This window comes from Saimiri boliviensis, chromosome 5, assembly GCF_048565385.1.
Source record: "Saimiri boliviensis isolate mSaiBol1 chromosome 5, mSaiBol1.pri, whole genome shotgun sequence".
NCBI lineage: Eukaryota > Metazoa > Chordata > Mammalia > Primates > Cebidae > Saimiri > Saimiri boliviensis.
This window is the reverse complement of record NC_133453.1, coordinates 93,278,241-93,350,329: the sequence shown is the minus strand read 5'-3', so window position 1 is coordinate 93,350,329 and position 72,089 is coordinate 93,278,241.

The following is a 72,089-nucleotide window of genomic DNA, read 5'->3' as shown; positions in this document are numbered from 1 at the left end:
GTATTCCCTAAACTTAGAAATGTTAGCAGCAGTTGGCCAACATGATCAGTTTTGCAAATTACAAAATACAAGAAGACCACTGGGAACAACCAGTCTCTTTTCCTCAGTTTAATTATTTATTCTAGAAATATCTCACTTCCTGGTTTCCAAAATGGTGGACATTAAAGCCCAGCCCAGGCAATTAGGATATGCCAATGACCTGGCATTGTAATGAGCTCAGTACTGGGCACATGACACAAACCAGCCAGTGAGAGTCACTCTTGAGAATCTAACCGAAACTATTTAGAAAAAGCCACATTTTTAAAACTTACTTGTTTTATTACTTGTGTTACAATATAAACCTTAAACAAAAAGTGACCTAGGTCTCTTTTCTTATGGCAGACTACACAGTGGGGGTTCAAGACAGCAAGAATAGTTGAGTCAAGGAAAAACTGTAAAAACATACATGCCATGTTCATTTTGGAGAACCCACACCCATGACTTTTGTTTTCCTCCATCAAAATGTTTACCTAAGAAAGGGAAATACATTTTGTAGGGTTGAATGGCAGTAAGTAAACAGACTTCTCCCAGTTGCATTTGTATTTCAAGTCTCACCTCTGATAGTTGAAAATGCTGCCCGTATTAAGCAGCTTAAGGTGTGAGAAAGTGGTTAAAGAGAAGGCTGGGAGTGTACCCAGAATTTGGGAAGACCAATGAAGGTCTCCCTGAGTCCATGAAATCCTCTCAAGTTCAACATCATTTCTGTAGGTAACCTGAAAATCCACATTTAAGAGATTTGAATGAGAGCAAGACTCTCCTGTATCTGCTTCATCCTCTTGCAAACATTGATTCCAGCTTAGCTCTGCAAGTGCCTGTCTTACTGGAGAAGAAAGAGATTTTGCTTCGTTCTATTTTGGCTTGAGATGCATTTGTGCCAGTATGTTTAGGAATCCAGTATGTTCTAAGTCAGACTCTGGTAATCTTGATGTCCTAGAAGAAATCTATTTCACGTGGCTATCCTAGAAAGAATTAACTTTCAATCATATTTTTCAAAAATGTATGTGGCATGATGTGTAGGTTGTGGGAAGATAAACTAGAAAGATTGTCTTGACTAAATGAGCTGTTTTTTGGTTCCATATGAAATTTAAAGTAGATTTTTCTAATTCTGTGAAGAAAGTAAATGGTAGCTTAATGGGGATAACATTTAATTTATAAATTACTTTGGGCAATATGGGCATTTTCACAATATTGACTCTTCCTGTCCGTGAACATGAAACGTTTTTCCATCTGTTTGTGTCCTCTCTCATTTCCTTGAGCAGTGGTTTGTAGTTCTTCTTGAAGAGGTCCTTCACCTCCTTTGTAAGTTGTATTCCTAGGAATTTTATTCTCTTTGTAGCAATTGTGAATGGGAGTTCACTCATGATTTGTCTCTGTTTGTCTATTATTGGTATATAGGAATGCTTGTGATTTTGCACATTGATTTTATATCCTGAGAGTTCGCTGAAGTTGCTTATCAGCATAAGGAGATTTGGGGCTGAGATGATGGGTTTTTCTAAGTATACAACCACGTCATCTGAAAACAGAGACAATTTGACTTCCTCTCTTCCTATCTGAATACACTTTATTTCTTTCTCTTGCCTGATTGCCCTGGCCAGAATTTCTACTGCTATGTTGAGTAGGAATGGCGAGAGAGGGCATCCTTGTCTTGTGCTGGTAATCAAAGAGAATGCTTCAGGTTTTTCCCATTCAGTATGCTATTGGCTGTGGGTTTGTCATAATAGCTCTTATTATCATGAGATTCACTCCATCAATGCCTAGTTTATTGAGAGTTTTTAGCATGAAGGGGTGTTGAATGTTATTGAAGGCCTTTTCTGCATCTATTGAGGTAATCATGTGTTTTTTCTCATTGGTTCTGTTTATGTGATGGGTTATGTTATTGATTTGCACGTGTTGAACCAGCCTTGCATCTCAGGAAAGAAGCTGACTTGATCATGGAGGATATGCTACTGGATTATCCATACTGGTGAATTCCGTTTGCTGGTATTTTATTGAGAATTTTTGCATAGGTGTTCATCAGGGACAGTGGCCTGAAATTTTCTTTTTTCCTCTGCCAGGTTTTGGTATCAGAATGATGCTGGCCTCATAAAATGAGTTAGGCAGGAGTTCCTCTTTATTTATTGTTTGGAATAGTTTCAGAAGGAATGGTAACAGCTCCTCTTCATACCTCTGGTAGAATCCAGCTGTGAATCCATCTGGTTCTGGGCTTTCTTTTGTTGGTTAGGCTATTAATTGCTGCCTCAACTTTTTAGGGTACTGTTACCAAAACAAAGATATAGACCAACGGAACAGAACAGAGGCCTCAGAAATAACGCCACATATCTAAAACCATCTGATCTTTGACAAACCTGACAAAACAAGCAATGGGGAAAGAATGCCCTTTTTAATAAATAGTGTTGGGAAACCTGACTAGCCATATGCAGAAAACTGAAACTGGATCCCTTCCTTACACCTTATAAAAAAATTAACTCAATATGGTATAAAGACTTAAATGTAAGACCTAAAACCATAAAAACCCTAGAAAAAAACCTGGGCAATAGCATTCAGCACATAGGCATGGGAAAGACTTTATGACTAAAATACCAAAAGCAAAGGCAACAAAAGCCAAAGTCGACAAATGGAATCTAATTAGAAAGAGCTTCTGCCAATCAAAGGAAAGTATCATCAGAGTGAAGAGGCAACCTGCAGAATGGAAGAAAATTGTTGCAATCTCTCCATCTGACAAATGGCTAACATCCAGAATCTACAAAAAACTCAAAGAAATTTACAAGAATAAAACAAACAACCCCATCAAAAAGTGGGCAAAGTGTATGAACAAGTGCTTCTCAAAAGAAGACATTTATGTGGCCAACAAACATATGAAAAAAAGCTCATCCTCACTGGTCATTAGAGAAATGCAAATCAAAACCACTGTGAGATATCATCTCATGCAGTTAGAATGGCAATCAGTAAAACATCAGGAAACGACAGATGCTAGAGAGGATGTGGAGAAATAGGAACACTTTTACACTGTTGGTGGGAGTGTAAATTAGTTGAACTATTGTAGAACACAGTGTGGCAATTCCTCAAAAATCTAGAACCAGAAATACCATTTGACCCAGCAATCCTGTTACTGGATATATATCCAAAGGGTTATAAAGCATTCTACTATAGAGACACATGCACATGTATGTTTATATCAGCATTATTCACAATAGCAAAGACTTGGAACCAACCCAAATGCCCATCAATGATAGACGGGATAAAGAAAATGTGGCATGTATATACTATGGAATACCATGCAGCCATAAAAAGGATGAGTTCATATCCTTTGCAGGGTCATGGATGAAACTAGAAACCATCATTCTCAGGAAGCTAACACAGGAACAGTAAAACAAACACCGCATGTTCTCTCTCATAAATGGGAGTTGAACAATGAGAACACATGGACGCAGGGAGGGGAACATCACATATGGGGGCCAGCGAGGAGAGGTGGGCAGGTAGGGGAGGGCTAGCATTAGAAGAAATACCTAATGTAGATGATGGGTTAGTGGGTGCAGGAAACCACCATGGCACAGGTATTCCTGTGTAACAAACCTGCACATGCAGCACTTGTATCCCAGAACTTTGGATGTGCATACTCACATACTGATTTTTTTTTTTTTAAAGGCAGTCCTTCTCAGAAAGTTGACAGTTTGTTTCTCATGCCTGGTTATGACCTGGGAAAGGTCAGATTTCCAAGGACTTTGTTGCCTCAGTGTGCAGATTTTTATAAACTAAATTCACACTCTGTTTTAAAAGGAGATATTGTCTGTGAGGAAGACATGGCTGTGGGAAAACCTATAAAAAAATCTCTGCATTCTAGCAGAAAGGGTCTTAAAATACTTTAAGGAGAACAGCTGGCTTTATACTTTTCAGAAGGAGTTGAGAGGCCTGTTGAAGAGCCTGTCTGTGTGGACCAATTTGACCCTGTGCTGGTCTTCAAAGTGAATAACTGGCACTAATATATCTTTATCTTTCTTATGTTCCAAATATAGGTATTTTATAAATATATGAATGAATAATTTTTAATCTCCTCCAAATTCTTTGCTACAATAGAAATTTGTTCTTTCTGTCGTTTGCTTCTGCAAAAATCTCAAAGACAGAGGAACTTTATTAATTTCTGATCTTGGAAAGAGGAGGAGTCATTTCTACCTAAGCAAGTCTACATATCTTTAGATAATTCAGTTAAGAAATCACATAAAGCCAAGGTGTTCACGCTCTTTGGACTCTTGACGGTCTAAGCATTTTTGCATTATTGGCCTAAATGTATTTCTCTTCCACCAGGTCAATACATCTTTTCTCTATTCTCTTAGCTTTCTCCTCCTTACCTCACTGGGACCCTATGTCAAATAATAACAATCATAAGGAGGCTTTGCATATTTGTGTGTAAAATTATCTTTTTAGACAGATGTTTGATGCTGTAAAATTACTTATATGTCATATTATATTGGAATTAATTCTTTTCTATATATGTTTATGTGTGTGTGTATATTTATATGTAGATGTGATATATATGTATACACATGTGTATGTGTGTGTGTCTATATATATTTGAGCTCAAGATGACATTTCAGAAAGATTAAAATAAATTGAAGCAAAAAAACACTTATTAAAATGTCTGAATTTTGCACCCAGAATCAATTAACTGTTGGAGTCTCCTATCTGTCTATCTATCTATCTATCTGTCTAATTGCTAGTTGTACTGGAGAGTAAATAAATCAAGAAATTTTAGAGAAGATTTTGTAACTGCATATCACCAGCATACTAGGCCCCATTCAAAAATGGAATTTGTGGGGTTGGACTAAACAACTGTTCATTCCTTGTCACATTTCATTCACTAGTAGTGGGTGCTACAAAGGGGACTTAAAAATGGAATGAGGAAGACCTGAAGGGAATTAGAAAGTAAAACAAAATCAAGTAAATTATGAAAATGAATAAAGTAGCAGCCTATTTTCACAATACTGTGTAAGTTGAGTTGTTGAGGAGGAGGACATTTTGAGGAGAACAAGAGTTCATCTTGAAGATCTTCACACCCAAATTATTTTCTCTTTAGTTTACAATTTCTGTGTAGAAAATGAAAGCACCAGCATCTTTCTGAGGATGTTGCATGTTAAGTAGAATATCTAGAAACATAAAAGGCTTTCACCTAATTTTGCTCAATGTAATTTTGTTCTTCAAATTTAAAAGAGAAATATCCACATTAAACATGCAAACGGGCATTTGGAAGTGATTTCTATCTCTGATTTTCTTTTTTTTAAATCTATTTTACCGTCTTTAAGCTGAAAAATGTAAAAGAAGCAGATAATAGTTTAATTTATTATTAGGGTAATTACTGCCTGGCCTTCCAGGGTTACGTCTATGTTAGTTGTAAGTAGAAAGCCATCTAACATATATTTTACTTTGCATACTATTCTAACTGATCAGCAAATACCTCATCATCATCTAAGAGAAGCCATTTAAAACATTCTTATTCTGATAAAAGAATATTATAACCTATGAGACCCTAAAAACTAAAGTAGTGCTTAAGCTGCAATAGACACGTAATAGTAAAGACATGTTTCTTTGATTGTCCTCTTTTGGTTATTAATAGATATAGACTCTACTTTCTTACATTGCTGTGAACCCGAGTCCTAGTCAACTGATAAAAGAAAAAGGTAGATTATAAGCTGTAGGAAACATTTGAATTCAAAGATTTTGATATCTTTTGAGTTGAATCATTAATATGCATAAATCAAATGCTTACTCAGAACTTAGAAGAGGGTTTGTTCTGTTGTTTTTGTTAAGGAAACATAATGTTATCTATATATTTTGTTTTAGCTTATTTGTTCTTTCCTATTTAATAAAAATATTTACTGTGTTTCTCATAGGCCAACCACTATTTTAACTACTGGGGATATGAACAAAACTAATAGTTATTGATCTTATGAATTTAACTTCTGAAATGGCTACACAATAAACAACAACAAATCATGAATATATATTTGATTGGATTGGTGGATTTTGATAAATGCAATAGGGAAAAGTAAAGTGAAATAAGAATAGGAAGTTCCAGGTTGAGGGTCAGGTAGCCATTGGTCACTTTATAAGGATCATCAAGGAAGGCCTCACTGAGGTAACATTTAAACCAGAAACCTGTGGAAAATAAGGGAGGGAAACAGATAGATATCTAGAGACAAAATTCCAGGAGAAGAAACAATAAATAAAAAGGCCTTGAAGTGAAGATTTCTGGGAAGATCAAGGAACAGGAAAGAGACCAATGTTTTTGGAGCAGGCTCAGAATCAACACAGCAAGTGAAATGAGAAATATAATAGTATAATACCACATAGGGACATTATAAAGGTGTTGGATTTTACTCTGATTAAGAAACACACTACTGAAAAGTTTTTAAACAAAAAGTAACTGATTAATTTTCATCCTGATCACTTTAACTACCATATTGAAACTTGGCTACAGTGAGCAGTGATTGCAATAAGATTAATTTACAAGACCTTTGCAACTATGTAGGCAAAAAATATTGCTGGCTTAGACCAAGCTGGTATAGCAATGGACATAATGAGAAATGGTTGGACTTTGAATATTTAAAAATAAAAGCTAATAGGATTTGCTGCTGGATAAGTATTGAGCATGAGAGCAAGACAGAATGAAGAAAACATGCATATATTTTAGCCCAAGCAACTGAAAAATAAAAATGAATTGCCATTTACTAAGTTGAGAATCACTGCTGCCAGAGCAACTTTGAGATGGGTGAACAGGCATTAGAAGTCTGGCTTTATTTATGATAGATTTGAGATGCTTTATCAAAACCCAGATGAGTATTTTAGGCAGAGAGTTGAATATGTAAGACTGAAGTTCAGGATGCCTATTGCTCATGGACCTTGCAGCATATGAAGTATGTAAAGCCATAGGATTAGATAAAATATAAGGTTTAGGTCTTGGAGACTTTGTTGAGTTTGAGTAGATGAGAAAGAATTAGCAAAGGAGATCGGGAAGGTATAAACATCAGCCAAGATGACTTCAAGAAGACATAATGTCCTAGAAACCGTGTGTGGAGGGTACTGTTAGATGGAGACAGTGATTAGCTGTGTGTCAAAATATTGTTGATAGTTCTTTTCAAGTTAGGAACAAAGAATTAATCATTGGGTTTAGTAATATGGAATGTCAAAGTAAACCACATAGACATTTGTTTACAGGAAGAGTATCTAAAATGCATTTATTCCCTATAATATAAGTATGAAAGAAATATAAATATATAGATTATGTATATAATTTATACATTTCCTAATAAATTCTGAGCACTTAAATCAGTGTCTGGCACATAGGAGATGTTCAATAAACATTTGGCATTTTTTTTTTATTTTAATGAATCAGATTAGGAAGAATTGCTAAAAGAAAATGAAGGTGGGGAAAAGAATAAAATTATCTTCACTGTGTTTTTATTTAAAGCCAGGATTGGCTTTAACTAAATGGGTATACTTTACAGTACATACACACACACACACACACACACACACACACACACACACACACACAGTCTTTGCTTTTTCATTTTTATAGGAAAAAGTAATAAATTATTCAGGAAAAGAAAAATGTGTTCCATGGATGTCTTAGAATCCTAGAAACTAATATTACTACACAAAATTCTTCAGTGACTTTTTTTAGATATATGACAATGCCAATGCTTTCATCATTCGTTATTAAATGATAAAACTGGATTCCTCCTCACAAGTTTGAAATTAATATTTTGGTTACGGTTGCACAGGTAATTTATTTATGCAGTCTTCACTTGGCAATGTTAAAAAAGAAAAGACTAAAAAGGGGAAAACGCCTGTTATCCTACTCAAATTCTGTAAAAAGAAAGAACACCCAGAAACTATTACTTAAACACTGTGAACTCTTCGTATAAAGCATACATATGCTTAGAGGAAGATTAAATTAGAAAGCATGTAGTTTTAAAAAACAGACTTAGTCGTTCTGTCTTTCATTTACTTAATAATCATTGAACACCTAATACGTGACAAGTATAATTCAGGATACGGAAGGCAAAGTCTCAGTAGCAAACTCTGCAAGTTGCCTATACCATCAACTGTTCCTCCTTGCTACAAAACCTTTATTTCTTTAAAGGGGGCGGACAATATGTCCAGTCCACAATACACGTCATTCCAAACTCTCTTGCAATAAAAGTGAAGTTTGCCATGTAATTCTCACTGTAGTGTAAGAGGATGTAAGATATAAGTGAAGTTTTTTAGGTATTTTAGGGGAATTTGTTGTCATCCCCCAAACCTTCTTTCTTTTCTTCCTTTCTTCTTCGTTTTTATTAAGTCAGGTCTGTGAATGTAATACCTAGAGGTGGATAGGAGACCGGGAGGTGAAGAAGTGGTCACTGAGCAATGAGGATGAGGATGGAGACCTACATGCTGCGGGAATGGATCAATTCCCGTTGGTGCTAAGCTGTAGTACTTGTCCTGGACTGCCTACTCCTGGAATTCCGGTTTCATGAGAAAACAACAACAACAACAAAAAAAAAACAAAAAAAAAAAACACAAAACACCTTTACCCGCGTCAGTTTTCATTTATTAGATTTAATGATTTAAGCATATGCTGTCTTAAACACTGTCACAGCATAGTAGGGGAAAATGCAGGTGAATAAGTAATTATGCTTCAAGGTTATAAGATGAACAAAAGAAGTCCGCACAAACATGAAACAGCACAGAAGGAATGAACAAACTGTGCCTGGTGGGCATGAGAAAACATGTAACTTAATTGTGATTTAAACAAAGCCTTACAGCAGGAGTAGTCATTAACCTGAAAAAGGCAGGAAAGGGCATTATTGGCAGAGAAAACAGCATAACACAAAATGATGGAGTTTTAAAACAGAAAGGTGTATTGCATGCTTTATTCTGATGTGTTTGGGAGTGGAGTAAGAGTTGGTTATTATTAAGAGTTCAGGCAGGAAGGGAGGCAAAAGTAAAAAGATGAGGGGTCTTAGTGGGCCTATGTTATGGTGGTTGGACTTTGGAGGAAGTGGGAAATCACTAGAGGATTGTAAGCAGGGACTGACATTATCAATTTGTGTTTTAGATAGAGCTGGCAGCAATGTGGAGTATGAAACATAAGTGCCATCTCCCTTTCTTCCACATCCACCAAAATGATATTGAATAAAATCCAAATATGCGGAAACGAAGGGATAAATACTGTCGTCAAGTATATGAAACATTTATGAGAAGGATGCTCAGCAGTTGTTCTGAGTGTCTGTGACAGACCAAACACAAAGGAATACACTCGAATAAAAGCAGTAGAGAGTTGAGTTGGACCTTTAGCAAAAACATCTCAACTGAGGGCTGCCCTGGAAAGGGATACTACCAGAATGGGCTGATACGGGCAATTGGAAAGTTTCCCTCCTTATAAAGCTGTGAGAAATAAAAAGAGCTATCAGCTCTGGAGAATTTTTAGACATTCACTTCCCTGAGAGTGAGGAGTATGGTAAACTATGCTTTGGATGCACGTTAGATTAATTGTGTTATGATCTCTAAAGTCTAGAAGTGAAATATCCTATCTATCACCACCCCTAACAAAAACCCTCAACTACTTAGAATTTAGGCAAATAAAATGCTTATCAGTTGCATTCATGACTACTTACGAATATCACGAATTAAATGGTTATTTATACTAAGAGAAATCAACATTGATCAACAATAATATATATCCCAAATTACTATGGGAACTATTGTGAATTTATTCTCCACAATAGTTCCCATAGTAATTTGGGATATATATTTTTGTTTCCTGCTTTATGGCTTTCTGTTTTACTTGCTAAAAGAGTTCTATGCTCTAATACATTTGGTAAATGTGGCTACAAAATGTTAAACAAATTCGTTCATTGCAAAACACCTAAAAGTCTTCAATGTTCAATACAAGATATGAATCTTGTATCATATATGTAATAATTTTATCCAAGATTTTATTTAAGAGGATGACAAAATATGCTTTGATCCAAATGTATTTGACCATGGAACTCCATTTTTATAAATGCAGCTATAAGCTTTTCAGAAAAAAATATGCTTTATATAAAAAGATGGTGTTTACAGATTTGAAAAAGTATAATAGGAACTTTTTTTAGTTATGCTTGAGGCACAAAACTAACATATGCTGGGTAATGTTCTATACATTTTACTCTTAATTTCCAATCTATATTATAGTATATTATTTCAGGAAAATAAGGAAGGTCATTTTTTCATTCGCTCACTTCTAATAAACAACTATAGATTACATCGCTGCTGAGGTTATTATGGAACTTATCTTTCAAGCTAAGATCTATTTATGACCAAAATAGAGTACTAAAGTTATAAATATTAATTTATTAAAAATAATTTTTATATTTGGTAGACTTATAAGTGATTCTATTCATAACTATTTAGGAAATAATATTTTTAAATGGCAAACCAGATAGGATGCTGGGAAAGCAGGTATAAAATGGGAAATCATGGGCAGGAGAAAATATCTAGTCAAATTAATTCAAGGCCTTTGACAAATGAGTTCAATACTCCTATCAGCTTTGCCTTTCATTCTTCCATACAACGTTCTGCCACACCAGATAAACTGGATTCCTTGGCCTCCCTCATAGAGATCACTGGCCTCCTCGCTTCCACTAATGTCTTTCTCTTTGCCTGACTTTTTTTGTGTTTGTTTTTGCAAAACAAAATTTCTCTAATTCTTTCATGCACAAATGCTACCTTCTTGACATCTTTTATTTCCCCATACCCTCTATTAACAATTGAGATGTCTTCTAAAATTTGCTATACTAGTTTAAGCAACTAACAGGGCTTATTCTACTGGCATTCTACTGTAGAAATTAATGCAATTATTTTAAATTCTATGTTAAATCAAGGCCCGCTTGAGAATAAAAATGTTTATGTATTTGGTATATCAAGGTATTTTGTATCACATATATTCTTTTGAATTTTAGGTGATAAATATTTAAGTTCGAATGTGTTTATGGAAGAATGAATGAATGAATTCTGGAATTCTAATGAATATTAGAACTAGATTTTGCCTTACCATTGATTTTTACTATTTCCATTCTTTAGGTGTTAGCTCAGGGCTGAGACAAAGAATGGACAAGTAAAAGTTTTACAAAAAAAGATGAACTGAATAACAGACATATGTTTCAGACCATTACCGAATTTATAGAAGACCAAACATTCATGACAAAATTTAAGATTAAAAATCTACTCTCTGAACACTGACATAATATAAAATGCCTATCATGGGAGACCTATTTCTTCTCAGATTTGGTTTGTTTGTTTACCTTTGCATTATTGCTGTTAAATTGACTAAGTCTAGAGTTTAAAAAGCCAGCAGCATTTATAAGATCTACAGTTAGTAGATACAACCTGGTGGTTTTGCATCTACACATTCTCTAAACGTATACTTTTTCAGCAATTGCTACGTTTACATGGATCTTTCAAACCAGTCGTGGACATATACATTAAAGTAATACATGTAAAGGAGTTACTATGTTAAAAATAAGAATTTGCGTAGTAAAGTGAGAGCATATTAGAATATGTTTAACTGGTCAGAGAGGACAAGTCAAATTTTCCTTCAGCAATTATAAGCATTTAAGATCTGAAGAAATAGCATGAGTTAACAAGCAGAAATTTAAGGAAGAGTATTCTGTCTGGGGAAGGAGCATGTGTTCTGTGATGATTAAGAGTGTCCAGAGTTTAAAAAACTGACAAAAGCCAAATGAGGATGGAACATCAGAAGAGCCTTCAGTGCCATCGTACTTCTTTGGGCCTGTCAAAATGGTGAAGTCAACAATCCAAGTGAAGTATATAAAGGGATCAGGCTTAGGGTAGTGTTTCTAAAATATCACACTTTCTGAGAGGTGAAGTTATGTGTAATCCCTCAGTCCAAAATGGTGCCTTGCACTTCATAAGAATTATTTTGCACATGAAAATGAGAAAATAAAATTATGAAGTTTATTATAGGAAATGTACAAATGAATTAACATTTTCCCCCTTTTCTATGGCAAACCAAATGGATTTCAGGAGCATAAAGACACCTGCCATTTGTAATTTTCTTAAATGCTGAAATGTTGTATGTTAGAAAATACATAATCAGCATTTTTGGTCTTGACTTCTATTGAATGGATATTTTTTTCTGACGAACTCTCAACATTTCTCCCTTTCACTCACTGCCACTTGCTTTATCCATGCATAAACACCTCACTAACGGCATAGCACACATCCATTTCATTTAGTTTCCTGCCAGAAGCTTTCAGATTAAGTACTAGAGGTCAATCTTACCTTGTATCTATCTACCATAGGCTGTGCTAAGAGCCAGGGATATAGCAGAAAATACAATAATTCCCTTGTTTTCAGGAAGTGTTTTTTTAAGATGAAGGAAACAGACATTAAACAAGTTAATAACAACAAAGATACTTTCTGAGCATAAAAAATGCTATGAAAATAAAAATATAATAAAAATGAGGGTTTACTTCTTTGTGGGGATGGCTTCCTTAATTACAATGTTTAGGGTCAAATAACAAGTGCAGTACCGAAATATCTTCTTCATGCCTCTGTGGAAAGAACACAGCTCCACATTTCAACAGTTCAGTGTAGGTTTTAATATTTTTTATTTGGTTTGGGTTTTTGTGCTATCTATACAAAATGCGTAAGAAGCATGAAATCCTCTAACATATAACCAAATAATATTAAAATTTTTTTACTAGAAATGTGATATGTTTTGCCAGTGAGGAACGCTATTTCTAAAATGTCAAGTTTAAGTTAGATTATCCAGCTGGCTCGTCAGCCCCAGACAGTGCAGCTTTCAGGGTCACTTGGTCCTCTCATTATCCTGCAATTTTTGAGGAATTATACTACTGCTGGATGAACTTCACAGTCAGGATGGATTAACCAGATCAGAGAAAGTAAGACTCACTCTAAATGCTAAATGAAATTGAAACTTTTCTCAGGGAGAAAGGCAAGGGTAAAAAAGTAAGAGCAGGGGGAAAGAGAACAAGTGGGAGAAGAAGAGAGGGGAGACGAGAAAAAGTAATTGAGAAAAGCAATAGAGAGAAAGGAAAGAAGAAGAGCCAATGAGAGAACAGAGAGTGAGAACAAGGCAGAGAACAGAGAGAGAGACAGCAAGTGGGAGAACAAAGACAGGAGAGAGCACACTCTCATTGGAGAGCCAGCTACCTGTGAGGAGCATGGAAAGTGGCCACTTGCTGTGCTTGGCTACTGCCCAGGGAAGGCAGGTGCTTCTTCTCAGCATGATTGCCCCAGGGTTTCAGGACCTTACTCTTTCTACTTCTATTGTCATGCTTCATGCAAAATGGGGGAAAAATTCCTTTATGATTATTTAGAACTCCAGCCAGGACTTTCACCAACAAAGCCATACGTAAGGGCACGTTAAAGTCACAGTGTTCTTCACAGAGGGCACGTTCAATCCATGTTCTGGAGTAACTGACTAAACTTAAGATAGAGTCTAGAATTTTAACTGTAGTCACCTCTACATCTACTGTGTTCATGGAGAGTGGCTGGGATATTACTAGAAATCTCATTTTGGTTCTCCTTTCCTCCAGCCAAAAGTGAATAGATAAATAAATGAACAAATAAATAAAATAACAAATGAAACTGCTTTATAATGTGGTTTGACAAACAACAGTATCACCCTTCTCTTCAGGATCATTATTCGGTACCTCTTTGCGAATCAATCCAGAGCCATTTCACCTTTCCAGAGTAAGCGTACTTCTGGAACTGTGCTGTTTAGAGTGATACAGATGAAGATGATAGGATACAAGTTAGTCAACCTTTCTGGAACTCAGTATCTTCAACTATACAATGAGAACAATATAGTGATAATGAGTCCTACCTCACAGGACTCATAGAAATATTAAATGAGGTTATCTGCATGAACATATCATACCACACATATAGTCAATGAATATTAGTCCCTAGGCAGTTCTGGACTGGGCAGGGCTTGGGGTTGTAAGAGACATCAATAGAGTGAGAGCAAACATTCAGTTGAGTTGGGCAGGTCAGACTTAAATAGGAAATACAATGTTTATCTTTTGTATGCCAAGTTTGTGTAATATATCATTTCATATACTGGTACTCAAGAAAATCAAGAGACTAAACATATTTATGGAGGAAAAGAAAAAGAGACATTCATAATGAAGATTGAGAAGGAGCTGAAAGAAAAGGTAATAGAAACATTAGAAAAGTCAAGAGAAAAAGTATTTTAAGCAAGACAGGTTAATAATTGCCAGTGCTATTGCTTAAGAACTGAATGAAGTCCCTTTCATATACTGACAAGAACAAGATCATAGTAAATCTTTTCAGAAGCTGTTGGAGTGGAGTGGTGAAGTGATAGTCTGCTTTGCTTTGCTTTTAGAAACGGATAGGAAAAAAAAAATGAATGGAAGATCATGAATAGAGAACATTTCAAAAGTTTGGCCATAAGGAAAAGGAGGAAAAATCCATGTTTGGAGAGAAACTTGAAGTGATTTGTTGCATACAATGTGTGCTCCAAACCTTTGATAAGCAGCAGAAAAGACCCCCAAGGAGGTCCACGTCCTAATCTCCTGGAACCTGTAAATATCTTACCTTAGAGGACAAAAGGGATTTCACAGGTGTGATTAAAGTTACAGGCCTTGAAAGGGGAGATTATCGTGGATTACCCAGGCAGATATATTCTAATTATATAAGTTCTTAATTTCCCAGCTGTGGTCAGCAAGAGAAGGCTTAGAGAGATGCAGTGTCTCACTTTGAAGATGGAGAAAGAGAACCATAAGCAAAAAAAAAAATACAGGTTGCCTCTAGAAGCTGGAAAGGCAAGGTCATGGTTTCTTGCCTAGAGCATCCAGAAAAGAACTCAATCCTGCCCACACCTTGATTTCAGACTAGTGAGACTCATGTTGGATGTTTGACCTACAGAGCAGATAGATAATTAAATTTGTGTTGTTTTAAGCCAGTAAACCTGTAGTAATGTTCTATGGCAACCAGAGAAAACTAGTCCAAAATCTATCTTTGCCTCTTGGCTCACAGTCTCTCTTCTGGTTTGGTGGTTCCATGTGACTAAATTTCAGCAAATGCACAGAAAAGTAAAATCAAGGCTGGCACAGTGGCTCATGCCTGTAATCCCAGCACTTTGGGAGCCAAGGTGGGTGCATCTCCTATGGTCAGGAGTCAGCCTGACAAATATGGTGAAACTCCGTTGCAGTGAGCCAAGGTCATATCACTGCACTCCAGCCTGGGTGACAGAGCAAGTCTCTGTTTCAAAAAAAAAGTGAAATCGGTATCTCAGGACTGGTCCCTAAAAGATCTCATGAGCTTCTTCACAGTCTTTCTTTTTCCTCATTTGCTTCCAGTTGCAGATAATTAAATGATTTTCTTTCCCAGTATTATAAAGTGACAACCACAGGATGGAGAGATACCTGTATAGAGATACCTGTATAGAACCTGATTGGATGAACTCTGTCATAATAAAAAGTTAACCTTTATTGTGTTAAGTACCCATATGGTGAGATTTTGGCAGGTATTTTTACAATAGGCATTATTCCTCTGAATAATACAAACTTTATTGTTTACTTTTAAAGTTATTAGTAGATTTGCTGTATTTGAATGCTAATGAAATGAAGCCAGTAAACAGGGCAACATTCAAAATAGAGATAGAGAATGAGTGAGAAGGAGAAGCCAGTAAGCTATTAAAAGTAATGGCAAAAACTGCAGTGACTTTTGAACCAATCTAATAGTAGAGCTAAGATCTAGAGCACAAGCAATGGGAATATTCTAGCGGGAGAGGAAAGAAAAAATTAGGTGTAAATGAGGGTAACTCTTAAAGTTGCAGTGTTAGAAAATTTAGAAATAGTCTTTTATATCTGATAACTCCCAATTTTTCTCTGAAGTACTAAAAGCTTTTGTTGGCGAGGTGGAGAATGGTTTGGTCAGAGATGGCACTGGAGTTTTTCTTTATAGGTTTTAATGGACTGTAAAATGACAAAACATAATGTTTGGCATAGGAATTACTGAGCTGAAGAGCCGTGTGTCATTTACCCATTTACCCATTCCAGATGATTTTCCAGCTTTCTCTGCAATGCTCTGAGCCTCAGGAGGTGGACGTCTATGGACTGAATTATCTAGGTTCCCATAACCTCGATTTGAGTTTCCCAAATGGAGGTGCCATAGGAGAAAGGAAGAAAGGAAGAAAGGAAGAAAGGAAGAAAGGAAGGAGAGGAGAGGAGAGGAGAGGAAGAGGCAGGGAGGGAGGAAGGGAGCAAGAGAGAAAAAAAGAGAAAGAAGGAAATAAAGAAAAGAAAGAAAGAAAAAAAGAAAGAGAAAGGGAGGGAAAGAGAGAGGGAAGGAAGGAAGGGAGTGAGAGAGAGAGAGGGAGGGAGGACAAAAGAAAGAAGAAAGAAGAAAGAAAGGAAAGAAAGGAAGAAAGAAAGAAAAAGAAAAGAAAGAAGGGAAGGATCCCTAACCCTGCCTCTGTATCTTCCTGTTTTGCCTTGATTCTATCAGTGATTGCCTTCCAGTTACTTCTTCTGTCAGATGATCCTTCACTCATGGCCCCAATCTCTCTCTAAACTCTAGCAACAAGTTTCATTCTTTTTTACTCTTCAAATCTAGGAGGCATAGAAGTTTCTCATTATTGTTATGCCCAAGATGCTTTCCTTTTATCATTGACTTATTTTACCCTACCCACACCTATGTAAGTAGATCCATCATTAAAACCTCCTTAGTTAAAATCCTGGTTTAAATTCCTGGTGCACCACCAATTTCCTGCTAAGGCCCATACTCTGCATTGAAGGTCAACGTAATCATGGTTTTATCCTGAGTGAGGTATGAAGACTTGGGAACATTTTGAGTTCTGCAACTAATTAGATGTGTGACTTTGAACAAGTCATACAACTCTCTGTGTTTCAGTGTATTCATCTTTAAATAAGATAATTGCACTATTGAATCATTTCAGAGGTCCTCAGTATTTTGAAAAGCATTTAGTGTGTTAGTCATTTTTACATTGGTTATTTCAATTCTTTATTAACTGGGTGAGTCAAGGATGTTTCCTTTTCTCACATCACAGAATCTTTTATGCCAAGCAATTCTTAAAAATTCATTTCCTGGAGATTATTTTTTACTCTCTTTTAAATGCACTTCTCTCTATCTATAGATCGATAGCTATAGATATATACATGTATACATATATATATATACACATACATACATATATATTTAGATGGATTCATATCACTGTAGGTAAACTTTCTTTGTTTCAATGACTTTAATTTTTATATATTAGAACTTCTGGATATTTGCTACAATTTTTTAAAGAAATAATTTCAGTTGCATAAATAGAGTTACCAAGATCTTTCTTTAGCACTATAGATTAGATATTACATGAGCAACAATAACAATCTTTAAAAGATCATATTTACTTATCTACTTTTAATAAATAAAATATTTAATACTAAATAAAAAGACAAAGAAGAGATTCTGAATATGCTCTCACAAATCTATTTTGTTTTACAAGTATTTAGAATTTGTAAAGTATTCATTGCTTACTAGCTAGTCATTTTCAGCAATTGGAAATAAGTGTTTAATTATAAACATCTTTTTCTACAATTTTGTTTGGTTAAAAAGAGCCAGTTGGATACTCTTATTTATTACTCTGTACTTTCACTCTTAAGTTGGCTTGAGAAATTTTGAGTACATAATGTAAAGCAACTTTTCAAAGAAAGTGTATTATTTTTCTGAACCGTAACTTAGTATTAGCATAACTTACTATATTACAATTACTTTTTACTTTTGAATTTTTAGTCTTCAATATTTCTATGATTTACCTAGAATGCACAGGTCCCTAAAAATCATATTAAATCCACTGCCATTCCCTGCCTTCTTAACATTTTAATTATATGTTTATTTCAACATCAATAGTAGCATTGGGAAAAAAAGAAAAAAATCCACAGCAGCTCATATTATGCCTAGAAAATGTTAATGAAAAAGAAATGGTATAATAGTAGCCACTATTATCCTATAATGGTAGGAAGGTTTTAGGAGCTAATTCAAAAAGTTTTAGAGTGAATGAATCATGCCGTTTCTATCATCACTATGTAGCAACTCTTATTGCCTCATTTTTGAAACTTGAACTATTTCTCTGATCTAGAACTTAATGGCCCACAATCATTAAGATGATGATAATTTTACGGATACACTGTATCATCTAAATAAGTGTGGATTATTCCACAAGGGCAGAGGCTATCTATGGTAAGATGTTCACTACATAAACTCATCTCAGTAATGCTTATTTTTTTTATTTTCTGTCCTGGATTTTATGTACTTTGAAGGCAGGGATAATTTCATATCTGCTGTTGAATATTTAACAAAATCATTTCACCTACTATTATTGAAATCAGTAATTTCATAGAAATTTCTTCAAATAATAAGAAACCAAGGTCCAAGAAATCATATAACCTTTCTAAGTCTTGTAAGTAATTTTTAGCGTGGCAGACGCTAGGTCTCCTAACTTACAGACTGATTTATTCCTTGGCTCTCTTTTCACTTTCTTGGAACTTCTCTGTGAACTTTCTACATCTTTCCTTTTGCCTTGAATCTGCTTAACTAATGAATATATATATATATGTGTGTGTGTGTGTGTGTGTGTGTGTGTGTGTGTGTGTGTCTGTGTGTATAAAATAATCCTAATAACTAATAAATATGTGTATTACAAACACATTTATACATTTGTAATGATCATGTTTGTATATATAATAAATATATGTGTATACATATATACACATGTATATACGTATGTATATATACACATATATAGTGAATATATATGTGTCTACACACACATATATTTATTATTTATTAGGTAGAATGTAGGAAGTTTATAGGGAAGTTCCAAGAAAGTGACTGAGGCAAGGAATAAATCAGTCTGTAAATCAGGAGACCTGGAGTCAGCTATCCTACTAATACAGACATATATACATGTACACACACACACAAACACACGTACATACACACTTTTAAAAGTCAGTAGCAATTCCTAAAAATCTCAAAGAAAAACTTTGCCAGAACAATTTTCCATTTCTAGTACTATTGTCAAGAGAATACCGTCAAAGTTAGGTTTTTTTATGTTCTTGTTCAATCCTTGTCTGAAGGAAATACTGGACTTGTAATGCTGCACATATGTTATGTAAATTATAGTAGCACTTTGTATTGCTTTGACCTTTACGACACCCTATAATTTGATTGGCTGACTAGTCAAGTTGATAGTGTTTACAGTCTTGCCCTTACTTGGATGGACATGATAAGATATTCCAATCTAGCCAATCAAAAAATAGAATATCGAAAAGGTCAGAGTAGTGTAATGTTTTCTTAAACTACAGTCGTCTCTTTACTGGTCAAATAATGCATTCTCATAAGAAAATAGAGAAGTCATGTGAAATGAAACATATCTGAGAATAAAAAAAATGTCACAAATATTTTATTTGATTACCTTGATGTCAACTCACCTGCTTTTAAACTTGATTGTCCTAGGAGGACTGCTTAGGTTTTTAACAAAGTTGTATTGTCACAGATTGTGCTTTACTTTTCTTTGAATCTCTAGAAGCTATAGTAATATCATAGTCCAGTGCCTAGGATATATTGATTAAATGGATAAAGAAAATTTTAAAACTATATCAAAACTGTCTCATTCTCTTCCCCTTGCCTGTATAATAACACATAAAACAGAGTTTTACCTTCTCTGGCTGTCCTTGTTAATCTTATCTTGTTCTTTCTAAAGTTCCTCAAGGCTCATTGCCAGGTCCTCTTCTGTCACCGTATTTTTCCCCCTGGGAAATTTCACTGAATGTAATTCAATTATCATTCAAAAGATCATGACCTTCAAATGTGCATTTCTATTACTCTCATCTGAGTTCTCGATTCTTATATCTTATTGCCTATTTTAAATTTTCAATTGAGTCCCAGAAGGAACTTAATTTTATGATGTAAAAAACAAACTCAAACTTGTTTTCCTCCCCATGTTCTTATCTCAGTCAATGGCACCACCATCCAATTTGATCCAGAAGCATCTAGGGGTTATCCTTGACGCCGCACTTGCTCCTGCTCAACATATTTCTAAGCTCAGTAGTTTTTACCTCTAAAACGTCTCCTTAATGTATTCACCTTTATCTTTCATCCCTGAGACTTTTCTAGTCCAACGTGCCATCATCTCTTACCTTGGCCACTGGGTTCCCACCTGTTGTTTTGCCTGCCATCACTTTCATAGGGTTGCAATTTACAAATAAAAACTTGACAAAGCCATTACCTCTCCCATTTTCTTCCTCTTTAATACTCGATTATTCTTAGTTTACAGACTAAAATCTCTTCTATTTTCTACAGGACTAATATCTGTCCCATCTTGAGATACCGTCTCTCTCCCCCTTTATGCTGTAACTATGCATGCTGGTTTTTACAATGTTCTCTCTTACTGCGGGACTGTTTGCTTTTGTATCTTAGTCTGGTGAAAATCTTTTTTTTTTTTTTTCTAGTTATGAATGGAACTAAGAACAGACTTTTTTGGTCCACTAAATGAGTGGATCTTCAACACCTTTGAAAATAAGGGGAAAATAATGGGCAGATGTGCTCCTGGAAAATATAGACTCACCAACTAGGAAGAAAGCAAAAGCAAAGATAATATGTTTGCCAATCTTCTCTGAACCCACTGGGAACTATCAGAGAAAACCTTTAATCCAAGCAAAGAGTAAAATTTTTCCAGGCAGATATGGGACATACTTTTGCAGTTAAACATATGTTCTATAATAATTATTGTATGATGACTCTCATCATCAGGCAAAGAACAGAAAAAAAGAATATCGATCCATGTATGTCTGTGCCCTTGGCTTCAGGACAAGGCTGATTTGACTTTTACTCTGTGACTCCTTCCTCTTAAGTCAGGTGGATTAGGGAAGAAGTGAGTTTACCTAATTTTTTGGGTTTCTTCAATGTCTGTCAAATATTTATTATTTGTAATTCCACGAGTGTTAAAATCTTCCATTCTTAGATTTATTCTTTTACTCATTTGTTAATTTATAGTTCATTTGTTTATGCTTACACTCAAAAGATATTTATTGAGATGTTGTGCTACAAACAGGGATATATAAGTCAAACAATAGCCAAGTTCCTAACTTCATGAAGCTCAGTGTCCAGTAGAGAAGACAGATTTAATAAAACAAGCAAGCAAAGAAAGTCAATGTTATAACTTGCCAAATGCAATTGAAGAAAGCATCTCATTGTCATGAAGGAATATAACAAAGGATTCTAGCTGACTAAAGAATCCTTCCTAGAGGACGTGATAGTTGGGACTGAGATCTGACTGATGAGTAGGAGTTAGCTAGTATAAATCTCATCACATTTGTCACTCAACTGCCAAAAATCCTCCAGAAGATTCCCCTTTGTAAAGTGAGATTCAAATTCCTGCTCATGAACTTCAAGGCCTTTTCTGAAAATTCTCCCTCTCAGACTTTAATAAACTATTCTTCCCTTTGTCATTCCATTGTCAGCTTAAAATTTACCTTCACAATTTCCAGTCTAAAGAAACAGAGCTTTGGCAAACTAATTTTCATGTTTTTTTTTTTAGCAAATCTTATTTTTCTCTGAAATTGCCTATTTTTATTGCTGTTGTTGATTCCCTGCCTCTCTCAGCAGAATGCAAACTCCATGAGGGAATAGCCCTTCTGGCTTTTGTTCTTCCCTATGTCTAAATCACCTGGCATAGCACTGGCACATAGAAGAAGATTACTAAATACTTCTTCCATGAATGAATGCTATTTAGATTAGCAGCACCCTTAAATAAATTATAGCATCTTTTTGAATCAGTGTGACTTTTTGATTTGGAACTATGTTAAATTTAATTTTCAAACTTTGGAATTCATCTTAATCTAAACATGAAACTTAAACACACCAAAGTGATTAAATAAGAAGAAAGTATATCCAAGACAATATAGGTAATGCATTACTTTTCCTTCTTCCTGTATTCTTCTTGACTGGGCAAGAATAGTTATAGATATAAGTGAATTAAATTCCATTCACATTTTAAATTTTATTCTCAAAGTACCAAGGATAAGGTCAAACTTGGTTTTCTGGAAATATTTGCCATTTTCGTCCCTTAAGCCAGAGTCATTTGACATCCTTATAAAGATCTTTCCAGCTTCTATGGGTTGTAAACTACATGCGTGAGAGGCCAGGAATTACTCATTCAGGAGTTGGTATATTTTCTGATGAAAGAGTCAGCAGAACGGGCAAAGGAGAAATAACTTAGGGATTAAATGAGAAGTCAATTTTACTTTTTCCCCTTTTTTTCTATAAGCTCAGTGTAAAAACTGTGGTTTTCACTGCTTGAAGAAAACATAATAAATTAGTGAGTTTCTTTTTTTCAGCAGCACTAGGGAATCTGTCTAAAAACATAGGCAATGTGTTTTCATGAAAAACCACCAGTTTTAACATGAAACATGGATGAGACAAACAATTCAAATGGGGTTAACCAAACATTTACCAACTAACGTCTTACACTCACCTTAATGACAAGGAAATGGGACATTTGGGGATTTGTGGTTAAAACCCAAAACCAACTATCATAATCATTTTGTAAAATTCCATAGTTCATCATAAAATTCATGGAGATTCTGCTTTGTCTACCACAAAATTCCCCTCTGCATTCTCACATAACTAATTATCCCAATTTATGAGTAAGATCATGCTTCTGAGAAATGTAATCCTTAATTTGTAGTCTAAGTCATCAGTAGTTTGAGAGGTACTGATTGAGATGTTGCTAGAAAATTGAATAGCATAATATTGGAAGTGGAAGAAAATTAGAGACCATGGGCCCACCCTTTTGTATCAGAGAGGGTGTGGGATGGACCAATAAAGTGTCTTATAGTTTATTAGCAACTAACTCAGATTATGATCAACTTCTCATGTCTTGCTGCAGAATCTGGTCAGCTTCTCACTAACCAGATGCTGCTTGGGCCACTGCTTGCCACTGCACTGCTGCCGATAGAATTTCATTTCTATGTGGTTTATTTAATAACAACACAGCATAAAATCATCTAAATGTACCATCAGGTAACGCTCATGGTAAACTCGTGATAGATTTCAAGAGGTAAGAACTCATATTATCATTATTATTATCATTATTATTAGAGACAGGAACTCTCTCTGCAGCCCAGGCTGGAGTGCAGTGATATGATCTTGGTTCACTGCAGACCTGACCTCCCAGGCTCAAGCAATTAGGAACTCAAATTAAATAATCATTGGAACACCTTTCAGTTCTTTCTAATAAGAAGCTGGATGATATGAGAACTGTACTAAGATCGTGTATAATTTTTTTAAAATCACAAGAGTGAATGAACTGCGGGAAATAAATAAAATAGTACAGTTTCTCTACTTCTGGAGATTTTTAAGTCCTGTGCTTATTATACTCTTGCTAGAAAACCATGGAAACTTTCTGCATTATCATCATCTATTCTGAGCAGGCTGATAGTCAACACTGTCAATGGTGAACTCTTAGAAGCACTATAATTGAAGGGGAAAAAAAGAAATTATTTCTGACTTATCTCATTTTAAATGCATGCTTGCATGATGATGTATTAGACAAAGCCATTATCACAATTAAATTTAAGCAAAGCTTATGATCACTTAAAGTGTTTGATTTTTCTCATAACAAAAATAAGAAAGATTTAGTTCAAACTGAGGGAACCAACTGAATAAAAAGAGATAAAGCATTATTTTATAGGAAGATGGATTGCAAATTTCTTTATTAACGTATTTTTAAAATTCCACTTTGGACCCAATATCACATATTCAATATTTTAGCAGGAAGGGAATTCCCTCCCTCCCCTCCTCATGTATACAGATACCAAATCCTTTGCTTTATAACCCATGGAAACCCACCCAAAGACCAGAGGCAAATGAAATTAAAATCTGGGGCATAATCTTCTAAACAGTATGTGTTGGGTCTTTTTAGAAATTTATTGGTCAAAACATTTCTTGTAAAATGGAAAGATGATTTTAGTAGAGGAGAAACATTTCTATCAAGATAACCTAAACAGTAGTTTCCTCAGATTTTGATGCCACTCCCCCAACACGTGATTCTTCTCTAAATCCCTGGCTGAGCAAGGAACCATTTTAATTAGACTCTGAGGCAAGCAACATTGTGTCCATGGTAACAGGTATAAAAAGAACTTAAAAAAAAAGAAAAAAATAAGAAAAAAAAATGTGATAACTGAAAATGTGTTTAAATCATGATAAAAGGATTTAAACAGATGTTATTTTTTTCAAAGTGTTATTTTAAAAAAGAATTTTAAAGGGCTCTTGATATGAGAAAAAATCATTTTTGGATGTATCTTTAGGGAAGATTTCTCACTCCTAAATTCTGTAGTTCATGATTGCTATGGATGAGTTGGATGCCTGTTAAGTGAAAGGGGCACCCTAGGGGAGAAATCAGAAAGTAAAACCAAGGTACCTTCAGGTAGATGCTTCAAGTCAAGTGAGCTAAAGTCTCTACAGTGTTGTTTAACATACTTCACGTGTTACAGTCACTTCATTAAAGTTCGTGCTCGGAAAACAGAAAGTACAGGACTTGAGTTTTGGAGACTGATAGGGATGTGGATAAACCCGGACATATTGCTTGGAAAATGAGATAAAAGGAAGGAGCATAGAGTGGAGTATCCTTAAATGGTAGATGCACTTGCTTTCCACAGCTTTAGATAAGCCTGAATCTACTATGTGAAAAAGTTTTCTTACACTATGAATTTGACCACCTCTTTATTATGTGCATTCAATATATATATATAAAATTCACTCATTGTATGTATATATATATATATGTATACATATAATTTATATAATTCATTCATTTTAAATATATATATATATTGTGTGTGTGTGTAGAAAGAGAAAGAGAGAGAGAGAGAGAAAGAGAGAGAGAGAGAGAGGAAAGCAGCAAGAGGTTATCCCTAGCAACCCACATTTTTACAATCAGTAGGAAGCCACTATGAATAAGGCCAAAGTAAGACGAAGGGCTTGTCTTTGTGTTCATTTTTTATTTTTCTGCCAATTACCTTCTCGAGAAATAGTGATTCTTCCACTTTGTTTGAAATATACAAATAACCCCCTAAAGTTAATTGTCCCTCAGACACCCCAGGCGCGTTCCATGGAACTAAGTGAAGGGTAAGTTATAAGAGGAAACCCAGAGAGAGTAGGAGGAAAGGAGACTTTGGGTCTGGCAGAAGGATGGCTTGTTTTGTCTGGATTCCTCCTCAAGCTTAAATACCCACTGACTAAAAGCAAATTGGACATTAGGGAAGGCTGGAGTGCCTATGTAAAGGGAAACAAACAAGCAGTGACCCTAAGTTGGTCTTGGAAGAAGTCAAATCTCTTGTTGCTTTGCCTCAAATGTCAAAAGAACCTAAATATTGCTTTGTGTACAAAATAATTTTCAGTTATTTGGGTTTTTTGTAAATAAACTGGTTATCTGGAAAAAAAAACAGCTAATGGAGGTGAACTCTGAAGAGTGAGAGAATGTGAGAAAATAGAAGAGTTTAAAGTATTTTCTTTTAAATTTGTTCTTAGATTTGATATTTAAATTAATAGTCTTTCTAAGCGTAGCAAATTTATATTTATCACTTAAGATAAAGAGTATAAGAGCATAGCACTGATTATAAATCATTTTTATTGAACAGGGAATTATATTTCATACATCATTCACAAATTGATATAACAATTACAAAAAATTCCCAATTCCACACACATACACACAAACTCATGCACATGAAGACATACTTATACAAACATACACATGCACATATTCACATTTACAAGGAAACAGAAAAAAATTCATAGCTGTGCATGGGATCTCATATCATAGATGGATTTCACTTCTGCTACTCTACTATGATGTGAGTTTAATACCTACTTATAATTAAATTCTACACTCTGAAGTTTCATTTTACACTCTCAATTTGCCTAAGTGCAAAATTGTACGTGCTGTGGAGACATTAGTAATAAAAAAGATAATCTTTTCCCAAAATGTGTGTTTTTTTGGGTATCATTTCCATGATATTAATAGGTGTCCCGCAAGGAAGAGGTCTCCATAGCTACCTATGTTTATAGAAATTATGGTTTAACCTCATTTTTCTCATGAAAATCTTCTTCAAGATTTTTAACTTATTTATTATGAATCTGTCAATGAGAGTTATTCAGTATTTGCCAAATTTGTTCATAGAAAGTTATTATTCAAAATATCTTCTAAGAAAAATAAAACATAAGATGAGATATATTGACAAATAGAAAGTCACTCTGGTTCAAACAGTTGATGCTCATACTACATCCTTTCGAAATGAATGCTAGTTGCATATCTACTCGGCCAAACACTGCACCACAGCTTGTTTTGTCCTTGGGATAACTCTTTGAGATATATGTGAATATCTGCCTTTCATAAATAACCAAACTAAGACCGAATAAGGGTACACATACTTTCCCAAGTCCATGCAGCTAACAGAGATGGAGCTAACACTTGAAACAGTGTTTTCTTGTAGACTACATTCCACCAGAAATGATAAGCAGCCTACAGGCTTATTTTTCAAATCAGTGTCCATGTGTGCACTATGTAAGTAAGAGTACAGTTTTGAGAAAGCAGAGTATTTCCCTTTACGTCATGATTTCAGAGGTGCCAGAAAATGTCCCTCCCTCCTCAAAATGCCTTCTCAAAGCGTCTACATAATGCAAAACTTCTGAGTAGAAATGCTTCTTTTAAAAGATTTATTTTCTCCTTTGAAAAATGCAAATATTCTTGCAAATTCTTTAAAGCTGTCTCAATACTTTAAAGAAGTTCCCAAATCTGGCTGAGCAGCAGCATTACTTAGAAAAAAAACTTAAAAAAAAATACAGACACCTTACAAAACCCTAGATCTTTTCAAACATAGTAGTGAAAGCTGGAGTTGAGAAACTTTTATTAATATTTTGAAGTTCCTAGTCTGAATCAGTTCCTAGGTAATTTTAGTAATCACTACTTAAGTCTCTATCAATCTTTTCTCTTCTTGGTGTGAAGGGAGTAATTAGAGAGACATTACAACAGGCAAGAGCTGTAAATTTGGAGTCACAGGATTTGAATTGAAATCTCAGCTTCACCACTTAATCTGTGTAAGATACTAGATAAAATAAATCATCCCTTTTGGCTTCAATGTACTCATTTTATAATGGGGTTTCTAATATTCCTCAAATATTGTCATTATTATTAAAAGATATAATGGCTGCAAAGAGCTATTTGTATGCTATATGCTTGTTGTTTAATCTTCTTTCTTTAGTGTACAGTTTTATTCCTGGTGCCACATGGAAGAATTAAAACACTGTTTCAGCATTGAAAAAGATAGGCTGATACAGAAAGGAAAAGGACACAGCTAGGAATAGGGGCCTCCCGGGTTTCTCCATGGCATTTCCATATTTGTCATTCTTCCCTGGGTCTTTTTCATCAGAATCACACTGAAGGACACTTTAGCCCCAGAGGCGTCATCATGACTGAGCCTGAATCAGATTCGGCTTACTTGAACCTTTCTTATTGGCAGCTATTGTGGCTTTAAATAAGGTTGAGTCTATAAAGCAGACCAGACCAGGCTCAAAGGAGCATCCACATTCTTGATGACACGTGTTATCTGAGTATACCACCTCCAGAAACATGGTATTGACCAAGAAGGGGATTCATATGATCTATTTCTAGAGTTTAGGGTGTGGTCTTAAGAAATAGTTTCTTGCAGCATAGGGAGACTGCATCTCTACCAAAAATAAATAAGTAAACAAATAAATAAGAATTAACCAGGCATGGTGGTATGTTCCTGTGGTCCCTGGTACTTGGAAGGCTGAGGTGGGGAGATCACTTGAGCCTGGGAAATAAATAATTTTGTTTTGTTTTGTTTTGTTTTGAGGCAGAGTCTCACTCTGTCACCCAGGCTGAAGTGCAGTGGTATGATCTCGGCTAACTGCAAACCCTGCCTCCTGAGTTCAAGTAATTCTCCTGCCTTAGCCACTCAAGTAGCTGGGATAACAAGTGAGCCACCATGTGTAGCCAATTTTTGTCTTTTTAGTAGAGATGGGGTTTCATCATGTTGGCCAGGCTGGTCTTGAACCACTGATCTCAGGTCATCTGCTCACCTTGATCTTAAAGCAAATTCTTGTTAATACCAATAAAGTTTCAAAGTTGAATTATTAAAAAATATTTTTGGAAAATACAAATAGAGCTTTTGTGTTTTACTGAGTGAGCTTTTTTTTTTTCCCCCACTGAAAGAGCATCATGTAATACAGAACCTTAAATCCATGTTGTTGTTTCTGTTTTGATTAGTTGATTCTCTGGACACCTTGATGACTCAACTTAGACACCCCAAATATTTACATCACATTAAGTGGCTAGTTTATGGAGATTCACATTCAGAAGTCTATTTTTGAACATATTTTTCTTCTTGCATATTATTTTCCAATTACCAAGTACAAAATCTTTTTTACCTAAATAGTATAAGATATCATTAAAGTGCTATTAGAGGGAAATGATGTGTTTCTACACAAAATGGAAGAGTCTAAATTAGTGTAATATTTTAAAACCAAAATTAATTGTGCTGTGCTCCTCCAATGGCTAAAATATGTGTCTAGACATACTTATTGATAGCCCAATTTGGGGATTGTAAGGGCAGGAAAAGTGAATAATTTTCATAAGATTCTTTCTTATTTGACTTATTTTTATAGATCTTCTACTATTATAAGTTACACAATATACCTGTATTGAAAGAAAACAAAATAATCTTCATCAAGTGAACAATGTTGCCAATTGTCTTTGAAGAAAACTGTAGCCATGATGCTACAAGCTACTGCAGCTCAAAAACGTAGTCAGCCAGCTCTCATTTTGATCATTATCCAATTCTTCCCTCTTAACAGAAAACCACACCACCCAGAAGTTAGTTGATGTATATGAAATTGCAAATATTTAACCATTTTTAATCTGAAAATGAACGAAAATTTCTTAGATTTCCATTAAATATTGAATCGGTTACATGACAGAAGATAGTCAAGTTAGTATTACTAAGTCTAGCAAAAAGTGTATCCTTCCCAAAATAAAAACAAAAAGAAAAAAATTCCAAGGCACAGACAAATTCAAATACACAAATAAGTTTATTCATAGTTCAAACAATTTTCTCAATTCAATGAAGGACAGATCATTTTGTTCATAGAATGAGCTTTACTATAATAACTTATTCTAATTTGTAATTTATTATATTAACTTCTTCCAATTGTCCCATTAAAATAGTGCATGCACCATTTTTTATTACATAAGAAGTGTTCTGAACACTTATGGCACTTGGTGCTAATGTTTACAATATAGCTCTTACAGAATTTTGCAGTTTGTTCATTCATCAGAAATAGATAAGAATAAAAGGGCTTGAATCAATCACACAAGCTGGTACAAAAATAGACATGTTTTAATGATCAGTAATAGCACTATGAATCTTTCATCATATCATTTTTTATCAAAACATTTTGAGATATGAAAAATGGAGAAAATTCTAGGAGAATATCTCCAAGACTGGAAATTTCAAAATTAAAAGCAATATTTAGAGTAAATTGGCACAATCTCCTAGCAGAAATGGATTATTACAATGTTCAAAAGAAACAATCAGAGTAAATTTAATACGTAGGTAAAATGTATTGCAACTATGTATGTTATAATTGTTCACTAAAGCCATCCATTTTACCTGAGAGAAATTTTAAAATAGGATTTTGGGAAGGGTTAGTCTATGAGACTTGGAGCCAAGTCCAGATCTCTTTATTCCCCCTTTAAAGTTTCTTTTAACTAATTAAGCTTCTTCACTGTGTCCTAAAACAGAATATTCGTATTATATATTACTTTTGTGTGTCGTAGATTTTATTTCACAGAATAAGGCCTGTTACATGTCAAATAAAAATCTTAATTGGAATAAAATAATATTGACATTTTTCATTGTCTCAGTCCCCATTTCCTTTCTTCTTTTTGTTCTTTGGTATATTTTTAAAGTTGGTGCTCTCTGTGACATGCACTGTTACTACTGGCATTTAATTGTGGCAGTGGGTGGGGGTGAGAGAGACCTTCCTGAAGTAAGCTTTATGTTTTTCAACGTATCTATCAATATAAACATTGTTCTAATTAGTAAATTCACTGGCAATAAGCCTAAATTAACAATAGTGACCTGGACACATAGCCTTAAATAATAGTAGTGCCCTCATTTCCAAAACTAAATAAAAGAAAACAACAACACTTAACAACAAAGCAATTCTTCTTCTCAGCTGATAAGACCAAGCACCGGTTTGAAGACCCTGGTGCGTGATTGCACCTAGAGACCCTTCTATGACCAGCCTGGGATGAAAGGGGATGCTTCAAGGGTGTTCACTATATATTTAACAAGTGCTGTGTCTGTTTTTTCTGTGTGTTCATCTTTGTCCTTTATATTCTAACTGTAGGTGCTGAGTCAGATGATGCTTACCAGGGAATACATTCTTTCAAGTGATGTCTCCAATTACTAAACATGCATCCTCTTGTTTCAGGATTTCTGATCATCTACTTACCTGAAAATGTATTGTACAGAAGTATTTAAGAGGTACTCACCATAAAGTGTGCCTACATATGCCTATTAAGCCTAAATGGCACTTTTAAAACAAATCACAAATTTAGCCATCTATATTCTTGTTCTGTTTTGTTTTAAGAAAAAATAATTTCCACTGCTGTATTTTATTTCTGAATGTTTGGTTTAAGTATAATGTAAGTCCAAGTCTTTTGCAAATACAGGAAAAATCATGTTAAGGATGTAAAAAATGCAGTCTCTTCCTAGTTACAATACACTGTGGTGGTGGTTTAAAATTGGGAAGTTTCCATTTAATGTAACCCAATGTTGCTTTTCTAAATGTTAGATTGTTACCCTTATTATTTTTTGGTTTATCTGAACACCAACCACAGAGAACTTGAGATTTCAAGTCAAAGTTGCTCTTTCACAGTAATTCCATTTAAAGTCTTGTTTTATTTCTTGCTCTTGTCAAAAATCTTGTATCTAAACTTAAATGGAAGTCGCATATGCAGCCCTGTGAGACTGCTAGTATCCTTTAAATGTTCCATGGGCCTCAGCCAAATGAGTAATTGTCCATCAGTTTATGGTTCATTAGGAACCACAAATCAGTTGAGTGGGAGGTGTTCCATAGGAAACTATTCAAACCTAAGTTTTGCTAGATTTCTGATGAATAGAATAGCCTAGGATAAGAAACTTTCATCTAGGAGCTCTAAGGTAGTTAGGCTGGTGGTAGCTAAGGCCTCTAAAGCTAATTGGGCAGATAAGAAAAAGGGGTAGCAATATGGTCAGGAAAGGAGACATTCCTTGGTGCTTATTGGTGAGCAGAAAGCTGAGCTGGAAGGGTGAGCTGTAAATGAAATTCACTAAAGAATTAAACTTCAAGAGCCATTCTCCACAATGAAAAATAGAGCAATAAACCTTGCAATTGTGATTTTTGTTTCTTTCTAAGGGGAAGACTATTTTCTTGTATATATCAATTGTAAATCATGTTATTATAAATGATGTTTAGCTTCATAAGTAATCTCAATTAAAAGGAAGAAAACTGTAGCATACTTCTAAATACATGATTTCCCTTGATCTTTTCTCCACCCTTTTTTACCCTATGTGCATATGGCAAGAATCATTTAGTAGTGGATTTTCTCCTTAGTTCCACTGAAAGATAAATATATATTCCAAGTTTCATAAATGCATGAAGAAAACCAGGTACCTGTGTTAAGGTTACATGATATTAAGTAAAGCTTTGAAGTTAGTGAATCTTACTGAAATGAACACATACCAAAAATAGCCTTATGCAGCATTCCAAGAAAGATTGGAGAGATGCAGAAATAGTCTGCGAAGTTTTTCAGATTCCAGTGATTTTGATACTTGAAAAGTGAATGGCAACCTATGCACGAATTCAAATGATAAGCTAGCCGTTTCGAATCTTATACACATACCATATTGTTAATTAAACCATACTTTAATTGAGTAGATTAATTGGATAACTGTAAAACAAACCATCTAGGCTCACTTTATGTGTATTAGAAAATTTTGTTAATCCAAAGAAGTATATTGTCTTACATGTCCTTGGAAGAACTCTAAAAGACACATGTTATCTGGGGAAGAAAATAAGAGAGTGGTCTGGAAAATCTATTAAAACACAGGTTACTTATCGAAAGAAGCTAATTATGATTTTAGAGCTTAAAAGGGAAGGTGTCCCTGAGGTCATGAGAAATGAGACAGACAGAACATTGTATGTGAAAGTGGAGAGGGGGTCACGCATGATGGCTCACACTGTAATCCTAACACTTTGGGTGGCTGAGGTGGGCGATCATTTGAGGTGAGAGACCAAGCTGGACAACATGGTGAATCCTCATCTCTATTAAAAAATATAAATAAATAAAAATAAATAGCTGGGAGTGGTAGTGCACACCTGTTATCCCAGCTACTTGCGAGGCTGAGGCAGGAGAATGGCTTGAACCCGGGAGGCAGAGGTTGCTGTGAGCTGAGATCACACCACTACACTCCAACCTGAGTGAAAGAGCAAGAAGGAGACAAAGCCTCAAAAAAAAAAAAAAAAAAAAAAGAGCGGGAGTGGTGAGGCAATCAGAATTCCTTCTCAGTGGCTAATCTGGGCAGGCCTCACCCGGGGAAGGACTGCAAAGACAATTCAAATAGTTTATGTTTTTCAGAAGAGAACATAAACAGAAGAAACATGGCCGTTACAGCATCGCATTGACCAGAAGGAAATAAAGTATTATCAGGAGAATACAGAAAAAAACAAACAGGATTTTCTACTTTCTACTCACCACTCAATACTTCTGTGACCTCTGAGGACCAAGAAATGAGTAAGGATTCTCCCCGTGAAGCAATCATGTAACTGATTCTCCAACAGACACCAGCTAGGTGTCCACAGTTCTGACATATCTGCCCCAAAATAGCATCAGATTTCACAGGCTGAGGACTCAGTCCCACAAGACTGCCCTCTAATTCACATGCCAATTGCAAGCCCCAGGTTGTGAACTCTGCTTCTCATCAACCAGATATAAATCCCGGTTCCCACATCCTCCTCTTTTGGTTTGATTAATTTGCTAGAGCAGCTCACAGAACTCAGAGAAATACTTTACTGACATTTACCTATTTATTTTGAAGGATATTATAAAGGATACAGATGAACAGCTACATGGAAGAGTTACACAGGGCAAGGCATGGAAGGAGGCGTATGGGATCGCCTCTCTTGTGCACTACCCACCAGGAACCTCTACGTGTTTAAGTATTCAAAAGCTGTTGGGACTCAGTCCTTTTGAGTTTCTATGTAAGTTTTATTACATAAGCACAACTGATTAAATCCCTGACCCTTGGTGATCAACTCAATCTTCAGCCCATCTTCCCTCCCTGGAGGTTGGATGGTGGGGCTCAAACCTCTAAACATGCCTTTGTCTTTCCTGTGGTCAGCCACCGTCTTGAGACTATTTAAGAACCTTCCAGCCACTAGTCAGTCATCTCCGCTTACAAGGGACACTAATCACTTCAGAGATTCCAAGCCTTTCAGGAGCCGTATATCAGGACACCAGGCTAAAGATCGAATATACTTGACCCTTGAACAACACAGGTTTGAACTTCAAGGATCCACTTATACGCAGATGTTTTCTCTTTCTTTTTTCTTTCTTCCTTTTTTTTTTTTTTTTTTTTTTTGAGAGGGATTCTCACTCTGTCTCTCAGGCTGGAGTACAGTGGCGTGATCTCGGTTTATCACAGCCAATCCCTCCCTGGTCCAAGAGATTCTCCTGCCTCAGCCTCCTCAGTAGCTAGGATTAAAGGTGTTTGCCACCACGGCTGGCTAATTTTTGTATTTTTAGTAGAAACAAGGTTTCACCATGTTGGCTAAGCTGGTCTCAAACTCCTGACCTCAGGTGATTCACCCACCTTGACCTCCCAAAGTGCTGGGGATTACAGGCGTGAGTCACTGTGCCCAGTCCATATGCAGATTTTTTCCACCCGTGCCACCCCTGAGACAGTAAGAACAACCCCTCCTCTTCCTCCTCTTTCTCACCCCGATCAATGTGAAGACAACCATAAAGGCTTTGTGATGATTCACCTCCATTTAAAATATATATTCTCTTTCTCATAAATTTCCTAATAACATTTTCCTTTACTTAGCTTATGTTATTGGAAGAATATAGTATATAATATATAAAACTTACAAAATACATGTTAATTAATTAGCACAGCTTCTAGTCAACAGAAGACTATTTGTAGTTATATTTTTGGGGAGTCAAAAATTGTACCTGGATTTTTTTTCCTGCATGGTGGCTGCCAACCTTAACTCTCAAACTGTTCAAGAGTAAACAGTATACATATTTATGTGCAGCATAACAATGTTTCAGTCAACAGCAGCCCACATGTATGATGGTGGTCTCAAAAGATTACAACGGAGCTAAAACCTTTCTGTCATCTAGTGAAATCATAGCTATTGTAAGGTCAGAGTGTGATTACTTTTTTTTATTCTTGAGACAGAGTTTCACTCCTGTTGCCCAGGCTGGAGTGCAAAGGCATGATCTCAGGTCACTACAACCTCTACCTCCCAGGTTCAAGCAATTCTCCTGCCTCAGCCTTCTGAGTAGCTGGGATTATAGGCATGTGCCACCACACCCAGCTAATTTTGTATTTCAGTAGAGATGAGATTTCTCCATGCTGGTCAGGCTGGTCTTGAACTCCTGACCTCAGGTGATCCACTTGCCTTGGACTCCCAAAGCACTGGGATTACAGGCGCTTTTTAAAAATAAATGAAGTGTAGCTTAAATACAGAGTATTTATAAAGTGTACAGCAATGTCTTAGGCCTTTGCATTCACTCACCACTCATTCACTGACTCACTCAGAGCAAGTTAAGTCCTCCATTCATGGTAAGTGCCCTATACAGGTATACCATTTTTTATCTTTGATATCATATTTTTATTATGTATGTTCTGTGTTCAGATATGTTTAGGTGAATACTTTCCATTGTGTTACAGCTGCCTACAGTATTCAGTCCAGTAACATGCTGCACAGGATTATAGCATAAAAGAAACACTATGAAGTTCACAGGGGACAAAATTGCCCAACAGTACATTTCTCAGAATGTGTCCTCTTTATTATGTGACACATGACTATATTTCACAATAGCATAATTATTTTATTTCCCTTTTCCTGAACAATTAATCTTATCTAGCTTCAAGACTATATACTTAGGCTGGGTGCAGTGGCTCACTTCTGTAATCCCAGAACTCTTTGATTACAAAAAAATTTAAAAATTAGCCAAGCATGCACACACCTGTGGTCCCAGCTACTTGGGAGGGTCAGGTAGGAGGATTACTTGAGCCTGGGAAACAATGATTACAGTGAGTTGAGATAGCACCATGGCACTCCAGCCTGGGTGACAGTGTGAGACCATGTCTGGAAAAAAAAAAAAAAAAAAAAAGACTGTATATCTTCAATTCTAAGTTTAAAAGAATATGATTCAGTTAAGTAACTTGGAGGTTTTATTGTTATTTATTTATACTTAGTAAATTGATTCAATTTTATATGATATCTGAATCCTACTTTGCATATATAAGATCATAAATGTAATAATTGCATGTGTAAGACAGCAGGACTTTAGGTCTCTTATTACAAGTTATAAAAGCTTGAATGATTTTTAAACTACCTACTCTCCATATCTGTTATTTTACATAGCAATATACTTTTGAATAATCGAATTATACTACATTAATACAGAGCTTTTGTATCAGATGGAAGCTCAATACAAAATTGTGATTACTGTTTATCTTAATCATTGAACTTTTAAAAAACTAGTATTTCATTGAGTTACATAGCAGAACTTTGAGTTATTGTTGAAAGTAACTGTTCACCTTGCCATCTTTGGCATCAAAATGCATAGAACTCAAAATTTCTTGGAGTATTCACACATCTAGGGGGGAACACAAACTACACCGAACAGTTCTTCCACTGTGAAAAGTAGCAAAATTCCACACCTACAACAAATTGCAGATTTTCACATATTTGCTCGAGGCAAACATTTGCAATTTTCACAGCAAATAAGGCTTTTGGCTCCAGTACACTATTTTTTTTTTTTTTTTTTGTCTTCTCCCCTCTTGGAAAACAGTCACTGTCCCTATTTTCAGAAATCCAGAATAACACTTGAAACAAAATTACTGATAATATCATGCATATTCTAGGTATTTTAATTTTGGTTCTACTCATTCAGATAAAAAACGTTACTTCAATGTGACCCAACTTGATTCAGGAATCCATGAGTTTGGATAGGAACCCTGAAAATGAAACTTAACTGATTTTGTGACCTGGGATACCCAGTTCCACTCTGATCAGCAACTGCTTCTACAATGTTGCCTGGTGCTTTCAGGAAATACAGAATTTTTGTTTTTAGTAACCAAATAAAAAGATAATTTGGGTTTTCCCTAAAATAATATAGATACATATTTTTAATTTTAGTACTATAAGGCAGTGGTTCTCAGGCAAGGAACAATATTTCCCAATCAACTATGTAGCATTATTACAATAAGGACATTGAAAATTGTACATAACCCAGCCATGGGACAGTCTTCACTACAACACTACCCACAGAATTTTGTCCTTTGTTAAAATAACAACAACAACAACAAAATAGAAAAGTTGACTATGTTATAGAAATCATGTAATTTTACTAATGTTGACTTTGTTATAGAAAGTCAACATTAAGATTAACTTCATTGTGGCAAGCATGTAGTATAACTAATGTTGGTTGACTTGTGTTTTCAAACACATGAATTCTGTTGTATTCTATCCAATTGATTTACTTATGAACCACTTAAAAAAATTTAGTTAAGTGTGGTGTGTGGTATATGGTGATGTGTGTGTGTGTGTGTGCGTGTGTGTGTGTGTGTGTGTGTGTGTGTGTGTTGCATGCTAGAGAAGTTTCTATTGCACAGCCATCTACATTTCTCCTGTTTTCTGATTTCTGAAGAAAGTCAACTCAAGCTGTAGTACACATTAGGCTCTGCTCCTCTTTAAAATACAGCTCCTCTTTAGCAGGAGAAAAAAGTCCAGTCTCCTTGCAATGGTTTTTAATGACCAACCACAACTGATCTCTGTTTATATTACCAGGTTACCCTTCTCTATCTTTATTCCATATCTTTGTGCTACTGACACCTGAACTTTATGCCATCTTTGACCTATTTGGATGTCTTTGCTTGTGCAAGACTGGCATTCTCTGCTCACCCACTTGCCCTACTGAATTCTTTATCCACCAAGACTCAGCTAACGTGCCACTTCTTTTAGCAAAGCTTTCATAATCTTACCATTTGGAAATTTTTCCTATCTTCAGTACCTTTATGATATCATGTTACTCATTCATTTATAATTATTCACTTCTCAAATAGTTATTACCTAATATTGCCAGATAGAGACAAAATACAAAAGTTTTAGACATAGTTTTTGCCCTTTAAAAGTTCACAGTGAGAGAAATTGTTCCAATCCAATCACAATGAATATTCAAAGAACAGAGATTATCTGCTTATTACTCTTATCAGTGCTTTAAAATGGAAGGAGTTACAATATGTTTTGACTAAATTAAAATGCTTTTCTATATGATGAATAAACATAGTCAATTTGTTCAAAATTTGATTTGTGGAAAAAGTGAGAGCAAAAAGAACCCAGACGAGAGAAGTACTTACATAAATATAGTTTTAAAAAGAGCAATTCCCTGCAGCACAATTGAAGGTACAGTAAATTTACAGAGGGAAATACCCTGCTGGCATATTTGGATAACTTCCCCCTTGACATCAACAGCACAGTAGCTATAGTTCCTATCGCAGCTTCCTGTTGTTAACTTTTTCAACAGATATATTAAAAAATGCTCAATATTGCTAATCATTAGAGAAATGTAAATTGGAAATACAATGAAATTCCATTTTACAATTTGTCATAATGGCTTTTATAGAAAAGTGACAGATAACAAGTGTTGCAAAGGATGTGAGAAAAAGGAAACCCTAGTATATTGTTGGTGGCAATGTAAATTAGAGAACAGTATGGGAGTTCCTTAAAAACCTAAAAGCAGAGTTACCATATGATCCAGCAATTCACTTCTGGTGATTTACCCATAAGATTAGCAATCAGTTCATTGATAAGACATGGTGATAAAATAGGAAAAGTAATAGTCTTAGGCACCCAACTTCAAAGGATTTTAATTAAATAATAAACTGGAGGAAATGCTGTATTTGCTAAGAACCTGGGTTTGGTCTAGTTTCTTCACTCAGTAGCTGCTTGGTCTTAAAAGAAAATATTAAAATTTCCTATCCCTTCATTCTCTCCCATGTAATATGTAAAGAGAATGCATTTGTATCTATATCCCAGAGTTGTGAGATTTAATCAACACAGCAAGTCCTCAGCCTGGTGTCTGGGCAGTGGAAAGTTAGCAGTAGTCACCTCCCTATCTTCCTCTCCATTGTTATGAAAGAGGGAATCAGAGTTAGAATTAGAATTTCTGACCATCCCTCACTACCTGGAGTACAATGTGACCAGATTCTGAGTGGAGCTAGTGATGAGAAAACCCTTTCACAGTCTCTGAGGAAAAAGGGCAGGATGTGGTTTCAGTGATTGTTTTAGAAACTCAATATGACAGGATTTCTCCCTTCTTTAGCAGCCAGAACAAATGAAGTTTCTGACTATCAGAATTAAAAAAAAAAAATGCTACTAGCTGTATAAAAAGATGCATTATGTTAAGACAAGAGGACATTCCTAATACTTAGAGGAGTTGATTCAATAAAGTAGATGTACTATAAAACAAAACAATATAAAAACCCCAAAACAGAATTGAAAAAACAATAACAAAAATATAAGTTTTTGTGTTTATAATCTCATCAATATTTGAGAGAGTGTTTTATACATTTACATGGAGGAAGAAAATATGAAACAGGATTAATGTGAAATGAGAACATACTGTATAAGAGAGAAAATATGATTGCTTAATTGAACGTAAGATAGGGCTCAAAAGCAACAAATAAGATACAATAGAAAAGGGATTTGTAGGAATTAAACTCCTTAAATTCAGTTAAACTACTTGAATTCAAGCAATTCAAGTAGGACTCAGAGAAAAACTGTCCAAAAAAAGAAAGAAAGAAAAGGAAAAAATGAGAAAGATCAAGTATGGATAAAAGAAAGAAACTACAAGACAGTAGCCCAAATCGATAACAAATATAAGAAACAAGAATAAAATAAATTATGTTTTTAAGAAAAAAAACTTTACTGGGATGACAGAAAATCCAGTTACAGATTGATGCAGCTCAACAAATCTCAAGAACAAGAAAACCGAAGAGCCCATTACCATAAAATATTTTAATAAAAATTTTCAATCTTAACGATAAAAATTTTACTAGCAGCCAAGATGACATGCAAACACCTGGACAATGATTAAGTTACTGGGAATGAACTACATATTGTAAATGATAATTTAACAGTTACCTAACTGGAATAAAAAAGAAAGACAGATTTTTATAAAGAAATATTCATTTATTTAAGTTGAAAATAAACTTTTCCAACTTAAATAATATTTAAGTTGGAAAACTAGGAGTCCTGGTGATACAATTTAGTTCATGTCCAAAGGCCTGAGAACCAGAGGAACAGATGGCACAGTTCCCAGTTCTGGTTCAAAAGCCTGATGATTAGGGAGGGCAGAGGTACACTAATGTTAAGTCCCAGAGTTGGAGGACCAGGGAACGAGGAGCTCCAATGTCCAAGGGCAGGAAAATATGACTGTCCCAGCTCAAGGTCAGAAAGAGAGAATTAGCCCTTTCTTATCTGTTTGTTCTATCCAGGCTCTTAACAGATGGTATAATGCCCATCAATATTGGTAAGAGCAGATCTTCTTCATTCAGTCTACTGATTCAAATACACAACTCTTCCAGAATCACCCTCCAGATACACACAATACACACACCCAGAAAGAATGTTGTTATATCAGCTATCAGGAGCCCCTTAGCCTAGTGAAGTTGACATAAAATCAACCCCTTGTCAACTTGGCGTCCATACACATCTCCTTAAACCAATTAATCTTCCAATAAAGACAACAACAACTTCAGGGAGGGAATCTTGACCTGTATTTTTCTTCTATAGATGACTCACATGGCTCTTTCACTAGTTTTGCTATCTGCTAAATGTGATTTTATCAGAAAGGCATACCCTAATTGTTCTATCTAAATTAACACACCTCACCCTTTCTCTATACTTCTTTATTCTTTAGCTGTTTTATTTTTATTTATTGCACTACTTGGCTGAATACATATTCAGTTATTTTAATGTGTGTGTACACTGATACAGCTCCATTCTAGAACAGCATCTGATGTATAATATGTGGTCGATTCATATTCATTGACAATATTAGAAAGACTGATGTTTGCATAAGGAGTCGGTTTTCAATCTGCTTCACAATGGACCAAATTTTTCTATTGAAAGGCTACTTCATAGTGTCTTCAAAGATCATGACAGATTTTACCTAAACATTAAGGAAGGTGAAAGAACACTTCAGCATCTTCTTCTAATAGACTCCCACCCAGATCTTTGGTTGATTTAGGAATAGTCATAAGAATATTTACAATTTCGTTCATAGCTTATATTCATAGAAATACGTTTTAAATTGACAGACTGAATGAAGTAATTTTGTATTGATTAAACAATTGTTGAAAATTATCTATCAATTATATAAAATATACTTTGAGGGAGAAGTTTTTTTTTTTTTTGCTCTGATTTACCATAGCTTTGATTCTTTATATTGGCTACCAATCAATATCACCTCAAAACTACTCACTCCTAGTTCTTGATAACCAAATGGTGTTATCAGTACTTATTATATTATCTCTATTTTCCATGGTGTGCTGCAAGTGTTCATTTTATTAATGCATCACAATAGTTAATAGTAAATCTTGACATCTGCTTGCTTCATTTATAAAATGACGAACTGAAAGACGAAAATCTGCAACTTGTTAATAAGAAATAAGGAGTGACAATTTATACTTCACCTTAGTCAAAAGGCCAAGAAATGATCCACATACAATTCCAAGATGTAAGAAATGTAAAAATAATTGCATGAACATGTACTTTGAATCCATACAGAGGAATCATTTCCGAGGAAACAGTTAAAGTTAATTTGGCAAAGAACAGAGCTCACTGTTAGAAAAAAAAAAAAAAAAAAAAAAACACAAAAAAGCCTTTAAATAATCTGTTCAGTGTGTCATCTTTACCCATACTTTATGTAACATGAAGGAAAAATTAAGTAAGTTTTGATGAAAGGAAATTTTATGATGAATAGAGGTATGTGAAACTTCAGTATTTAGGAAAAATGTCTTGACTATAGAGCTATTGTCATAAGTCTATTCACTTGGCCCTCTACAATACTCCCCTGAAATAATATTAATAAAAATATTACTTATAATAAATGTGATATTATAATCAAAATTTGTGGTGGTTTAAAACTATATCCATAGCTTATTTAACTCTTATCCCATTAAGAGGTAGGTTCCATGTCTCTTCCCTTTAATCAGGACTGATGTTGGTAATTTGCTTTTGTGAAACAAAATGTAGCAGATATGATGCTATGTGAATTCTAACTCTAGGTCATGGAAGGCCATGCTTCTTCCTCCATTTTGAGATGTTCAATTTAGAGAAAGGCAGCCTCTCCAAGAAAACTGAGCATTCTGATGTGACCATGCTCAAAAGGCTCATCCAGATAACAGCTCAGCTGAGGTCCCTGTCAACAGCCAGAATTTGTTGCCAGTCAAGTAAGTGAACCATCATGGATGCCAAACCCAGCTGAGCCTTCAAATGATGGCATGCTCAGTCATCATCTGACTAGAGTCACAGAAGTGACTCAAACAAGAACGATCCAGTTAGTACCTCCCAAATTCCTAATCCTTATTCACAAAACCATGATAAAAATAAAATCATTGTTTTAAGAGACAAAGTTTGGGGGTAATTCATTTTGCTGGTATATGAACTGGTACAGATTAGAGAGCTATATTTCTGCAACCTTTCTGAGCAAAAATGATACCATGAATTAATTTATCAAGTTGTTTATTCTAAACAGCAAAGCCTCCCAGAGGAATATTTTAGGCTGGCATTTTTTTTTTTTTCCAAATTTGAAGTTTCTTGTAAGTGACTTTAGGTTAAATGAATTCTAATTTTTAGATAATTCCTTTAATATTCTACCTTATGTCAGACAACTATCAGTTGTGCTTTTTTCCCCTTACTTTTTGACACTCTTTTCCCTCTGTGGTACCCCAGGAAAAACATCCCTCATGTTTTCTTCAAGTAATATTGGTTAACTCCTATGAAATTAATAAGATTTTCCCATGGATTTATTTCTTAAACAGTAATTTATAGGTGTTAAATAATGATATTATTAAATTTGGCCAATAGTTTTTCATCTTGGATTTAGCTAAACATCTTTAGAGGTGAGGAAAATGCCTTGTATATGACTAAATATATAATTATGGTTATAGCTACAAATATAACTATATAATAACCTGGGTTTGAAGATAAAGTTTTGGCAATGATGTTACCAATCCTTTCCATTAGATTTCAGAACAACATATGCCAACTGCTTTCTGTGTAAACATACAAGGAACAGAAGGCTGGCCAAACCTTAAAAATGCATATGATCTATATTTTCTTAAGCAAGGAACATATAGTTTTAAGCCATGCTAAATATATCTAATTAAGATATAGAATAAACAGGTAAATCACATTCCTATTACAGAAAAGTCTAATAAGGTGTTAAGAATTAGGTTCTGGAGCCATTCGGTCTGGGTTCAAACCCAGCCTAGTCCCTGTGGTACAGAATGCAAACTATGTAATAAAAATATGTATTTCCTTTCTCCGTAAGCATATCTGTCTGCATTCTTTGCTACTAAGATGACGATGTGTCTGAGTTCTTGACAATGAAATTGAGGAGAAGTAATATGAGGCAACTATCTATTGCATAAAGTCTTCTCCTTCTATCATTTTAATGTGCCTCTTATGATGATGGTGAAAACCAAATGTTTAAGTTTGGCAGAACTTTTATCAGCCTGGTTCCATTCATTCCTGACCTGAGACTGCAATGGTATACTGTAAAAATACTCATCTATTATAGAAATTCTTTCAAAATCTAAGGTTTGTATATTATAGTAGCCACAGAACCTAATGTAAGTACTTACTAGTTGTGTGACCTTAAAAAAAAAGTTAAATTTTCAGTGCCTCAGCCTTCTCATGTATAAAATGACTGTAATAAACACTTCCTTACAGGGTAGTTGGAAGGATTAAATGAAGTAATATATGTTAAGTACTTTGAATAAAACCAGATTCACAGCAAGCACTATAAAGTCTTGGCCATTATTATCATTATCATTATCATTACGAGAATTCAGTATGTAGAATGTTTAAATGCTAAGCATGGCCTTCCATGCACAAATATACATTAAAGATAAATTTCTATGTTTGACCTTTTTCATATGAAAAATGGTAATACTTATTTTAGTTATCCACACATTAAAAAAACCATACCAAATACCTACTATTTATGAAGCATAGGCTATGAACTGCAGACATAAAACTGAATATGACAGACACTTTTCCAGCCCTCACAAAGCAAGGAATTGCTCTGAAATAATAATAAAATAAGGTAAGTCTAATATTCAAAGTAGATAAGAATGAAATGAGAGCAAACAAGTTGGGTACCTAACAAAACTCTAAGACAAGTCTTCAGTGATAAATGGGAGTTGTTGGGGGCTTATCTAATTGAACAGGGTGGATATGAGGCTAGACAGGAAAGATAATAGAGGTCCATACAGAAGAAAAAGCGCATACTGAGGCTAGGAGGTAACAAGAAGCATGGTAGAATCTTTAGAATCACTGGAGCCATAGGATCTGGTGAAGAGATGGAGGGATAATGGAGGGAGATGTGGTTGGATAGGGAAGCAGTGACAAGATTGTGAACGGACTTCAAGACTGCACTGAGGCATTTAGATTTATATTAAAGGTCATGAGCTATATGTAGGGGGGGGTGACATGACACAACAATTAGTGTTTTACAAATGTGACTCTGTCTACAATGTGAGATTAGCTTGTCAAATAAGCCTGGGGACACTGAATATTAGAACTATTAGGAAGCTGGTGGAGCAATCTAGATGAGAAATGATGGTACGCAGGACTGGGGCCATGGTGGAAATGACTGAGACGAGTGAATGGTGTCAGTAATTTACAAGACTAGGAAATTGTTATTTGTAAAACTAGAGAGGGTGTGTCACAAATAATACTGAGGTTTGTAATGAAGATACTGAGTGGCAGCATTATAAGTGGCTCAGGAATAGAGTTTTGGTCATTCGATTTTGTAGCGTGTGGTGGATTTCAAAATGGAATGAATGAGTAGGCACTCGGGTACCAGTGTTCACAAGTCAGGTCTGCAAGTATCCTTGTCTATTCACTCCAAAGGGTAGTGTAAAGGCAAAATGGAGCCAGTTCTTAGTCAATAGCCCTGCCTGAGTTGACCTGAGGCAGATTTAGGGTCAGGAAATTTTGCTAACATGGTGTCCATGTGTTTATTTAGCTGACAATGCCACATAAAATAATGTGGATTTGAATGAATATTTGTTGGAATGATTTAATAAGGTAGAAGATCCCAGTCCTCTAAAACATGTTTTAGAGATAATTCCTGTGTTGGAAAATCTTTCCTTATCTGTCATCATTACTACAAAGGAATGGGAAGCTCTAAGAGTACTCCTTAATAAAACTCTGCTTTAAAAGAAAGAAAATCAATGTAGTTGTTTTGAAGATGAATAGAAAAGAGATCCCAGTAGACTCAAAAGAGTTTTTTATTACTACTTTATTAGATGTGTCTTTCAATTTTTTTCTTATTTAGAAAATATTTAGAATAAATTTAAATATAATAATACTTTTATAATATATGAAAAATAGTAGAAAGTTTATAGAAAAATATCTCAAATACTTGAAGATACTATTAATACCTTTGTGCATTTTTATCTAAGTCTTTTAATATGGACAGATATATTTTCTACAAAATTCACCACACAGTTTTGTGTCTTGTTCCTGTTTATTTGCTATTTTAAAGTATTGCCCCAAGTCATTAGATACTCTTTGAAAATTTCAAGTATTATTACTGATGGAAATATTTAAAAGTACATCCTTTCCTCTGTTGCTGGACATAATATGAGTACTATTTTTTATTCATTACAGATAACTCAAGGGGTCTTCTTTGCAAGTGGTATAAGAATCATGTGTCCTTGATCACGTTCCTACTGAAAAAAAAAAAAAAGAATCATGTGTCCTTAGAAGTAAAATTATTTTATTAGATGGTATACCTAAGGGATGTTTAAGAACAATTGATTATTTATTAGAGTTACTGCTGAGAAATCACGTTTCAGAATCTGGACTTAATGTAACACTTGTACTATCTCCAGTTCCTGTAATCAATGACTGTTTAAGGTAGATATCATGGAGTTTTTATGCAGCTCACATTGTACATTTTCCTTAAAGTTTGCTTTGAGTAAAGATCTAAAACATGTGTACAATTCTCTGAAATGGTACTATTGACTCCCACCCAATGCTCAGACCCATGTGGAAACCTTGAAGCTATAGCTTTCTCTATAGCCTTAATGCACTTTATTCTACATGACATTGAAGGCCTGTGTCAATTATGAAAAATTGTGAAGCTCACATCTAATGATACATTTAAAGTCAATTCATTTGTCTCTTTGAGTGTGTAAATGCATTGGCATTCACCAAGCCTGCCATGATAGGACATTATAGCTACTTTGGAGTCATTTCACTGTACACTTATATATCAGTGCAGCTGCCACTAATGTTTACAAGTCCACGTCCCACATATCCTCTTGATATTTTTGCAAAGCTTAATGCTTACGCACAGTAGATATGTTTATTATGCAGGCAATAACAGACCCACAGGAGCCATTACAGCTCTTAAGAGATTAGTGTCTATGCTCTCTCCCATTTTATTCTATCTCCTTCTTATTCTGTTTACTTCTTACTCTGGTGAGCTTTTTTTTTTTTTTTAAATTTTCACTCATACTGAAACCATATGTACATTCTAATAGTAAAATTAGTCTTATACCTGTCAGTTGTAGATTTGAGAATATATTTTATTGGTGTGTAGATTAAAACCTATTTCTAGAATTGCTAGTACTTGCTCTTTGACTTTGAGGTTGTGTCTCTATTCTTGCTAATTCACCCTTGATAATAGTCTAGACAATAATCTACTGTTATGTAGAAAATATTTCACTTCTTGCAAGGGATTTGGCTATCTTGCAATAGCAAGTGATAGCAAGGCATAAAATGTTATGCCTTAGATCCAGCGCCTTGCAACATAACTTACAGAGGATTTCTCTTCAAGAAAAATTCTCACTTGCGATTCATGTTTAGTCTGTTTTTCCTATCTTATCCTTAACAGCTGGGTTATATCTACTTCCAGGGAAATGTGTTATGTATGTTTAATACCAATAGCTAAAAAGAACGTTGAAAACTGAAAATAGCCTTGCATTTAAGTTTAAAACAATCTGCTGAAGAATTTTTAAGTTGATCACCAAATTAGTGATCATGACATTAATCATTAACAAAGATAATTATGAACTTAAGATCCCAGTCTACAGAAACACAGGAAACATAAGCAAAGATAATCATTTTTTTGTTTAAATCACAGCTTAATCCCTAGCATTACTTTCATGTTTCGAGAAGCCTCTGGTCCATGGCCAATTTACTTCAAGCAGAGACAGTATTTAATCCAAGTTTTCTGGGGCCAGTATGTGAAGACAGGAGTTCTGTTCTTCCTATGGCCTCGTCACTTTCACTCTTTCAGCCTTGTCTGATTACACGCTCTGCACTTAGTCAGGAAGATTGTCATAATGTTAAACAATTTTCATTCCCTCAAAGCCACACCATTTTTGTTCAAACCGGAAGAAGTGTTGGCCAATGGGGGCATTACTCACAGAATATTTGTCAGGCCAGATGTATTGGTGTTCATCCTCTACCTATGAGGCAATGTCTCTGGATACTGAGTCACAGGGGAGTGTTGAACAATTTAAGCAATTATAAACCTGCAGATGTTAGCAAGGGAGGTTTCATTTACCCCATCTGTTTGGGAATTTTTTCCTTTCATTTACATATATACTTTTAAAAATTTTTCTGAACATACATTCTACAACTTTAAAATAAATCTCACAGCTTTCACTGGAGTAATTTTCACCCATTCAGACTCATAATAGAGCATTTGGTTGCAAGGGTTAATACCAATAAAAATAGAGATGCAAGCAAGTCCTGAGTTGTGTGAGTGTAATGAAAGATGGTATACATAACTATTGCTCTACCCAGTGACCGCAATATGGAGCAGGAGTGTTAATGTGAAAATGGTTTTATCACTTGCCTTCAGTGTTAGCTATCAATGGTGAGTGAACAAGGTTTCCTGACTCACCCTACTTAAAAAACTGTGAGAGCCCCAGTGAATTTGTTTTTCAGGCCATGGGGAACATTCGATTATGGCATAGTCTAGCAAAACTCAGAACTGACTTAATGTTACTTATTTCATAAAAGATATTTAAATGGCTTTTGTATTAAATGACTAATTGAACTCTTTCAGTTAATGATTCCCAGGCTGAACTCAACTATAAAAGTATTAATAGATTTTGTAATCAGAAAAGTAAGCACCTGATGATAATCATGTCAGTGTTTTTTAAAGACATGATTCTTACTTACCTCCTACTATTTTGTACTAAAATACAATAGGTTTATTCTTGTGATACATTTAAACCCACTGTTAGTTTGAAATCAACTTAGAAAAAAAAAACCTATAAATACATTGTATTTTGCACAAATGATGCACTTATGATTGTGACACTATTTTATTCACAACAAGAATGTTTCCTTTCCAAAGGACCCTCATTCCTTTCTCTGAGTTTAAAGGAATACCATACAGGTAAGCAGTGCCCTGAAAGATAAATGGCTCCTTAAAATCCAAAGGATTTAGGACTACAAGCATTCTGTCATGTGGAGGGACTTTTTCATAATGCATGATACAAATAAATAGCACTGATTTTAGTTTAGAGTATAGGAAACCTACAAGATATGACAGGAGGATTTTAAAATAATTGATTTGTCATAAACCTAAGTCCATTGAGTAACAAAGGTAGATTTTTCCTCTGGGGAAGTGGCTGGAGAATCCTGTGATGTTACTAATATAATTCCTGATGAGACAAGCAAATTAGTCATTCAAAAAAAAAAAATAGTGTCATTACTATTTTTTGAGACATGGTGAAAGACAGAATTGATAATGCTTGATTCCAGAAATGGTATTTATAGTCATATACCACTACAGTATAGGTGACCAAGGCATAATAACTTTCAAAAAAATTCCATGTGAAAAAAAATGTGCTTTTATTTCTTGGACAATTTGAAGAGGACGCGAGACAAACAAATTATAATCATAGTATGAGAATAAGCTATTTTATCTCATTTTAAAATACATACAACTTTCAAACAGCTTCCAAATTGGGATACTGCATCATTAAGCATTTGACATTTGTCCAGTTAAAACTATTGACTCATGCTTTCACGGCTTCCCCCTCAAATTACTACAGTGCCACAGCTGATCTGACAATATTTTCCATTTCTTATAAATAGCCACAAGAAAAGTATTAATTATCCTTGTACGATTTAATGCACCAACTGCCTTAACCTTTCAGGTTTTCTTAAACGCCAGCATAACAAGGCATATCCATGGCAGCAAATGTGATTTATGACAGGAATCTTTAATTTCTGTTTTTAAATATGTTACCCACCGATCTGCATACATTTAAATTCGCCTGCAACACTTTTCTCTGTCTTGAGGCTGTTGTTTAATATTCAAGGATGATTTTTGTCCACATACATTTTGGTCTATGTCACCTCAGATTAAATTATTACTGTTTGCAGCCTTTTCGGAGCAGGCCTCAGGCCCTTATTTACAAGAATCAATGAAACAGTAATGAAAATCCATTTTTCATACTATCAGCTCTGGCCTGCTTTTATTTAGTTAGCTGTGTCTAAGCAAGCAATTCATTTTGTGCAAATGTCATGTAGAGAAAAAAGGATACTCCGTGAAAGGGTTAATCATAAAATAAGACCTAAGCTTTCTCCTGTAGTAAAAGGCATCCGTAATGTTGAAATTTTTTTAAAAAGCCTTCCTTAATATATGCAAAGTAATGTATATTGACACATAAGCAAGGCTTTTCATGATGAATATTGAAATATATATGCAAAGCACAGGAAATGTGTAACATGTTATAGATCTTTCAGTGTACATTTAGAGGAAATGAACCATTTATATTCTACAATTTAGTGAATACCTACTGTTTATTGGTACAGAGCACATAGGAGTATATTTGTCTTAGTAATTTATTTAGGTAAATATATTTATTCTTCTAGGGGTTCTTGTGCTTTTCTTGGTTCTATAGTACTAGACATAAATATTTAACAACGCATTGTCTCAAATGTTATTCATGTAATTTATCAGAGAAAACAGTGGAGTTGTAATAACTTTTAAGCCTGAACCTTCTCTTAAACCTGAGACTGATTTAGAATGCAGGAAACTGAGCTAGATTTTCTTCATTCTGCTGCTGAAAATTATTTACTAGTTCTAGCCGAGATAAACTAAACTAGCTCAGCCACCAAAAGAACAAGGTTCAGTTACCCTTTTAGAATCAGCATTCTTAAGTTAATATTTTGGCTATATAAGAAAATGGATTAGTATGAGAAGAAAGCATTTAATTATTGTGAATATATTTCATAATATATTTGCTGACCTACCCACTTTCCTTTATATATACATGTATACACAGAAATATACATTTATATTACCCCACGTGAGTATTCCTCTTGGGAATTTCTGCTAAATTTTAATGCACTTGGCTATAAGGATGTCAGTTCAGATTATAGCTAAGGTCTTGTAGAAGTGACTGTCCACTTTTTAATATCACAAACGAAATGAATAGAGAGTGAAAGCATTTGGAGTTTCCTTCTTTGCTATGGACTTTCTTGGAAATGAATGTTAAAGTTTCAAAATGTGGATTTTTCTATCTGTACATTTTTTTTTCTATTACATTTGATTTTTAAAAATATGTTTTCTATGTTTGGGGAAAGAATCTGAAATACTGGTGAAATGTGCAGATCTGAAAGTTAGCTGATCTGATGGTTTTAGCTCTCTTTTAAAAGCCGATTGCAACTTCGATGGCGCCACAGCAGAAAATTCCTGCATCATAATCCTGAAGCTGTATCAGAACAGTGGGCTCAATACTGCCATTGCTCATGAGGCCTGCAACATATAGATCAAGGCATGGTCTGGTAAGTGAACAATTCTTTGTTAACCAATCAGACACGAAACCAAAACATCTAGTCAACTTCAGTTACCAAAATTTTATTTACCTCCTCAGGTGCAATATCTATCACCATGTGCATATAAAACCATTTTTATTCAAATCCTAAAACCGTACATGTTGAATTGTAAAGCATAGGAACAGTACAACCATCTGAATTAACAAAATCTGAATTTATTTCTGGAAATTGACCATTCAAATTATTTATTGTTGAATAAATGTTGTTACTTCAAGCCTGCTAAAAAAGAACATTAATTAGAGGCCGGTAGAAAATAAGTTGATATTTTTTCATATGATTTCTCATAGAATTAGCCCACCATTAGCTTGCTTTCACATACTGACATTTATAAAAGGTGCCAAGGATTGAAAGATATATATAAGGATAGAGAGAGAGAAAAAATAGTACTGTGCTTTCAAAAACTACTTTTAATTTCTCAAAACGTTTAAGCTTGGCTTAAAAAAAAATAAACACATACGTATCCACACACATATATAAAGCTTTACTTTTGAAGTTTGAAAGCAATCAATTTGAGTTTATTTTGGTTTGATTTATTCCAGCAATCCACATTGCTTGTCAAGTCATGTTGCATACAATTGCCTGAATATTACTTATTTTGAGACATCCGCTTTCTCAAATCCACATTTTACGTATATATAATTGTGTAACAGACTCCAAACATTCCAAGACAAAGAGCTAAAGATCATGTCTGAGAACCAGTCCCTAAATTTTAAACCCCTCTTTACATGCGATCAGCAGGTCTAAGATCTTTGTGGCATGTTCCCCTCTCAGAGTATATGATGAGATATAACTCAATCATTTTACACTTTACAAAAGTTTGGTGAAAACCTGGCCAATGTTATATATTAAGTTTAAAACAGGAAAAATCTGGTGCTAAAATCTCTCAGCTCTGTATCTCTCTTTAAAAAAACGGGGAAAAGAGTATTAGAAAAAAGTGCATACAAAGTTAACATTGGATTTTTCTGCTGGGTCAGACTTAGAATGGATTATTATTGTTGTTGTTTTGTGAGGTGGGAGTCTTGCTCTGTTGCCCAGGTTGGAGTGCAGTGGCGCAATCTCGGCACTGCAACCTCCACTTCCCGGGTTCAAGGGATTCTTCTACCTCAGTCTACCGAATAGCTGAGACTACAGGCAAGCGGGTGCCACCACGCCCAGCTAATCTTTGTATTTTTGGTAGAGACGTGCTTTCACCATGTTGGCCAAGATGGTCTTCGTCTCTTGACCTCGTCACCTCCTGATCCGCCTGCCTAGGTCTCCCAAACTGCTGGGATTACAGGCATGAGCCATCGCGCCCAGCCAATTTTTTTTTTTATTATTATTATTTTTTAAATGGAATGAGTTAAGGAAGATAAACACCTGCGAGAAGGAGGCAGACATCCTAAATGGGGCTAAGAATCTCTCCTATCCAAACACAATGCTATCTTTTCTTTAACCTTTTTTTCCCCAATGGAAATTATCCCCATAAGGTATTTATCTGAGTTCATAAGGACTTTTTTTCTTTTCTTTTCTTTTCTTTTCTTTTTTCCTGTAGAGATGAGGATCTCACTATGCTGCCAGGCTGATCTCAAATTCCCAGGCTCAGGTAATTCTCCCACCTCAGCCTCCCAAGGAGCTGGGATTACAGGTGTACACTATCACACCTGACTAACATTTTAAATTATTATTTATAGAACTATGGGTCTCGTTTATTGCCCAGGATGGTCTCAAACTCCTGCCGTCATGCAATCTTCTCACCCAGGATTGTAAATGTGAGCCATTGCACCTGGCCCGGAAGGATTTTCCTTTTAAATCTCTCTGAGATGGTTTAGACGAGAGAGTATTAACTGTATTAAAAAGCATATTGCTTTCTTCCTGAGACCTGGCTTAGCTTAGCCATGTGAATAAATTAGGAGCTAGGCAATGAGGCTATCACGGGGGAGAAGGCCGCACACTGTGATGGGTAGGCTTCAGTGCAGGGCCATGTTGGACTGGGATAGGGGATGCAATAAATCTGCTGGGAACCTGACGCTGCCGTTTTCTCATTATGCAAGAAATCAATGAATCTTACTTTTTCTGTTTCTTCACCTGCAAAATAGTGATAATCTTAGCACCTGTGTCAGAGGGTTTGTGGCTAGAATAAAATAAAAAACAATAAAATACACATAAAGCATTTATAAGGAGAACATTAAAAGAGCTAAAAAACAATTTCGCTATGGAAAGTATTTTGGGGAGGCTGAGGTGGGAGGATCACTTGAAGCCAGGAGTTAAAGACTAGCCTAGGCAACACACGGAGACTTCATTTCCACAAAATTGTTTAAAATGGCGTGGTGGCGTACACTGTGGTTTTAGCTACTCAGGAAGCTGAGGTGGGAGAAAGGAACTCAGGAATTTGAGGCTGCAGTGAGCTATAATTGTGCCACTTCACACCAGCTTGGGCTACAGAGCAAGACCCAGTCTCTAAAATATTAAAATAAAACAAAAAACATTTTAAGTGTTTCGAAATCATTAGAGAGGGTGATTTTTCATTTAGAGATAGATGCAGAAAGGGAAGCATACGAGTGTATATTTTTACATTTTAATATTTTAAAAGGGTGTTGAGACCTGAATCCAAAAGAGAAGGGAGGGTAGAAGAATATTTATCTTTATTATCCTTCTCCTTCTTCTCTTTTCTAAAGGGGCAGGGCCCCAGCTATCAAGAACTGAGTCAAGTATGATTAGCATCCATCTAAATAATGTGATTTACGTTTGGGCTAGCCTGGGAACTAAAAATTCTATACTTCTAAGAAAAATATGTTACTAGTTACGGACAGCTGATCTAAACATTAACATTTGTTATTTGTAATAAATCTGTAATATATTTATTTCTAAATTAGCCCTGTTATTATATTTTATTTGCCATTTTACTCAACAAATACATTTTAAATGCTATTGATATGTATTCAACTGCAGGCTAGAGAGTCAATAAGGAATAAGAAAACAAGAATCAGAGATTATACTGTAAAAAATGTCTAAAATAGATCAAAATTGTGATTAACAAATGTTCTCAGTGAGCAAAGAAACCAGGCATAATTTATTTGACTTTTGCTGTTTTATTTCATCAGCAATAGCTTACAATTTAAAAAATTACTTAAATTTGTGAATATTTTCTATAGGATTGTCTCTATCTCAGGCAAACTTTGAAATTAGGAAAATACATTATAGAGAGGATACCTATCTACTAGGTACCTGCAAATGAATCAGTGTCTGATTGATGCACTTAGATAAAACTGTAGAAAATATTACAGTGGACATGTATAGTAACTATAGAGAGGAAACAGTTTTTTAAAAGGGATTTATACCTTAATTTTTTCTGAATTTTCAGGTTTGTCATAGTACAGAAAGTTACAAATATGAACAACAAAAGTAGTTATGCTTCTAAAAGAATCAGAAAAAGAATCGATTCATCCTGTGCATATTCAGATTCCATCAATGATTTATGACCATTTATGAGAAAAAGGGAAATATCAATTTCTAAATTTATATTTAATATTTACAAATATGTAAATTAGGCTGTCTCAGAAAAGTGTAGCAGATGTCCCTATCTGCTTGATGCTGATGGACTGCCTAGGTATTACTTTAAAATGATAGATTGGCAATGAGAATATAATTTTCTACTCTATTTCATCTTATTCATTTGGAAGCATTAATTTTTTTAAAGAAGATTATACATGCAATCCAATCTTGACAGCCTGGCTCTGTGTAGTGGGATGTTCTATTTAAATGTGAGGACATATTGATCTCATTCTGAAGTATCTATCTAGTATCTATCAAGAGGATAAAGTTTGAACATTTTCCATGGTGGGTCCCGTTCCAAAATTTTTGAAAATGAATATGTTGTAAAGAAAAAAAATAGTAACTTTTCACTTCTTGATTTAGAGACATTTTAAGCAAAGAAAAGAACATTGAAGGAAGTTGTGATAATTTCTTTACACAAGGTCTTTTAGCAGGAGGATAGAAAACTTACTTCAAGGAGAAAGTGAGCCAAAGGGCTTGATTCTCCTATATTGTGAAAAGTGGATCATTTTTCTCTGGGGCTTGGCCATAAACCGTTAAAATCTCTACAACGTTTTAATTTATGGCAGTGTTTCTTTACGTATACCATTTCTGAGCTCTCATGAAAATGAATTGAACTAAGTAAATTAATTCACGTTAAGATCTTGGATTTGTCTTGAATATTTCAAATTTAAGTTGCAAAAGTATTCTCAGTATATTATTTTATTTTCTATATCCATGTGTAAAAACATGGCAAACATATACTTAGTATCTATTTCAATGAAGAGTATATTTTGTATGGAAAGACAGTGGTATATCTGAACAAAATAAAAATTGACCATGACCAATGGTTGAAATATGGAACAACCATCATTTGTGTGTGTGTGTGTGTGTGTGTGTGTGTGTGTGTGTAAACATATATAATACATTATATATTTCAAACCAAAAACTAAAGCAAATTAAGAGTGCCATAAAAAGCATAAACAATACTGGATAATAACTGTTTATTTACATTTTCTGCATTAAAATATTTTAGCTTAGTGTTATCCTCCTAGTAAAGTTTGGATTACCTTTTGCATATGACTATCAAGTGAAATGGTTGGTGAGCATAAAATATATGTGGTTAATTGAAAATATTTTCACTTCAAAACAAAAACAGTGACTAACATGTACCAACTTCTCTTTATTTTTAATAGAAATTAATTCAAATACAGTTTTGAGCATTGATGATACATGGTGAACAATCACAAAAACATTTTATTAAAAGTTTTTTGTTTGGGCTACACTAATGGACATATTAAAGTGTTAGGCTTATTCTTAAAATTATAATGCAATTACATTAATATTATCCTTATACTGTATTAGTAAAGATTCCATGAAATTTGAGTCATAATCTCATACTTTAAAAGGCCTAGAATATGAACCTGGGATATCTAGTATCTAGAATTATGATAGTTTCTTAGCGCTCCCACCCAAATTTTTATAAACCAAGTAATGTGTAATACTTGGTTTACAATATATATTTACCCAGTAATACATATAAACCAAGTAATGATTAAAAGCATAAAAGCTATGAATTTTTTAAAAATGTGATATAGAGAAATTATATAGCTAATACTATTAGCAGTAAAAGCAAATAAATTGAAATGCAATTATTTAGACTACCAGGAGTACAATAGATTTAGTGCTGATACACAGAAAGATAAAAAGATAGCACTCATTTAGAAATATGTGTATATCCCTTTAATATTCACAGAAAGTCAAATAGTTTTTCTAAAAGATGCTTCTGCTTACTTTTACATTATTTTTTATTATGTATGAAATAAATTACTTATTTCTAACAAACTCATGACTTTCTACACATGATATAGTTTTCTCAAGATGTATTTACTATTCTTTTCTTCTAAGAAAAACAGTTTGTTTTTTTAAATTAATTACTTTCTAACTGACAACAAAAAGTCAAAGGGATCTAATTACTAAATAGCAGAAATTAGAAATGGGATAAATTTTCACTTATCTGCTTTAACAATGAGAAACAGAAAGTTCAAAATATATGCCCACATAATAGTTATTTCTATTTGTATTTGAAATGCATTATTAAAATCAATTTGTATCACAAAGCTAATGGCTGGATGAGTTGGCCTAAATCCATTCTGAATGAGTGGGAAATCAGCCTGGGAGTCAATTTGCAAACTATTCTCTCTCATTCAAGGGAGTGTTTCTGTAGAATGAAAGGTTGAAAGTTGCAAAATGTTCTTGGTGAATTGCAAACAATTAAAGGTCAAAATAATTTTGGAATCCCTTTCTCAATCATCTATACAAGACAATTTGGAATTAAGAAAACGGGACTATTTTACTAGTTGATAGTTACAGATGTTTTCAAAATTATGTCTTAAAATAAAACATTTATAAATTGTGTCTTGTCACCTTTTCTTTATATTTTAAACAAAATTAAAGGGAAAGAAAGTTGACTCACATTACCCTCACACTCACCTATACTACACTGCTTTCAAATCTGCACTGTTTCTCCTTGCTATTAACATATCTCCATCTTCACTTATTTTTGGCCGTGCAATAGATTGCTCTCCAGAATTCCAGATTCATACCCTTCCTTGGTTCATGGAAGTCCCTGCTATGTGTGCCTCAGCAGACTCATCATGTAAATAAAACCACCCTTTTATACTGGAGCCCTTTTTCATTTTGGCAAATAGTACAAGAAAAGTAAAATGCTATATTGGACAATTAGAAGAAACTACAGGAAATGACAATGTTGAAAACTTCCTATTAAAGACTCAAAGATAAAAGAAAACTTACTGCTTCATCTTTCCCTTTCTCTCTCCCGCTCTCTCTTTCTCACACACACACACACACACACACACACACACACACACACACACACACACGGTAGCTTTGTTATGCATTTTCTACCTTCCCAGCTTCATTCTCTACCTTTCTATATCCTGCTCTGCTTTGTGCTCTGGAGTACTGAGTTGTGAGGACTCTGTCTCTACGAGATCCTTTGCCCTTTGTCTTCTAATTCAGTTCCGTCAATGGGAGACAATGAGATACGTTTGAAAAGTGGAAGGAAAGTAAGGTGGTGATATTTATTTCACTGGGTCCCAATGCAGGTCATCCCTCTCTCCAAATACAGCGATGCTATTTGGAGGCTCTCTCCACTGAGTGCCAATCTCAGAGTACCCTAATCATTCCTACCACTTGCCCTTTGAACCTATGGGTGGTAACACCTTCTTGCTTTCGGTCATCTCATATAAATGTGCCGACTGTTGTTGTTGTTCTTGTTTTCTCCTTAGCCCTACTCACCACTTTAAAAATAATCCGTTTATTAAACCTGACTTGCTGAGAAGCCAGAAACCTGACCCAGCAGCTCTCTCATTAGCCAATCCCTGTCCCTGACCCCATTTTCCTTCTGGAGTTTTTACTTTCAATTCCTCTCAAGGAATCCATACCCAAAGAATCTATTTCCCTCCATACCTGGGTGATCCATAGCACATAATAATTCTCAGCTGCATATTTCTGAATGGCTGCTTTATTTATTCTAGAATATGCCCCCTCTTTTCTTTTGCTAACTTACAGGCTCTCTGGGAAAATTTTTTAACATAACACCATCTCTCAAAGGCAAACAATGATTCCCAAAGAGCAAAATAAAAATTTCTTTAAAAAAAAGATCAGTAACTTTTTGAAGACAAAGTATTGACAAAATAACTTGTTTTTCATAGATCTGGCTCCATGCACTATTTTCCAGAATGGTGTCAGTCTCCTTCACTCATCTTCCAGGTTCCAGGCAGGACTGAAGGGACTACAAGACACAAGAAATGTCCATCATACTGCTTTCCTAAACAACATAATGTCCACCCTTTACTAAATTGTTTTTTTTCTTGATCAAAAGTAAATTCAAACAATGAAACATCACAGGCCAAAACATACGTCTAAAGACACATCTGATACTGTTTACGAAAATTAACTTACAATGTATTGTAGACCTACATTTAAAATGCCAAATTACAAATGCCCTAGAAGATAACACAGGACAAAAATGTAGGTGATCTTGTGTGATTTTTTTGATGCAACACCAAAGGCATAATATTGGTAAGCTGGACTTCATTAAAATTTAAAAAAATTCTGCACTACAAAAGTAAAAAAGTCAAGAAAATAACAAAGACAAGCCACAGACTCAAAGAAAATATTTGCAAAACACATTTGTTAAAATTCAGAGAATCTTCAACACCAAGAGTAAATTCAGATGTAAACTATACATTTTTGGTGACAATGAATGATGTGTCAATGTTAGTTCATTGATTGTTACTAATATACCACTCTGGTGGGGGCGGGGAACATATGGAAATTTTCTGTACTTTCTGTTTAATTTTTCTGTAAACCTAAAACTGCCTTAAAAAATAAAGTCTACTTGAACAATAACAAAAATATATCTGTAGTCAGTTTTGAATTCTATTTCCATCCTTATCCACACAAAAACATACAATAAAATGAGGAACTATGGAGGAGATATCTTCTGTGTTGCAGAGTGATTTTCCCCACATTCCCATTCCCACACTGCCTCATAGCTCCCTAATTCAAGAGGTGGGCATCATGGATTTGTTATTTCTGTTAATTAAACTCATAAAAATGTAGAATAATATCAAGAGCTCACATTGGATTCGGGAATTAATTGGGCCAGAGTCTATAGAGTCTATAGGAAGCTGATAAATAGTTTTACCATGGTTTCACTATTGGAGGAACTATGGGGCATATATATATATATATATATATATATATATATATATATATATATAAAGGCTGTGAAGACCAATGTGCAAAATTAGAGCCAGAGATAGAATAAGTCTTCAGAATTCTAGATTTTTTTCAATATGTGAAAAAAAAAAATCCAGTTTTGCAAAATCAAGTCATCCTTCCTGAAATTTCATTGAATAGCATATGGAGCTCTCTACATTCCAGTGATAACATCTTTCAAGCTATTAACTTGAAGAGATATATATTAATCCAAATGAAGACATACATTTGGATCAATGTAAGTCTCTTTAGAAATTTCTACTATTACTTTCCTTAGTGCAACTTTTTTAAACTAACAATTTACAAAAACATTTTTATGTATACAATTCCACCCACCTTCAATCCAGTGATGTAGAAATTACCACTGATAACTTTCTTATCACCTAAATTTAGTCAACAAAATGTATCGATTTCTACCTGAGAAATGATTCCCAACTCTTTTACCTTCTTGATTTTCTTTGTTAACCAGTTTTTCTTTCCTGGTCACTACCTATAGCCCTGATATTAAATTTGCCCGTGGAATAATGAATCTGTGTGTGTGTGTGTGTGTGTGTGTGTGTGTGTGTGTGTGTGTGTATGCGCACCATTTCCATGTTGAAAACAGACAAGGATAAAACTGGTATCCCATTCCCCAACAAGGAAAAATTCCAAATTCTTCAGCTTGTTTTTCAGAGCCTTCAAAATTTAGCATTAACTTACTTTTTTTTTAACATTTCCCAGTATTATCTTCATTCCTTAACTCATAAACTTTATTTTTAAGTTTGCAGAATTTGTCAGACTTAAAGTACTATGCATTTCATGCTTCCATGTTTTATGTATACTCCTCCTTCTTGCTAAAACTTCCTTTCTCTTCCTCCTGATAAATGTATATTCATCACCTAAGACCTGGCTAATGTCATTTGATCTGTAAAGTCTTATCAACTTTGACATCACTGAAGAGAACTGGTAGCTCCAATTCTCCTAGGTCTTTATACATGCCTATCAAATTTAAGTCAGTCTACTCCACTAACTGGAATTTCCTAAAGGAATTACTCATTTATGCAAAGCATTTAGTATACAACTGATAAATACTTTTTGGAAGAATGAAAGGATAAATGAATGGATCTCCATCTTTCAAATCGAGGCTTAGAGAGGATAAGTGATTAGCTAACACAGCTAGAAACTGAGTTAGTTGGGAAGATGACACAGCTGTTTCAGAATTCCACTATTCTTTCTATACAACCACCTGGGAAGCTTTTTCAAAATATAGATACCATGCCTCAGGCCAGACCCAACAAATCAGAGTCTCTGAGTCCAGTGACAGGGGAGACACATTTCTAAGCCTGCACTTGTGATCAGTCTTAAGAGTGAGAGCTGAGAACTCTTTATTGTGCCATGTCACACTCATATCTGGGTGTGGAAACACAGTCGCTGGCACCTAAGGCACTCAAAGTCTTGTGCCTATATTTCTAGAATTCCAGACTCTAGTTCAGGAAGAACAGAGAGAAGAAAGTGGAACTGGAGTGGGGAGAAGAACAGCAAATTCGACAAAAAAAGAAGGCAGACTCAAACCAAAGTTGCCAAGGGGAGACAGTGTGTGGCCAATCACCCCTTGCAGGGAAGCTAGGCTACTGCTTTGTTGTGTGACAAAAGCAATAAGCCAGGCTACTGTAGAGCTGCTGGTATAGGATGTAGACACATCAAGGTAAATAAAAACTCGCCTAGAAATTACACATAAGATTAGCTGCCATTTAATTATGTTGAGGTAACTTGATACTTGTCCACCCATCACCTTTTTCAAAGGGCATATCATCTCACTGGGCTAGGGATATAAAATCCAAAACTCTACTACATCTTCATTTTTTAACTTTTACCACCCACCTTTAAAAAATAATTTTCTGTGCCTTCAGGATACTGAGAGAATCATATTTAGACAGAAAGTCGGGATGTCAATCTGTTTGTTTGTTTGATCTGAGGGTTTTTATTTTTATTTTTTTGGCTGTGTTTTTGTTTTGCCCCCAAAGACTTAATAACAAGGCATTCGATAATTTCTTTGAGAATCAACCCATATCCCACATCATTGTCTGATCCCTGTTGTGTTGTTATTGATTACATATGAATTTCCTAGTGTATCAAGCAAAAAACAAGTTTACCTACTGTTTCCTTGCCCTTAGCTACTAGGTGCTTCATTCTGGTGGTGCTACAGGCAAATCATTTATGTGGAGGGGAGGTGCTTTGTCCCTTATTGGCCTGCAATAATGATGATCTCTGTGATTCTCTTGTTTTTCTCTGGTCCCCAGTTTTCTTCACCCTACAGGCAATTGCTGGTAGTGAGCTAAGACCCCAAAATAGATTCGACAGCAGTGCTGCATGATCTTTTCATTATCTCAGTGTTGTCTTTTCAGAGGCTCTGTTTCATTTCTATGTTGTTGAGAAGTTTGAAAGCGCCTAAGTCTAATGAGGATTAAAATCCTTAGGAGTAACTCTCCTCTTCCTATCAGCTATTTTCATGTTCTTGCAGAGTTCACTTCCCCTTTAATCTTAGGGCCTCATTAGTTACTCTTACACTAGGACAAAGAGTTGAATTTTATGGAATGGGAGCTTGCACTCTGCAAACACTGACATTTCCTCTGTCGTTGTGACTGCATATGGTGGTTGCTGTTACTGACATTTGTCCAGAGATTTAGTACCAGAGATAAACTTATTTTTCTTAGGTGCTTCAAGCTGATTTTTGTTCCATAAATATTCATGCTAAAGATTCAAGAGTTGGAGAGAATCTCGGATAACCATATTAGTGTTTGTAGGAATAATTAATGGGAGTTTAAAGACCTTAGTGGAGCTCAGGGTTTGGTACATGGTAGGTAGGCAGTAAATATTTGTTTGCATATACTGCATGTGATACATATAACAGAAAGAGAGAGACAGGAAAGGAGAAAGAATGAGGGTCTAGGTTAGGGCAACTCACAACGTCTATTTCATTTATCCACTGAAGAAACAGTCATTAGAATTTCAGCAATGTATACAGAGCCTAATGTGAGACCTTTGGGAAGGATGCTTTAGAGGCACTAAAAGATTATCTCTGACATTGAAAATGCCTGGTCTCTTGTCCTTGCCTTTCAGACTCTCTGTGTTCAAAGGCGTCGCCTCTAGAAGGACTGGCTGCAGTGATATGCTTATAGCTCCATTTGCAGACTTTCTTATAGGTTCATAAATGGAGACTAGAAGGAGGAGGGAAAGAAATAAAATTTAATAACTGAATAAAAATGTAAATAAAGATTTGCCTAAAATTACTTGTCCAAGAAATAATTCTCCCTCCCCCTTAAGCTAATACTTTGATAAGCTCAGTACAGTGATCCTGATTTGGAGCGTGACCTTTGAAAATGCTCTCCAGCTTGATTAAAGATGTATTAAATTTGTTTAAATAAACCTCGTTGTAATGGCACATCATTTGTAAGAAGCTATTAGGGGGCTGGAAACTGTGCTGCTGTATTTGCATGAAAATGTGCCCTGCTCGAATTGAGGATCTCTCCTGAATTAACTGCAAAGGGAAAGTGACACTTTCATAATTTTTTCTGACAAAAAAAAAAAAAAAAGAAAAACTTTATGCAGAGCTCTAGGAGAGAGAGGAGAGCTGCATGTCAATAACAGAGCCATAGATCAAGTCAGTGCTCTTAGTCTAACCAGCATTCTTGATGTTCTCAAGGTATTTGGATAAGTGCAATCAATAATATTTATCTGTCAATTACTTTGCTTCTACAATGGCTTCATCTTTGAGTTTGTGTGTGAGCACATGAATTGTTTGAGAGTAACCAGATCCACTAGGATGTTCAAAGGAAAGTTGCATTATCATATGTCTTGAAAATTTCACTGCTGGAGTTCTCTCTCTGGCTTCAATTTTAGTGTGGTCTCTGCCGCCTGGGTTTGTGGAGAAGCTTAAGCACCTAAATGCCTCCACGCATCACTCCTAAATGAAGTATATAGTTGCCAGATGTACTTAATTCCTGCCAACAGCTCCCAAATGAGCTCCACTCTAATGGAAAAGGGTCTCTCCTTTAAATCAAATATTATATTGAAACTGATTGCATCTTCCCAGAGTAGTCAGGAATCTGGGCCACCCGCCGTCTGCAGGAACTTCACTCTCTCTCTAGTTTCACCATCTTATCAGGTACAAAGAAGCTCATTTGTGCTTTAGCTTCTTCCTGATCTGTTTTTCTATTTCACTAATAAAAATTTTCAATTTTATGTCTGCTGAAAATCATCATCGCCTGTTCCAGTATACGGAATCTTTTTCTTGAGGTGCGAGTAAACACCAGTTCTCTATTATGCATATGAAGATGATTAGGAAATGCAACATGGTTTGATGTGGTACTCAGGCAGCTGCTGTGTTCCAGACATTGTGCTATGAGTTTTCATTTTTTTATTCTTAAAATAGCCTTAAGATTAGATAATATTCCTGTAATTATAAGTTGACAAACCGAGGCTCAATCACTGGCCTGAAATCTCTTAATTAGCCAGCGATTAAAGCTGTGTTTTCAGCTTAACTGTGTCTAACTCTAATACTCATGCATGATATTACAGTAACTTTGACTCAAATTTACCATCTAGAGATAAACTGAAGGACCCAGCTATGAGACATAATTGGTAATAGTGAATAACAGTTCTAGATTCAGAGATGAGCATATCCCCAACAAGACAGACTATTTACATCGGAAGACAATTCTATCCAAAATAGTAATGTTTAGGGAAGAAGAATTGTTTATTGTGAATCATTTGGAATACTTTCTTTCTCTTTTTAAATTTTCTTTACAGGCGATGGCCACTTTCTGTTAAGTATTAATAGTTTTAGATAGCACATTTCCAACACTGAAAGTAATTTTTTATTTTTTTCTAAAAGAGCTTAATGTAAGTTGAGGTTAAATAGGGTGATCAAATTTAATTATATACTTTTTTTGACATGACTTATGACTTACAAGTAATAATGTATTTCTGCTGTCCAAATTTGCATGAAGGCAGTTTAAAAAAGTTTAGAGCAATGGAAACATGTTTAGAGCCAGTACATCATTTTCTTAGGTAATTTCTTTGAAGATAGTAACACACATTGAAATAAGACTGTAGTTTCATAATAAAATGAAAAGAAGATAACACAGGGAGAATTTGCCAGAAGACTAGAAAATGCATAGATAAATATTCTGTTTCTGAGAAAAGATCAAAGCATATTTGAAAAAAAATTCTCTTGATCTGTTATAGATTTTTAAATTTATTTTCCTACCAGTGTCCATATGAAATATTTAAACTAACATTTTTGAATTAGAAATTCTTTAACACCTTGTATGAGCACAAGCCTCTCATTCAACAAAACAGCAACAAAAAAACTAACAAAAAAAACTGATTCTAAGTTATAAAAACAGAATTAATAATTGCAGCATGATTAGTGAATGGGACAGTCATAAGTAGGTTCCTGACCTATAGGTTCTCCGCGTTTTCTTTCTACTATATTTCTCAGTCTCACTCATTAAAAGTTCTAAGATTTGATAATTTAAAATTTAAGGTCTCCAGAAAAAGTGCCATGTGATCCTTGTAAAATTATTTTCTTTTGTTTTACTTCATAATCTACTTCAATTTTTCACTCCATATTTCATATAGAAAAAGGACTAGATACCTTCATATTTGTCGTAGAAAGAGAACTATTTCTCTAAATCATGAAAGCACAAGAATATCAGGAAGTAGTAAAGGTATCATTTCTGGATAGGCTATTAGTTAAATTTCTATTAACTTTTCTTTACTCCAAATGAGCTACTTGCTCCTATTCCCAATCTTCATCAGCTAAAGCTCTAATGCTGTAGCTCCATATTATTTTAAGGTATTTTCCAGAAGCAGAATTTAATGTTAAGAGAGCAAACAAAAGCACTTCTTCCTTAATATCTCTTTAGATAGGGAACAAGTATCATATGTGCTGCTCCAAGGTGGGTGGAGGCCCACATAGGAGTACCTGCTCTTTGCCAGAGATCTGGGTACATGTTTGTTTGTTTTACTATGAAAAAGCAAAAGAGGTGTCCCTCTGATGTGTTTGCATAGGGACCCAGAACTTATACTAATGCTCCTCTCTTCTACTCCATTTTTCCTTCTCATTTCTTTCAGTTTTTAATTTACCATTCCCAGCTGAGATACTTGAGCAGATAGAATCAAGCCAGCTCCAGGCTAATTGGTTCATCATGCACTTTATGATAATTTTCATTCTGGATTTTGATTAGGTCAGTATGTTGACTGCTTTGGTCAAAGCTTGTAATGATCTGCCTATTAACTCTGAAATAGGGTCTTTGACTGTAGTCATCTTATTAGATATCTCAGCTGCCTTTAATTCCACTAACCATGAAATATTACTGTATAATGTTCTATGCTGGATAATGATATTTTTCATATTTGTTTTAGCTCTATTTGACACTATTGTTACCTTCATTGGAAGTTCAAATGTTGCTGATGGGGAGATGGCATACTATTTCACCTTTAACTATCATTTGTAGAATCAGCTCTTTACATCTTGCTAATGTAGTGAAGTGTGTCACTATCTCTAGAGTCAGCCATGTATGGTACCATTTGTAGCTCCTTTACTTAATAAATTATCTAACTGGTGGCTAAATCACTTACTCTCTTTTTGCCTCTGTTTTTTCAGTGTAGTCCTGAAAAGCAGTTGATATGACCTATCTGTAGTGTATACACAAGGCTTTGAATATAGAACAAGCTTATTTAATGTTGTTCCTACTATTATTATTGTTTCAGGGTTATTAAGGCAGATTTCAAACATTGTAACTCACTGAAATATCGATTTAAACAGAATAAAACATGGAGTATATAACAGTTATTAGGAATTTATATTAATATTCAGATTTTAATATCAAAATTATCAAGAATCAAGCTAGAATAACTTTGCCTCAGTTTTCTTGATTTTTTAGACAGTCACATTTAGGGAAGTGAAAATATTTGAAAAGTCGATTATTTTCTTATTTTCACTTTGTATATCTGTCATTCTATTAAGTTTGTTTAATTCTAACCAGGCCTTGACTGATATCAATTTCTATGAAACATTACAGAAGAGTGACACTTTATTTACTCACATTTTGTTGACTCAGATTCTTTTACAACGTATTTGTTAGCAATTTTAAGTTCATTTTGGATTACAAGTTTTGTAATCCATGTCCATCCATTGTTTCCATTCCAAGTGTTTACTTTCCTTCTCCTGAATATTCAAAGTGATTAGAAATTTTGTTTTTAAGTCCTGGTGTAATTCAATTTGTTATTTCTGATAGTACTACCCCTTTACTTTCTATGATTTAGTAATTAGATACAGTGGCTTTTGTTCTCAAAAGGATAAGAACTGCTAACAGAAGCTGCTTTTATAAAACCAAGGTGAAAATTTGAGATATAATTTTCCAAAAATAGATGTTTCCAGGAGAAAAAAATGTAATTGCTTTTCACATATATTTACATATATATGTGTATAACTCAATTTTCTACCATACAACATTATGTTTTAGTTTGTACTATACAACATATACAGCCATAACTGGAATATATTGCAGGTTTGGTTTCAGGCCACTGAAATAAAGTGAACATCAGAGTAAAACAAGTCACATGAGTTTTGGTTTCCTCAATCATATAATAGCTATGTTTATGCTATATTATAGTCTCTTACATGTACAATAGCCCTATGACTAAAATAATAATGCACATAGCTTAATTTTAAAAATAATTTATTGCTAAAATGTGCTAACAATCATTAGAGCCTTCAGCAACTCATAATCTTTTTGCAAGTGGAGAGTCTTGCCTTGATGTTGGTAGCTGCTGACTGATTGGCATGGTGGTTGCTGAAGGTGGAGGTAGCTATGAAAATTTCTTAAAATAAGATAGAAATAAAGTTTACCACATCAATCTTTCTTTCAGAAAATATCTCTCTATTCTCTGTAGTATGTGATGCTGCTTAATAGCATTTTACTGACAATAGAACTTTCAATATTGAAGTCAGTCCTCTCAAACTCTGCCCCTGCTTTATCAACTAAGCTTATCTGATAATACAAATCCTTTGTTGTCATTTCTAAAACGTCCACAGCATCTTCACCAGGAGTGGATTCTGTCTCAAGAAACTATTCCTTTGATCACCCAGAAGAAACAACTCCTCATTTGTCAAAACTTTATCATGTGATTGCAACAGTTTAGTCCTATCATTGGGCTCGACTTCTCATTCTAGTTCTGCTCTTTTCACCACATCTGCAGTTATGTCCTTCACTGGAGTCTTGAACCCTTCAAAGTCACCAATGAGGGTTGGAATCAACTCCTTTCAAACTCCTGTTAATGTTGTTTTTTGGACCCCCTCCCATGAATCATTAGTGTCCTTAATGGTATCTAGAATGGTGAATCCTTTCCATAGAGTTTTCAATTTTCTGTGCCCAGATCCATTGGGGAAATCATTATCCGTGGCAGCTATAGCCTTACAAAATGTATGTCTTACATAATAGGTCAGGAACATTTGAATTATTTCTTGATCCGTAGGATGCATGGGATGTTGTTTTAGTAGGCATGAAAACATTAATCTCCTTGTACAATTCCATCAGAGCTCTTGGGTGACTAGGTGTATTGTCAAGTTTTCAAAGGTTTCAAACATTTTGAAAGGAATCTTTATTTCTGAGCGGCAGATCTCTACACAGGGCTTAAAATATAGAGTAAATCATGTTGTAAACAGATGTGCTGTCATTTAAGCTTTGTTCTACACAAACAGCACAAGCAGAATAGATTTAACATAGTTCTTTAGGCCCCTAGGATTTTTGGAATGGTAAATTACCATTAGCTCCAACTTAGGCACCAGCTGCATTAGCCCCTAATAACAAGAAACTTGGGCTGTCTTTTTTTAATGCTTTGAAGCTAGGCATCGACCCCCTCTTTCTAGCTATGAAAGTCTCAGATGATGTCTTATTTCAATACAAAGCCATCTCATCTACGTTGAAAATCTGTTGTTTACTGTAACCACCTTAATCGGTAATCTTAGCTAGATCTTCTGGATAATTTGCTACAACTTTCACATCAACACTTGTTGCCTCACCTTGCACTTTTATGCTATGGGGTCACCTTCTTTCCCTAAACATCATTAACCAACCTGCTCTGCTAGCTTCAACCTTTTCTTCTTCAGTTTCTTCACCTCTGTCAAGCTTCACAGAATTGAAGAAAGTTAGGTCCTTACTCTGGATTAGGCTTTGGTTCAAGGGAATGTTGTAGCTGGTTTAATCTTCTTTCTAGGCCATTGCAACATTCTCCATATCAGCAATAAGGCTGTTTGGATTTCTAATAATTTGTGTGTTCACTGGAGTAGCGCTTTTACTTTTTGTCAGAAACTTGTCTTTTGCATTGGCCACTTGGCCATTTGACCCAAAAGGCCCAGCTTTTGGTCTCTATTGGCTTTTGGAATGGCTTCCTTAATAAACTTAATCATTTTTAGCTTTTTATTTAAAGTGAGAGGTGTGCAACTTTTCCTTTCACTTGAACAATTAGAAGTCCATTGTATGGTTATTAATTGTCCTAATTTCATTATTGTTGTCTCCAGGAATTTTGAGGCACCCAGAGAGAGAGACAGACTGGGGAAAAACCAGTCAGTGGAGCAGTCAGAACACATATGGCATTGATCAATTCAGTTTGCCATCTTAAATGGGCATGGTTTGTGGCACCCCAAAACAATTACAACAGTAATGTGAAAGATCAATGATTACAGATTATAGCAAACAAAATAAAAATTGTAAATATTGAAACATTATAAGAATTACCAAAATGTGACACAGAGACCTGAAGAACATGTTATAAGAAAAATTCTATCAGTAGACTTGCTCAATGCAGGCTTGCTACAATCCTTCAACTTATAAAAAATGCGGTATCTGTAAAGCATAATAAAGTGAAAAAAATAACGTATGCCTATATATAAAGGTCTATAGAAGTATATATACATATAAATATGTTATCTACAGCTGTATATATATGTGTGTGTGTGTGTATATATATATATATATATATACACATATATCATTGACATATATATTAACAGTTCTGATATTTCTGTATTGATTCTTTACCTGAAAAAAAGAATAGATTTTCAGCTGCATACTAATGTTACAAGTAAAGATTTAATGCATTTAATGTGCATTTATTGTTTTCAATTAAAAACAAATTGAATCTTCAATTATTATTAACTATGACTTATTCAGATTTATTAACTATAAAATGAGCATTTTATAGTTGTTTAGGTCACTTTTCTATAAAAACTAAGTAGAAAACCATCTAAAACCTGCTGTCAATCTACAACAAAATCTAAGCCATAAATTGTCAAATTAGAGATTATTTTCTTCCCAAAGTCACTCACTTTTTACATAAAGGTAATTTACCACTGACTTATTTTGTTAATTTAGAAGAATTATACACCACAAGTTAGGTATCTTTTCTCCCCACATGTAGAAAACTGTTCTTTTCTGAATTGTGGCAAGTTATATTTTAGTCTCTTTTTAAGAGGAAATTTCTAAAAACATATTTTTGATATTTTATTGCGGAAGCACTAAATGACAGTTAAAAATGTTAAAAATGACAGTTTTAATTTTTTGATATTCAGATGCCACAAGCATATGGGACTTAGGTAAGTTAAATCTACTACTGTCTGAAGGCAGGTAGAAGTTTTGCCTGCTCAACGTTGCCAGTTCTTCAGTTTGAGGAAGATACTGCAGCTACTGCCGTGCTGTGGGAGGGGGAGGCTGCCTCACTTTCGGGCAAGTTCTTATACGTAGGGTCAGCATATTTAAGGGTGTTGTGCTGGTTTCAGTAGACTTAGAAACTTTATTTGGTTATTATATCTTGAAGTAATCTACATAATTAGACTGGCTAACTAAAACTTACCCAACTGATATACAAGTAAGTTCAAATTTATTTGTTGACACCATTGGCTCTTTTCTATCTTGGGCTAGAACATTCATGCTTACTCGGAGAAAGGCCCCTTATACTAGATTAATCATGAAACCAACACTACTCCTATATTTGCATTATACATCTCTAGTGGACACCTTTTCACTAAACTCCAAAATAAATCCATCTCCCATCTCCCCTGGAAGTCTTAGGAACACCTCATACTCCAGATCTTTAAAACTGACCTCATCACCTTTTCATTTAGACTTGCTACTCTTGTATTTCCTATTTCAAACTGCATTGTTACTGAAAACAGAAATTTGAAGATCTTGCTGGATCTCTCCCACAAACTTAGAACTAATCACATCAATTCTGGTACATTGGAAGTACTTAATATTTCTTGAATTCCTTTCCTTCCCTTCCGCTAGCCAGTTTAGTTTATTCTCTCATGGTTACTCAGTGATCCATAACCAATGCAATCAGTGAGCAATAGCTGCTTGCCTCCCTTGCAGCCCTTTCTCCTTTCTCCTATAGCAGGCCTCTGTTTGTTTTTGGTTTTGGGGTTTTGTTTGTTTGTTTGTTTGTTTTTGAGGATTTACCACTTTCTATACTTACGAGTGATCCGGATGAAGTTGTAATTTGGTTCTAAGCCAACCAATATATGCCTTTCTCCTGGAGTGAAAAAATAACCTAAACAAGTCCATTATGAAGAATAGCTGGATTCTTGCAGAAAAAGCAAGAAAGAGGCTCCCTCTTCTTACTAAATTTAAGTCTGGAAAATGTATGGCTGAAAGTGGCAGTCATTAACTGCCATAAGCCTGAGAACAAAGCCACCTAGACAAGGAAGAAATAAGAGAAGAAATTGCTTCTCGATGATGTTGCATTTTCTTATTCATTGCAACATTGTGAAAAGAGACAATGCATTTACTTTTTTTAATTAGGTAATTTTTGAATTATTATTTCCTAAAATGCATTTAATTGAAATAGTTCTTAAAGGCTTCTCATCTTCACCTCTAGATTCACTGAATCTAAGGCAAAAATACATATGTCAGCTCACAGTTTATCTAAGTACTGAAAAATTATAAATCAAGCTAAAAGCTTTCAAATAAAATTTCCCCCATATTTGACAAATATGCATTCATAAAGACAAAATTAGAAACATAAAGCTCTGTTTTTGAATGACTGAAAGAATTAAAATATCAGACAGAATTTAGGTATTATTTAAAAACTCTGGCTATTCATCTGATGGGCTGGTAAAATTTGGATAGTTAACAAAAGGAAGATATATTGATTACTAAAGTACTATTTTTTTACTCAATATAATTTATTTCTTATTTTCTAATTTTAGCAAAATTACTAAGTTATTATAATTGAGATTTGCATATAATTTTAATTCTAATGGTGGGACTGGGGCTGATGTAAAGGATGAAAATAAAATGCAATCACATTCACAATGTACTAAACTTGTATATCATTCATAAACTTCTTAAAAAGAAGTTGCAAAATAGAAAAATATGATATTCTATTTTTCAAAGATATTTTTATATCAGTCAGGCAAACACATATATTAAAGTTAAGAGTCAGGCCTGGCGCGGTGGCTCATGCCTATAATCCCAGCACTTCTGGAAACCGCGTTAGGTAAAGCACCTAAAGTAAGAAGTTGGATACCGCCTGGAGAATATGGTGAAAGCTCGCCTCTACCAAAAATTAAAAAAAAAAATTAGCTTAGCGTGGTGGCACATGCCTGAAATCCCAGCTACTCCAGAGGTTGAGGCTCGAGAAATGCTTGAACCGAAAAGAGGGAGGTTGCAGTGAGCCAAGATCACACCACTGCACTCCAGTCTGGTGAGCTGAGCAAGTCTACTCATCAAAAAAAAAAAAAAAAAAAATCTTGAGTTAAAAATAAATTATAAATTCAAATATTTAAATTAAATAAAATTTTAAATTTAAATTTTGAAAGTTTTATAAAATTCAATAAATTCTATCATTAGAAATCAAACGATTGCAGTTCTTTTGTGTTCTAACCCAGATGGAAAGAATTGATCCCTTGGCTGCACGTGGTGGTTCATGCTTGTAATCCCAGAACTTCAGGAGGCCCACACAGGCAGATTGCTGGATCCCAGGAGTTTGAGACCTCCCTGGAATCATGGTGAAATCCATCTCTACAAAAAGTACAAAACTGAATCTGGTGTGGTGGTGCACACCTGCAGTCTCAGCTACTCAGGAGGCTGAGGCCAGAGGAT